At 42.2% G+C, this 72,089-nt stretch overlaps 2 protein-coding genes, 1 long non-coding RNA gene and 1 pseudogene across 4 annotated transcripts in view; all 4 read left to right on the top strand.

Moving 5' to 3' along the window:
- The window catches only part of lyrm9 (LYR motif containing 9), a 1,742-nt gene extending 1,489 nt beyond the window's left edge, over positions 1–253 (top strand). Inside the window, exon 4 of the mRNA XM_029681660.2 lies at positions 1–253. This exon is cut by the window's left edge and continues 400 nt beyond it. The gene's annotated coding sequence lies outside the window, so the exon portion shown is untranslated.
- Positions 254–25,161: 24,908 nt separating this feature from the next.
- LOC115141940 (uncharacterized) lies at positions 25,162–30,289 on the top strand. Its single transcript, XR_003865425.2, has 3 exons — positions 25,162–29,214; positions 29,495–29,930; positions 30,046–30,289. It is a non-coding gene; the product is annotated as an uncharacterized LOC115141940 (long non-coding RNA).
- A 3,759-nt stretch (positions 30,290–34,048) lies between these two features.
- On the top strand, positions 34,049–51,937 carry LOC115141939 (nitric oxide synthase, inducible-like). 2 transcript variants are annotated; one of them, XM_029681361.2, is made up of 26 exons: positions 34,049–35,657; positions 35,931–35,987; positions 36,084–36,182; positions 36,371–36,510; positions 36,954–37,116; positions 37,287–37,378; positions 39,337–39,478; positions 39,632–39,771; positions 40,572–40,746; positions 40,970–41,071; positions 43,486–43,680; positions 43,812–43,894; positions 45,579–45,723; positions 46,040–46,144; positions 46,253–46,302; positions 47,928–48,102; positions 48,350–48,482; positions 48,610–48,688; positions 48,795–48,985; positions 49,114–49,283; positions 49,490–49,700; positions 49,881–49,968; positions 50,117–50,238; positions 50,328–50,476; positions 50,643–50,837; positions 50,964–51,937. In XM_029681361.2, the coding sequence occupies exons 2-26, from the start codon at positions 35,931–35,933 to the stop codon at positions 51,012–51,014; spliced, it is 3,252 nt and encodes a 1,083-aa protein (XP_029537221.1). In that variant the 5' UTR covers positions 34,049–35,657; the 3' UTR covers positions 51,015–51,937. The 2 variants fall into 2 exon arrangements, with proteins under 2 accessions (XP_029537221.1, XP_029537220.1); XM_029681360.2 differs by lacking the exon at positions 34,049–35,657 and having other exon boundaries at positions 35,868–35,987.
- Positions 51,938–59,520: 7,583 nt separating this feature from the next.
- Positions 59,521–62,115, top strand: LOC115142200 (small ribosomal subunit protein mS23-like; annotated as a pseudogene).
- The last annotated feature ends 9,974 nt before the right edge of the window (positions 62,116–72,089 follow it).

The following is a 72,089-nucleotide window of genomic DNA, read 5'->3' as shown; positions in this document are numbered from 1 at the left end:
ACTTACGTTGATCTAATGTGTATTTATTGTTACGACAAAAATATGTTTGTATATCCGGCAATGTTACAATAGAGTAGCAGGATGAGAGTTATGTTGAGTCTGTATTTATCGTATGTAAACCAAGATTTTCATGCGAATATTCTAAAATCTGCATTTTTTTTCCATTTTTCCACCAAATGTACTTGTTGAGGATACAAATCAATGTACTATTTTGCTTAAGTTTTCATGTACCAAATAAAAATATAAAGTTTAATGTGTTTCCAATCAAATTTGATTCCCTCCCTCTTGTAAAGATTATGTCATCATCCCTTCATTACCTGTACCATATTTGAGGAAATACCAAAAATATATTTGTACCATAGACTGATTCATTTGAAACTTAACTTGCAGTAAAGCATTCATGACTTAATATTAGCTTACAAGTATTTGATCATAGGAGTTGGGGGGAAAGGGACTTGTGCATTGATAAGCACACCAAAGAAACGATATGTGTAAGAAAGACTACACTTGTAATGGCCCACGTTACACCATAGCCTGATGAATTTGATGGTTAACTTTTCCCTTTTTGATTTAAGCAAAAATGAAAATGTGGCACAGACAACATAGATTGTCTCAAGCAAGAGTTTGGCGCTCGAGCAAGCGGCGGGTGCACGATCAATATCTACCTGGATGAAGCCTGAGGTGAAATGTGAAGCTAGCTAATGTCTAAAAAGCCTGAGTGCATTTAGCTAGCTTTATAGTGTACTCCTAAGGGTTTTCTGAAGTTAGCTAACTTCAGTTAACTTCACATTCCAGCTCAGGCTTCATCCATGTTATGAAGGTGGATATTGATCGTACAAACGCTGTTAATTCGAGGCAGCTTGTAACTGCAAGTTTATAGCGAACGCCAAACTCTTCATTATAAACTGGGTGGATCAAACCCTGAATGCTTGGCTGACAGCTATGGTATATCAGACAGAATAACACGGGTATGACAAAACTAATTAGGTTGGTAACCAGTTTCTAATGGCAATACTGCACCTCAAGGGTTTGTGTTATATGGCCAATATGCCACAGCTAAGGGCTGTATCCAGGCACTCCGCGTTGCGACACAGCCCTTAGCTGTGGTATATTGGCCATATATCACACTTGCAGTTTCAAGCCACCTTGCTTAATTAACCAGGTTTCCATCCAACCTTTTTATGCAAGTAAAGCACAAGGTGCTAGGTCAAGTAAAACAAAATATCACCTGTAAATTGTTCTGTGGAACGTGATACAGTACTTTTCCACTGTAAGTAGGCAATCAATAGAAGAGGCAATGGGGCTGTTGTTCACCAATTCACTGAGGGGGCACAAAGTATGTGGGGATGGCTGGGGGTGGTCCGTAGGCCCCCCTTCTGTATGTTGGCGAATTTAGCATTTTTCAAACACCTGAAACAGCTTCTTCCTGCAATCTAGAGCCATAGTCATTATGCGTAATTCTATGTTTTTAAAAATTATACATTACTGCATGTCTAACAATACTGGAGCCGTCTGTATCCTCCCGACTGTTGTTTCTTTTTTTTAAAGAAACTAAATATGCTTCTCTGCTAAAATGTGTAAAAGATTGATAGGAATTTCTTATTCAGTACATTTAGTTATTGCTTACTTTTCTAAAGTCTACCAACCTTGCCAGCAGGCATGACACCTAAGATAGTTAGACAAGCTAGCTACTCTAACTTGATTGATGGCCTGAAATGGCATCTTGGTAATGAGGTTGGGAGATTGGGAACCTACCTGGGCTAGATCATTATTTATATATTTTTGACAGGACAAATCTGAGGGGGCACATGCCCCTGTGCCAGTGGCAGTCGGTGCCCTTAATTTTTTTTTTTTTTATGCGCATGGCCTTATTTCTATTCCAGCATATTGGATGACAGTCATTCCATTCATCCAACTCAAATGTTCTAGCATATTAGCATATGACTTACTTGACTTTTGATGAAATGTTTAGAGAAAGGAGGACCAAAGGAGAAAAATCCTTCTACCTCCGGTTTCAACTGTGAGTTGGAAGAAGAGGGACAGCAAAGGCAATCCAGCAACCCAGATCAGCAAGAAGGCATGCAAAGGGGTCTTTACCGGGTCAGTTTTTAGATATCACCATTAAATCTGACCATTGCCCTCAAGTACTTGGATGAGGATTTTCTACTTAGACAAGTTTTCTACCAGGATGTAAAGATTTATGTATGTCACTGATTGGCCAGAGTTCACACATCTGGTGTCCCATTTACCTGATTAGAAGGAAGGAATGCGAGCCAGAAGTATTTTGGTCCTCAAGTGTAATTTGAATAGACTCCCTTTCGGACAATTATGACACAATCTGGATGCACTCTGTAGTATTTCTTTTTTTATCTGACTTTTTTAAGAATATGGTTCAATTCTGACACATCTATTAACTTATTTGTCGTGTTTTATTTACAGATATTTTCAATACCACCACTGACTGGACCAGTGTTCCCAAGACAGTTGGTATGTACTGTATAACATTTACTGTCTTTACAAATTTTCTTGACAAACTTAGATTATAATAAATGGTTAGGGTGCTCATACACACTGATTTGTGCTATCAGCAGCAGTCAAGAACAACTCACGATCATACTGTAGATGTAATAAACTTGAGTGCTATAATATCATCAGTCACTTTAAGTAGTTCTTCCCCAGTGCTGTGTATAGCCATTATGCCATGCTTATGGGCCTACTGTTGTTATTTACTGATGATGTAATAATGCTACCTCTCACACTTGAACTTTCAGTTTTTTGTAATGTCTCCCCACTATCAACAGTTGTCTGATGCTGCTTCTTGAAAGAACTCAAGGTAAATGGCGCCCGAAGAGAATGGCTGATGTTTTACATGCTCCTGACCAATTGTGCTATTGTTCGTTTTTTGTGTTGTTTGTAACTTATTTTTTTACATAATGTTGCTGCGGCCGTCTCTTATGACTGACAATAACTTCTGGACATCAGAACAGCGATTATTCACCACGAACTGGAAGAAGCTTTTTCCTTTAATGAGTCCGGCGAGAAGGATATACTGCTCTCCTGAGAACAGGCCCAGATCCCCGTCATTTGCGTAAAGAAAAGACGGCGGAAAGAGGACGCAGATCGGGCTGCCTTCTAAGAATCCGTAGGCAAGCGAGTAAACTCCCACTGCCATCAATTCTACTTGCTAACATGCAATCATTGGAAAATGAAATTGATGACCTACGATTGTCCTACCAACGGGACATTAAGAAATGTAATATCCTGTGTTTCATGAAGTCGTGGCTGAATGATGACACGGACAATATAGAGCTGCAGGGATGTTCACTGGCAAAACAGAGAAGCTACGTCTGGGAAGACGAGGGGTGGGTGTGTGTGTCTTTTTGTCAATAACAGCTGATGCACAATGTCCAATATTAAAGAAGTCTTGAGGTATAGCTCGCCTGAGGTAGAATACCTTATGATAAGCTGTAGACCACGCTATCTACCAAGAGAGTTCTCATCTATATTATTCGTAGCCGTCTATTTACCACCACCGACCAATGACTCGGCACTAAGAGCGCACTCAACCAACTCTATGGCCATAAGCAAACAAGAAAATGCTCAACCAAGTGGCGCTCCTAGTGGCCCGGGGACTTTACTACAGGCAAACTTAAATTTTTACCAGCTTGTCACATGTGCAAACACAGGTGCAAATGGAGAAAAAAAACTCTAGACCACATTAACTCCACACAGAGATGCATAGAAAGCTCTCCCCAGCCCTCCATTTGGCAAATCCGCCCATAATTCTATCCTCCTGATTCCTGCTAACAAGCAAAAACTAAAGCAGGAAGTACCAGTGACTCAGAAGTGCTCAGATCGCATGGATGCTACACTACAGTACTGTTTTGCTAGCACAGAGTGAAATATGTTCCGGTATTCATCCAATGGCATTGAGGAGTATACCACCTCAGTCATCGGCTTCATCAATAAGTGCATCGATGACGACGTCCCCACAGTGACCGTACGTACATATCCCAACCAGAAGTCATGGATTACAGGCAACATCCGCATCGAGCTAAAGCTTGAGCTGCCACTTTCAAGAAGCGGGACACTAATCTGGACGCCTATAAGAGATCCCGCTATGCCCTCAGACGAACCATCAAACAAGCAAAGCGTCAATACAGGATTAAGATTGAATCCTACTACACCGGCTCTGAAGCTTGTCGGATGTGGCAGGGCTTGAAAACTATTACGGACTACAACGGGAAGCCCAGACGCATGCTGCCCAGTGACGCGAGCCTACCAGACGAGCTAAATGCCTTTTATGCTCACTTCGAGGCAAGCAACACTGACGCATGCAGAAGAGCACCAGCTGTATGTGATAACGCTCTCGGTAGCCGATGTGAGCAAGACTTTTAAACAGGTCAACATTCACAAAGCCGCGGGGCCAGATGTATTACCAGGACGTGTATTCAAAGCATGCGTGGACCAACTGGCAAGTGTCTTCACTGACATTTTCAACCTCTCCCTGACTGAGTCTGTAATGCCTACATGTTTCAAGCAGACCACTATAGTCCCTGTGCCCAAGAAAGCGAAGGTAACCTGCCTAAATGAAAAACGCCCCGTAGAACTCACGTCGGTAGCCATGAAGTGCTTTGAAAGGCTGGCCATGGCTTACATCAACAGCATCCCCCCGGATACCCTAGACCCACTCCAATTCGCATACTGCCCCAACAGATCCACAGATGACGCAATCTCAATCGCACTCCACACTGCCCTTTCCCACCTGGACAAAAGGATGCTGTTCATTGACTACAGCTCAGCGTTCAACACCATAGTGCCCACAAAGCTCATCACTAAGCTAAGGACCATGGGACTAAACACTTCCCTCTGCAACTGGATCCTGGACTTCCTGATGGGCTGCCCCCAGGTGGTAAGGGTAGGCAACAATATGTCTGCCACGCTGACTCTTGCCCCTCAGGGGTGTGTACTTAGTCCCCTCCTATACTCCCTGTTGACCCACGACTGTGTGGCCAAACACGACTCCGACATCATTAAGTTTGCTGACGACACAACAGTGGTAGTCCTGATCACCGACAACGATAAGACAGCCTATAGGGAGGAGGTCAGAGAACAGGCAGTGTGGTGCCAGGACAACAACCTCTCCCTCAATGTGATCAAGACAAAGGAGCTGATTTTGGACGACAGGCCCTAATTAATATCAACGGGGCTGTAGTAGAGCAGGTTGAGAGCTTCAAGTTCCTTGGAGTCCACATCACCAACGAACTATCATGGTCCAAACATACCAAGACAGTCGTGAAGAGGGTACGACAAAACCTTTTCCCCTCGGGAAACTGAAAAGATTTGGCATGGGTCCCCAGGTCCTCAAAAAGTTATACAGCTGCACCATCGAGAGCATCCTGACCGGTTGCACCACCGCCTGGTATGGCAACTGCTCAGCATCTGACAGTAAGGTGCTACAGAGGGTAGTGCGTATGGCCCAGTACATCACTGGGGCCAAGCTTCCTGCAATCCAGACCCTATATAATAGGCAGTGTCAGAGGAAAGCCCATAAAATTGTCAGACTCCAGTCACCCTAGTCATTTTCAATGCTACCGCACGGCAAGCTGTACCGGAGCGCCAAGTCTAGGACAAAAAGGCTTCTCAACAGTTTTTATCCCCAAGCCACAAGACTCCTGAACAGGTAACCAAATGGTTACCTGGACTATTTGCATTGTGTGCCATCCCCCAACCCCTCTTTTACGCTGCTGCTACTCTCTGTTTATCATATATGCATAGTCACTTTAACTATAGATTCACGTACATTCTACCCCAATTGGCCCGACCAACCAGTGCTCCTGCACATTGGCTAACCGGCTATCTGTATTGTGTCCCACCACCTGCAACCCCTCTTTTTACGTTACTGCTACTCTCTGTTCATCATATATGCATAGTCACTTTAACCATACCTACATGTACATACTACCTCAATAAGCCTGACTAACCAGTGTCTGTATATAGCCTTGCTACTGTTATTGTCACGTTCTGACCTTAGTTTCTTTATTATGTCTTTGTGTTAGTTTGGTCAGGGCGTGAGTTGGGGTGGGTAGTCTATGTTCTTTTTTCTATGTTGTTTTCTATGTTTTATTTTTTTACTTACCTACAGACACACACACACACATTCTTTTCGCACTATTGGTTAGAGCCGGTAAATTAGCATTTAACTGTAAGGTCTACCTGTTGTATTCGGCGCACGTGACAAATAAACTTTGATTTGATGGTGACCAAGAGGCTCCTTAAGAGTTTCTACCCTCAAGCCATAAGATGCTGAACAATTAATCAAATGGCCACCGGACTATTACATTGATCCCCTCCTTCCATTGGTTTTGTACACTGCTGCTACTAGCTGTTTATTATCTATGCAAAGTCACTTCACCCCTACCTACATGTACAAATTACCTCAACTAACCTGTACCCCTGCACACTAACTCTGGACCGGTACCCCCCTGTAAATAGCCTCATTATTGTGTTGTTTTTTATTATTTTTTACTTTAGTTTATTTGGTAAATATTTTCTTAACTCTTCTTGAACTGCAGTGTTGGTTAAGGGCTTGTAAGTAAGCATTTCACGGTAAGGTCTACACTTGTTGTATTCAGTGCATGTGACAAATAAAGTTTCATTTGTTTCAATGCTGTTCTAGATTCTGCACAGATTATTATAGAAATAGTGAATATCTCCACAGACCTGCAACATTTGCATGCTATCTTGAACATGCACGTGTTCTATGATCACATAAGAAGACATTTGTAGTTACAGTAACCCCAAAAATGTGGCCATGGATGTTTGGAAGATTACATTCACTTTAGGCTATTTACTGTATTGCAAAAGTAATATTGAATTGTTTGGTTGCAAACCAAATATCAACATTTGAGGGAGATGTATACAGCCTGGATAGCCAGTGGCTTAGTCCTATTCTTTAACGTCTATTTTTAGTTGGGATGGGGACATTAATCCCACAAACATTCATCAACTTGTCAACAAACTGCAATGCAATTTGAAATCTTTAAACCCTGGCCTATACCTCTTGTCTATTTTAGTTGAATTCTGGGTTAAGTTGAAACAATAGCTTTTGATAGTTTTTTGCAAATGCTTTAGCCTAATAGTATCATATCACAATTGTCTTTTATCTTGCTCTGTTAAACCTACATTTTTGCAAATTCAATGTATTTTACAAGTTGATTCCATATCACAATATGTTGACAAATTATGTTAATGGTGTAAATAAACAAATGCATTCAACACTAACAAGTGTCTGTGTTTCAACTGATTAAATATTTTGTTTTGCCCATTCACCCTCTGAATGGCACACATACCCAATCCATGTCTCAATTGTCTCAGGGCTTAAAAAATCGTATTTAACCTGTTTCCTTCATGTACACCGATTGAAGTGGAATTAACAAGTGACATCAATAATGAATCATAGCTTTCACCTGGTCAGTCTGTCATAGAAGATGTTCTTAATGTTTTGTACATTCAATGAAAAGGCACATTGAAAGAGTGATTCCGAAAAATCAGTGGACCTTCGTGATGGGTGTCGGGTGAATGTTTTGAACGCGCTTTTACTTTACCCAGAATACATTTTATGTTTATGGCAGACAGACAAGAAGTCAGAGAAAGATGCAGTAAGTAGCCTAAGCAACGTGGGGAAAAAGGATGACGACTTCATCGACTTGACATCATGCAGCTGCACAACAGCAAACCACTGTCTACTTATCATTGTATTACTTCTAGAAACAGCCTACTTTAGGTGTTTAATTGATTGATTTGTTGCGGGAAACTACAGTCGAGTTTATGATGGCCGAATGACCGTCAATTAGGATTGCGCAATATAGGCCTATGCGATAATAAGCGCGTATTCATATGGAAGTTTATTAAATGCATAATAGGCTAGGAGTACCTATAGATACAATTATAGGTCTACATATATATCGACAAAACATATAGGCCTATGTATACCATGCTATTACGTTTATTACATTAACTGCATATTTTTCTGTAGGCTACCCCGGCATCATTGACTTGCGATCTGTTTTGCGCATTGAGACAACAGGTGCGTTTTTCTGCGTGGGTTCTGTTGGCTACTTGCGGCATAATACTGTATTTTCTGAAGGTGAAAGCCAAATCATGGCACAGCTGCTCAATTTGGATAGGCGGTGAGAAATTCTGTGCATCCCTGTCAGAAATATGCTGTGCAGAAGTCCATTGCAAGGCAGGTGCGGTTATGGCCATTATGCGGGTAATGGGTATAGGTGTTGAATTGTCACATAAAAGGTGTATAATGTTTAAACATAGTATTTATGAGATTATAGATGCTCCAATATCAATATAACAATTTTTATAATAATTTACATACTTACACTGTGAAGCAATAGAAACTTCGAGCATGCTAGAGTTTCTTCTAGCCCGAAGTCCAACGCGCTATCGACGTTGCCTTTTAAAGCATGAAACTCTACCAGAAACTCTATTGTAACAAGCCATGTTTGGTCATGGAATCCCCCCCAATATATACCCCCCCCCCGTGATTTGCCTAGTTAAATGAAGGTAAAATAATAAAAATGTTTGCAGTTCAGACATCGTTGGGATTAATCAGACATATTTGTGCAATACCGCTGGTGGCCATGGTTGTGTTGAGCCACCCCTCCAAACATGGTTTTGTAAATCAAGAACAGATTAACATATCCAGACATATCCAAACTCCATATGACATGAAGGCTCCCTATTAAATAATGTTGGAACCACATTCCAAGCTTGATGACTGCAAAACCCATTTCAAAAAGCACTAATTCAAACGTTGAATTGGCATGTGGTGATGCGGTCCAGCTTTATTTAGATATTAATATCATTTTTCACCACAATAGAATGACAGTGGTGAAGATATAATTGATATTCCTAACACTTACTCATTCCAAGGGTTTTCTTTGTATACTATTTTCTACATTGTAGAATAATAGTGAAGACATCAAAACGATGAAATAACATATGGAATCATGTAGTAACCAAAAAAGTGCTTAACAAATCTAAATATATTTTATATTTGAGATTCTTCAAAGTAGCCACCCTTGACCTTGATGAGAGCTTTGCACACTCTTGGCATTCTCTCAACCAGATTCATGGAGGTAGTCACCTGGAATGGCACCTGGTACTTCTCCTGTCCTATTCGGTGTCCTGTGTGAATCTAAGTGTGCGTTCTCTAATTCTCTCCTTCTCTCTTTCTTTCTCTCTCTCGGAGGACCTGAGCCCTAGGACCATGCCCCAGGACTACCTGACATGATGACTCCTTGCTGTCCCCAGTCCACCTGGCCATGCTGCTGCTCCAGTTTCAACTGGCCTGGGCCCTAGGACCATGTCCCAGGACTACCTGACATGATGACTCCTTGCTGTCCCCAGTCCACCTGGCCATGCTGCTGCTCCAGTTTCAACTGTTCTGCCTTACTATTATTCGACCATGCTGGTCATTTATGAACATTTGAACATCTTGGCCATGTTCTGTTATAATCTCCACCCGGCACAGCCAGAAGAGGACTGGCCACCCCACATATGCTCTCTCTAATTCTCTCTTTCTTTCTCTCTCTCGGAGGACCTGAGCCCTAGGACCGTGCCCCAGGACTACCTGACATGATGACTCCTTGCTGTCCCCAGTTTCAACTGTTCTGCCTTATTATTATTCGACCATGCTGGTCATTTATGAACATTTGAACATCTTGGCCATGTTCTGTTATAATCTCCACCCGGCACAGCCAGAAGAGGACTGGCCACCCCACATAGCCTGGTTCCTCTCTAGGTTTCTTCCTAGGTTTTGGCCTTTCTAGGGAGTTTTTCCTAGCCACCGTGCTTTTACACCTGCATTGCTTGCTGTTTGGGGTTTTAGGCTGGGTTTCTGTACAGCACTTTGAGATATCAGCTGATGTACGAAGGGCTATATAAATAAATTTGATTTGATTCGATTTGATTTTGGAATGCATTTCAATTAACAGGTGTTCGTTGTTAAAAGATAATTTGTGGAATTTCTTTAAGTATTAATGCGTTTGAGCCAATCAGTTGTGTTGTGACAAGGTAGTGTTGGTATACAGACGATAGCCCTATTTGGTAAAAGACCAAGTCCATATTATGGCAAGAACAGCTCAAATAAGTATCATTACTTTAAGACATGAAAGTCAGTCAATACGGAACTTTGAATGTTTCTTCAAGTACAGTGGCAAAACCATCAAGCGCTATGATGAAACTGGCTCACATGAGGACCGCCACAGGAAAGGAAGACTCAAAGCGGCAACCCAAAGTTGCAGAGGATAAGTTCATTAAGTTACCAGCCTCAGAAATCGGCATTTAACTTCACCTCAGATTATAGCCCAAATAAATGCTTCACAGAGTTCAAGTAACAGACATGACATGGAAATCTCTCCTTTGGTTTGATGAGTCCAAATTTGACATTTTTGGGTTCCAACCTCTGTGTCTTTGTGAGACGCAGAGTTGATGAACGGATGATCTCTGCATGTGTGGTTACCACCATGAAGCATGGAGAAGATGGTGTGAGGGTGCTTTGCTGATGACAATGTTGGTAATTCATTTAGAATGCAAGGCATACTTAACCAGCATGGCTACCCCAGCATTCTTCAGCTATATGCAATCCCATCTGGTTTGCGCTTAGTGGGATTATAATTTGTTTTTCAACAAGACAATGACCCAAAACACACCTCCAGGCTGTGTAAGGGCTATTTGACCAAGAAGGAGAGTGATAGAGTGCTGCATCAGATGACCTGGCCTCCACAATCAACCGATCTCAACCCAATTGGGATGAGTTGGGCCGCAGAGTGAAGGAAAAGCTGCCAACAAGTGCTCAGCATATGTGGGAACTCCTTCAAGACTGTTGAAAAAGCATTCCAGGTGACTACCTCATGAAGCTGGTTGAGAGAATGCCAAGAGTGTGCTAATCTTCATCAAGGCAAAAGGTGGATACTTGAAGAATCAAAATTCTAAAATATATTTTGATTTAACACTTTTTTGTTACTACATGATTCCATATGTTATTTAATAGTTTTGATGTCTTCACTATTATTCTACAATGTTGTAGATTGTGTTGAGGCACAGACCTGGAGAAGGGTACCAAAACATTTCTGCTGCATTGAAGATCCCCAAGAACACAGTGGCCTCCATCGTTCTTAAATGGAAGAAGTTTAGAACCACCAAGACTCTTCCTAGAGCTGGCTGCCCGGCCAAACTGAGCAATCGGGGGAGAAGGGCCTTGGTCAGGGAGATGACCAAGAACCCAATGGTCACTTTGATAGAGCTCCAGAGTTCCTTTGTGGAGATGAGAGAACCTTCCAGAAGGACAACCATCTCTGCAGCACTCCACCATTCAGGCCAGATGGAAGCCATTCCTCAGTAAAAGGCACACAACAGCTAGCTTGGAGTTTGCCAAATGGCACCTAAAGGACTCAGACCATGAAAAACAAAATTCTCTGGTCTGATGAAACCAAAATCGAACTCTTTGGCCTGTATGGCAAGCATCACATCTGGAGGAAACCTGGCACCATCCATACTGTGAAGCATGGTGGTGGCAGTATCATGCTGTGGGGATGTTTCTTAGCGGCAGGGACTGGGAGACTAGTCAGCATAGAGGGAAAGATGAACAGAGCAAAGAACATAGAGATCCTTGATGAAAACCTGCTCCAGAGCGCTCAAGACCTCAGACTGGGGAAAAGATTGACCTTCCAATAATACAATGACCCTAAGCACACAGCCAAGGCAATGCAGGACTGGCTTCGGGACAAGTCTCTGAATGTCCTTGAGTGGCCCAGCCAGAGCCTGGACTTGAACCTGATCGGACATCTTTGATGAGACCTGAAAACAGCTGTGCAGCAACGCTTCCCATCCAACCTGACAGAGCTTGAGAGGATCTGCAGAGAGGAATGGGAGAAACTCCCCAAAAACAGGTGTGCCAAGCTTGTAGCGTCATACCCAAGAAGACTCGAGGCTAAAATAGCTGTCAAAGGTGCAAAAAACAAAGTACTGAGTAAAGGGTCTGAATACTTATGTAAATGTGATATTTCAGTTGAACATTTTTTAACAATTTGAAAAAAACTATTTAATATATTTTAAAATAAGGCTGTAACATAACAAAATGTGGAAAAAGTCAATATAAGTCAATGTTTTCCAAATGCCCCGTATGTAGGGGTGTAATACTGTTATGCTGTATGATGTACTGTTTCATCTTTTGTTTCATTTGGGATGTAAGTGCCTGAATGGGGATCTCTAATAAATTCAAATACAAATTGCATAATAACATCAGTCATAACTGTTCTTCCCCTCCCTGTTTCTTCCCTCCCTGTTGCTGTTTCTTCCCTCCCTGTTGCTGTTTCTTCCCCTCCCTGTTCCTATTCCTTCCCCTCCCTGTTCCTTCCCCTCCCTGTTTCTTCCCTCCCTGTTGTTCCCTTAGATTCCGTTTCGATTAACATCCCTAACTCTGGACTTCACTACGTCTCCACTGTTCTTATGGAGTTCCTAGCCTTCCATTCTGAAATATGAAAAAGGTAATATATTTCAGTCATCATTCATTTCATTCTTATTGCTGATAGAATGGTCATTTATTTTAGTCCTTACCTCAAACATAGCAACACATGCTGTTAATTAGCTCACTTTCACCTTCATTGCATTGCTGGTACAAAAACATACAGCTAAGATAAAGCTCTGTACTATAGAGATTACAGCCCACATTAGCATTGATGGATAGGGGAGACAAAGAAAATAGTCTGTGACAAATTTAAGAGAAGTCCATGTATCTTTGTACTTCTTTGGTTTCGCACTGCTCTCCTGGGCTCTTCTTTCCATGCTTCTCTGCATAGTAATACTTTTTAGTGTCAAACTGCCAGAGTTTTTTTGTCACACTTTTTTACTGTGCATTAACATCTCATGAGAGGAAACACTAGGGGCGCGGCACTGCTGCCAGACCCTGATCTTACCTGCATGATTTGTTTGTTTATAGTTATATCACTCAAGTTTGTTTTGTTTAGTCTAAATCCATGTGATTGTATGTGGCATGTGTGACTCTCTTAATCCTAACTGCTGTAATATTCAACAAAAAATGTACAATCACAACCGGAGGTTATATGGAGTCAGTGAGTAAATGAACCACCATCACGTACTGCCGTGAGTATCTCTCTTTCTGAGATAAAGCTCACACTCTCCAACACAGCATTGCCTTGCCTGAGGGTTGTTCTACAAAGTCAAAAAGGGAAACTAAGCAGAAACAAGGCTCGAGGTGGTGTTATGAACAGACTACGGAGGTGGAGGCGGGGAAGCCGTCCCCCGCACCTGATGATCACCCTTTCAAATGTGCAGTCATGTAATAATAAACTGGATGAGTTACCGGCAAAGGCTACATTTGAAGAGGAGGAGATCCAATCTAATCTGCTTTACAGAAATGTGGCTCAAGCAGGACAATATTGATGTGAACATTGATGGATACACCGTTATTAGAGCAGATCGAGAAAAAACAACATCACATAAATCAATAGGTGGGGGGCTATGTACACTTAAATATAAGCTGAAATAGCTGAAATAAAAGATCCCAGAAATGTTCCATAAACACAGATTTGTTTATATCCCTGTTAGTGAGCATTTCTCCTTTTCCAAGATCCACGGGACAGGTGTGGCATATCAAGAAGCTGATTAAACAGTATGATCATTACACAGGTGCACCTTGTGCTGGGGACACTAAAAGTGCACTCTAAAATGTGGCGTTTTGTCACACAATGCCACAGATGTCTACATTTTTGATGGAGTTTACAATAGGCATGCTGACTGTAGGAATGTCCACCAGAGCTGTTGCCAGAGAATAGAATGTTAATTTCTCTACCTTAAGCCGCCTTTGTCATTTGGCAGTACGGCCAACTGGTCTCACAACCGCCGACAACATGTATGGCGTTGTGTGGGCAAGCGGTTTGCTGATGTCAATGTAAACAGAGTGCCCCATGTTGGCAGTGGGGTTATGGTATGGGCAGGCATAAGCTACGGACAACGAACACAATTCCATTTTATCTATGGCAATTTGAATGCACCGAGATACCATGGTGCGATCCTGAGGCCCATTGTCATGCCATTCATCCGCCGCCATCACCTCATTTCAGCATTATCATGGTGGCGGATAATGCACAGCCCTATCTCGCAAGGATATGTACACAATTACTGGAAGCTGAATATGTCCCAGTTCTTCCATGGCCTGCATACTCACCGGACATGTCACCCATCGAGCATGTTTGGGATGCTCTGGATTGACATGTATGTGTTCCAGTTCCCCCCACTATCCAGCAACTTCACACAGCCATTGAAGGGAGTGGGACAACATTCCATAGGCCACAATTAACAGTCTGATCACCTCTATGCGAAGGAGATGTGTAGCTCTGCATGAGGCCGCGCTGCACATCTACCATGCGAGTTTGTACAGATTACCATTATTCTGGTCTATGTGCCTGAACCTAACATTAAGGAAGCTGCTGACAGGATTACAGACAATTTCAATGATTGTATGACCAGCCAGTATTTGTGCTTGGGGATTTTAATATGCTCTCCCTCCCCTTGCACCTCTACACTCTGCAACAGTACGTTACCTGTTTGACTTTCTCAATTCGCATCCTGAACCAATGTTCTGGCAATGTAGATGATGCATACAAGGAAGTGTGCAGAGCACCCATCGGGAAATCAGACTATAACATTATCCATCTCCTACCGAGATACAGGCAGAAGGTGAAACGCGAAAAACCTGAAGAGAAATCCATTCAGGTATGGACAAAAAGCAGGGAGGAGCTCAAGGTCTGCTTTGATGTGACACACTCTGAGGTGTTCTTTGACTCATGCAGGGATCCCCACAAGTTGACAGACAGCTTCACATCATACATCCAGTTCTATGAATATACTGTTATTAACACAAAAACTGTCAGTGTATTTCCCAACAAAAAGCCCTGGGTGTCTAAGGACTTGAAAATGTGCTTCAATTAAAGAAAGTTAGATTTTTCCTGAAAGGAGATGCTGTAAAAGAGAAAGAAAATTAATTCAGGTCAAAAGTTTGGAAAGCTAAAAAGGACTTCAAGGATAAAGTGGATGTCATGTCTTCCGCCGAAGTCGGTTCCTCTCCATGTTAGGGCGACGTTCGGGGGTCGATGTCACCGGTTTTCTAGCCATCGCCGATCCACCTTTCATTATCTATTTGTTTTGTCTTGTTTTCCCACACACCTGGTTTACATTCCCTCATTATTTGACGTGTATATAACCCTCTGTTCCCCCCATGTCCGTGTGTGGAATTGTTTGTTGTAAAGGGTTGTGCATTTCTAACTGGGTTTCGACTGGTTATTTAAACCCTTATTTTGTTGTTTCTGGGTGCAGTTTGTTTAGCCTAAATTCAACTGCTCCGGTTGTTACCCATTTCTGCTTCCCTGCAGCCAGTCACACACCTCTTACAGTGGAACAGAGGTTCTGTACAGGCAATCCAAGATGAGCATGGGAAGGGCTTAATGCAATGATGGGAAGAGAAAGGAAAAGAGACAACACTAAAATTACAGACTGTTCATCCTTTGTAAATTACCTTAACTGATTTATGAAAGATTTGACACCTTCAATTTAAAGACGAATGTGAACAAATCTGTGACAGCATCCCCAAATCCTCTCCTGTCCAGATAACAGAGAATGAGGTGGCCACATAATGTTTGTGAAATTTCAAGCCACACAAAGCCCCGGGTCCAGACGGACTACTGAGAAAAGTACTGAAGGTCTGCCCCGACTAGCTCAAGTTAGTCTTCACACAACTGTTTCAACTCCTGTTTTAACTCCGACGTAAACGTAACTGTAGTGGTTATTACCCACGTTGCAGTATGAAGCCGGAAGAACAGTGACCAAGCGTTAGATATCCACCTAATTTTCAAATGCTTTTAAAACACGGAGCCCAAACACAGAAACTATGGATGCAACTTTCTCCAACCTCTGAATAATTTTTAGACCTCCACAAGTCTGGTTCATCCTGAAGGTACCTCGTTCATCTATACAAATAATAGTACGCAAGTATAAACACCATGGGACCACGCAGCCTTCATACCGCTCAGAAAGGAGTCGCGTTCTGTCTCCTAGAGATGAACGTACTTTGGTGCAAAAAGTGAAAATCAATCCCAGAACAGTCTGCAAAGGTAGAGTTATTTAAAGCTTTGAATGGGTCAGAGTGACCATCGGGTTCTTGGTCACCTCCCTGACTAAGTCCCTACTCCTCCGATTGCTCAGTTTGGCCGGGCGGCTAGCTCTTGGAAGAGTCTTGGTGGTTCCAAACTTCTTCCGTTTAAGAATGATGGAAGCCACTGTGTTCTTGGGTATCTTCAATGCTGCTGACATTTTTGGTACCATTTCCCAGATCTGTGCCTCGGCACTATCCTGTCTCGGAGATCTACAGACAATTGGTTCTTGCTCTGACATGCACTATCAACTGTGGTACCTTATATGGACAGGTGTGTGCCTTTCCAAATCATGTCCAATGAATTGAATTTACCACAGGTGGACTCCAATCAAGTTGTAGAATCATCTCAAGGATGATCAATGGAAACAGGATGCACCTGAGCTCAATTTCGAGTCTCATAGCAAAGCGTCTGAATAAATAAGGTATTTCTGTTTAGAATTTTTCAAAAATGTCTAAAAACCTGTTTTCACTTTGTCATTATGGGGTATTGTGTGTAGATTTTGCTGATATTTTTTTTTTAGAATAAGGCTGTAACAAAACAAAATGTAGAAAAAGTCAAGTCGCCTGAATACTTTCCGAATGCACTGTATATAAACATTTATGGCAATTTAGCTAGCTTGCTATTGCTAGCTAATTTGTCCTGGGATAAAAACATTGAGTTGCTATTTTACCTGAAATGCACAAGGTCCTCTACTTCGACAATTAATCCACAGATAAAACGGTAAACCAAATTCGTTACTCGTCATCCCTCCTCCTTCCTTCAGGCTTCTTTTTCTTCTTTGGACTTTATTTTGTGATTGGCAACCAACTTTACAGAATTACTACAACCGACCAGTGTGGACCTAAGTTCATCTTTCAATCACCCTTTGACTTTTTCCTAATTTTGTTGTGTTACAGCCTGAATTAAAAATGTATTAAATTGAGATTTGTCACTGGCCTACACACAATACCCCATAATGTCAAAGTGGAGTTATGATTTTCAAATCTTTTACAAATTAATTAAAAATGAGAAGCTGGAATGTCTTGACTCAATAAGTAGTAAAATGGTGCTTAACAAGTCACATAAGTTGCATGGTCTCTGTGTTTAATAATAGTGTTGAACATTATTTTTGAAGGACTACCTCATCCTTGTACACACACACACACAATTATCTGTAAGATCCCTCAGTTGAGCAGTGAATTTCAAACACAGATTCAACCACAAAGACCAGAAATGTTTTCCAATGCATCGCAAAGAAGGGCACCTATTGGTAGAGGAGTACAAAATGAAAAGAAAAACAGGCATTGAATATCACTTTGAGCATGATGAAGTTATTAATTACACATTGGATGATGTTTCAATACACCCAGTCACTAGAAAGATACAGGGATTCACCATGAGGACAATGTTGACTTTAAAACAGTTACAGAGTTTAATGGCTATGATAGGAGGAAAAACTGATGATGGATCAACTAACTAGTTGACGGACCAGTTCATAGCTATGTTTTCCACGGAGGAGCTAACCTCACGACGGAAGTACTCTTTAAGTTTTGGACCAGTCATACGTGGTGTGATCGTGGTTAATGATTCTAATAATTTTCCTAGGATTCTATTTATTAGTAACATGTGTGTTAACCATTGGCAGAGTGCACTGGAGATTCCTTTCCATGTGTTGCACTCTGAGTGACTCCAATGTCACTATTGTCAAGGGTAATTTGATTGGTTAGGTCTCTAACCTTCTTACTGATTGTAGCTAGACTGACTGTCGCTGGTATTGGTACTGGTGCTCAAAGGGACCAGTTATCCTACCGATTTATTCTGAAATATTATTATACCGGAACACATGATTGGAGCATTTTACTAGTTGTATTGTAGTTGAACCTACACATGGCAAGGAATGATTATTGTTGCCATTTGTTTTGGAGGTGGACAAGTCCACTGGACTTCCTTTACGACCAGTGTGGTACACCTCAGTACTATCTTAGATGTGTTCTAAGATAATCCCCGTCTAGGGGCCTGTCTGCTCCTCACTGTTCTCATAGGGAGTTTACAACTAGATTTGATTTATGCTCTGGCGGCCTCGTACGGTGTTGTCCGTAGTCTCAACCCCCCCACCGGCCTCGATGAGGCTCATCATGGGTCTGGGCTACTATTCACCCCCTTTGTGTCTCCGGACCCCCCCCCCCCCACCCCCTCCCACCAGCCGGTGGTGTTGGTGTCTGAGGCGCAAACGACTAGGTCGGACCCTATGTACGAGTTGTCAGCGGCCGCGTTGTTATGAGAATGGCTGTAACCTTTCAACCAAATCTCCTGGTGTTTGAGGCATTTCGATCACCACCGCGTCCGCGTGTGGCAACCTCTTCAGTACCTGCGAACTGAGACGAGGATATCGGTCTGTGATATCACAAAGTGTTTCACCAGTGGGAGTCATCGGGTCAGTTGCTGGACTGACGCCATTAGTGTCATTGTAAGGGGTGACAGTCCCCAACAAAGAGGAATGTGTATCATCGGAAGCAGAGTATACTCTGCGCATCAATGTTTTTCTTGTTGATACCGCAGCAGTGCTTGCGGAAGTGTCCGAAGCGCAAGAGTTAATCTCAACTACCGTATTGCACGACTGCAAGGAGGAGGGAAGTTGCTATTCACAGAGACAGCTGGCTCGATATCATGAAAATAATGATCAATCAAGTTGGCTGATGGAATGTGTCGAGATATCGTAATATCTCCTTGGATCGGATTCTGCCCCAAGAGGTTTCTAAACGTCTTTTTCCCAAGGGCTGCTTTCGACAGATACCCCTCATTAATGACTGCATTGCAGCTAGCGTTAGGGGAAGACAGTGTGGTCAGTGGAGAAGGCACTGTAGCCTGTGACCATACCTGGTTGGTTTTCCAATCCATCAATGGGAGTAACTGATTCATCAAGTCTGCTCCAAGAAGCAGGGTTACAGTTTTGAGGCTGGTAACATATACAGGGTGAACGAGCGATACGTCCTTGAAGTGTAGTTTCAGCATAACTCTCAATGTGAGAGGCGAGGTAGTCTGAGTGACCCCTCGAAGTGTAGTATCGCATCGTTCCACTTTTAACCAACGTTTAGTTGGCTTCAAAGCCTTTTTGAGATCATCAAGCAATGTTTGAGAGATGAGTGATATTGTTGCACCCGAATCAATTAGCGCATGACAAGTTAAGCAGTCCTTCAGGACTGTTTCCAGGTATGGCCGTTTAGATTTGTGGTTAGTGGACATATTCCCCACAAAGTGGAGTGGTCGTTCGTAACGACGTGATGTGCCATTTCTGTTCAAGGTGGAAGCAGATGGACTTTTCCGATTTTGAGTGTGTTTGGCTTTAACAAAGCGTTTGAACTTTTTCTTTGCAACCTTTGTATCAGAGTCTATAGACAAAGCTCGGGGGCTTGTTTCTTGATCAAGCGGGCCCTGGATAGGGTCTTGAATGAGAGCGGGAGAAATTAAAACTTTAACGTCCTTGCTATGGGTGTTAATTCCTGCGGACTTGGTGTCCGGTAATTCCTTGTCTAGTCCTTGTGACTTATCTTTTACCCTTTTCACAAATTGTTCTCGCTTTAGTTCTTCACGTAGTGGAACTTCTGGAGAACATTGGTCTACGTTTTGATCGTCCTTCAACCCTTTGTTACCCTGGTGCTCTGACACTTTGTGTGGGTTGGGTGCAAGAACGTAGTGAACAGGTCGATTGTAGCGGTAGTCGTTTTGATGGTGACTTACTTTACAGTTATTTCGACCGCAGAGGTTATTGGAATCATGGTTTCATGGTAGAAACTGTTGTTGTGCGTCATCTCTCAACGCTCCAATACCTGATAATGCACCCTCTAACTGGAGTGAGTACTCCTGGTCAAACTTCAAAACCGAGTGGTCAGGGCTCTTAGCATTGTGAACTTTTGATGCCTCAAAAGCTGTACTTGCAAGATAGGCAAGCCAACGTGGGCGGCAGGGCCCAAGTAGGCAATGAAGGTAGGATACATGTTCGACAGGAACATCTGTTTAAATGGTAACAGGTCTCCCATGCCTGTTTCAGTGAGTAGGCCAAAGTAAGCTGAACGAAGCCTATGATAGTAACCTTGTGGGTGTTCGTTCCGAGCTTGTTTGACGGTGTTAGCCAGTGAGCTATCGTGTTTCCGAGTCACAGCACCACTGAATTCTACTTTCAAAGCTGTGGCAAGTTTAGCGTAGTCATTTAGCAAGTGTTGCTGTTGTAGACGAATGAACCTTGTCACTTGTCTATTCGATGTTCGCTTCAACAGGTAAACCCTGTCAGAACCCGTAGCATTCGGGTAGCCATCCAACGGGTCCTCTATGTCAGCTAGAAACGTCTCAGTATCGTTTGGCTGACCTGGAACGGGGTCAAAGGTGGGGAAATTCTTGATGAGTTTGTCAAGGTATTCCGCGCCAAGCGGGCGGATAGGGTTGGCTTCATCCTGTGGAGAGATTGGGGCCGAAAGGCCAAGAGGAGAAGCCAAGCCTTGTTGTTGTTGGCCAAGAGGCGCAATATTACTCAGTGCCGAATGGCCAAGAGGAGAAGACTGAGGGTCACGAGGGAGGCAAGGTCTGAAACCTATCGTCTTTACTCCTGTGAGTACAGGGCTCCGGTTGCCTGGATTGGTAGTCACGCTGTAGACCATTCTGGACTTCCTCGAGATGGTACCTAAGGGTGGTATTCTGCTGCATTGCAGAGTCCACTTGAGCGCTTAGAGTACTGATTTTGGACACATGAGTGTCACACTTGCTCCTTTCGGTCTCAAACTTATCTGTCATGGTTTGCAGATAGAGGTCTTGAGTACAGAGCGAGAGATTCAATGATGAGATTTCCTCCGCTTGCTTAGAAATCAATATTTCCATCTTCATCACCTGAGTTCTCTAATCATTCATTTGGTCAGCGACTTCAATGAGTTCTGCTGATTTGTCATCCAACTTCGTCATTGTGTTCATTAACTGATCGTCTTTGGTCTGTAGCATTTTGTGTAGAACCGTGTTACTTTGAGTAACGTTCAACAGAACTGCATGCATGTTATCAAGTTGTGCGCTCCTGTTTGTAGATAACTCTTCAGATTTATCTAGTTTGGCGTAGACATCATCGTATTTAATTTTGGCTAAATCGAGTTGTTCCTGTAGCATATCAAATCAAATCAAATTTATTTATATAGCCCTTCATACATCAGCTGATATCTCAAAGTGCTGTACAGAAACCCAGCCTAAAACCCCAAACAGCAAGCAATGCAGGTGTTGAAGCACGTTGGCTGGGAAAAACTCCCTGGAAAGGCCAAAACCTAGGAAGAAACCTAGAGAGGAAACAGGCTATGAGGGGTGGCCAGTCCTCTTCTGGCTGTGCCGGGTGTAGATTATAACGGAACATGCTGATGTACGAAGGGCTATATAAATACATTTGATTTGATTTGAAATAGTTTCTTATGAGAAATGTTTTTATTTTTAGGGGTGCAACTGCATCTAGGGTATTGCACAAGGTTAAATTGAGTTCCTCAGTTAGGTGGTTAACTGATTTTTGTTCTCTGACGTCCTTGGGTAGGCAGAGGGAGTCTGGAAGGGCATCAAGGAATCTTTGTGTTGTCTGTGAATTTATAGCATGACTTTTGATGCTCCTTGGTTGGGGTCTGAGCAGATTATTTGTTGCAATTGCAAACGTAATAAAATGGTGGTCCGATAGTCCAGGATTATGAGGAAAAACATTAAGATCCACAACATTTATTCCATGGGACAAAACTAGGTCCAGAGTATGACTGTGACAGTGAGTAGGTCCAGAGACATGTTGGACAAAACCCACGGAGTCGATGATGGCCCCCGAAAAGCCTTTTGGAGTGGGTCTGTGGACTTTTCCATGTGAATATTAAAGTCACCAAAAATTTGAATGTTATCTGCTATGACTACAAGGTCTGATAGGAATTCAGGGAACTCAATGAGGAACGCTGTATATGGCCCAGGAGGCCTGTAAACAGTAGCTATAAAAAGTGATTGAGTAGGCTGCATAGATTTCATGACTAGAAGCTCAAAAGACGAAAATGTCATTTTTTTTTGTAAATTGACATTTGCTCGGGGGATATGGTCACTAGTGTAACCAGGAGGTGAGGCTTCATTTAACACAGTAAATTCATCAGGCTTAGGCCATGTTTCAGTCAGGCCAATCACATCAAGATTATGATCAGCAATTAGTTAATTTACTATAATTGCCTTTGAAGTAAGGGATCTAACATTAAGTATCCCAATTTTGAGATGTGAGGTATCACGATCTCTTTCAATAATGGAGGAGGTCTTTATCCTAGTGAGATTGCTAAGGCGAACACCGCCATGTTTAGTTTTGCCCAACCCAGGTCGAGGTACAGACATGGTCTGAGCTGACTACACTGACTGTGCTAGTGGCAGACTCCACTAAGCTGGCAGGCTGGCTAACAGTCTGCTGCCTGGCCTGCACCCTATTTCATTGTGGAACTAGAGGAGTTCGAGCCCTGTCTATGTTGGTAGATAAGATGAGAGCACCCCCTCCAGCTAGGATGGAGTCTGTCACTCCGCAGCAGGCCAGGCTTGGTCCTGTTTGTGGGTGAGTCCCAGAAAGAGGGCCAATTATCTACAAATTCTATCTTTTGGGAGGGGCAGAAAACAGTTTTCAACCAGCGATTAAGTTGTGAGACTCTGCTGTAGAGCTCATCACTCCCCCTAACTGGGAGGGGGCCAGAGACAATTACTCGATGCCGACACATCTTTCTAGCTAATTTACACGCTGAAGCTATGTTGCACTTGGTGACCTCTGACTGTTCCATCCTAATATCGTTGGTGCCGACGTGGATAACACATTTGTCATTGATTTCCCGGTTCTCTCCCTCTGTCCCTTTATGTCTCCCATTACCTACTCGTGCTTCAGCTGTGCACTGCGGTATTGGACAGATGCCAATCTTGGGTGGCAAGACATCAGGGCTAGACTGGAGAGAACCTTTACGAGGCCTGCGCCCGATGGTGGATTTTGGAAAGCGTTGTTGTCTGCTTTTCCACTAATGGTATAATTAAAAATCAAATCAAATCAAATTGTATTTGTCACATACACATGGTTAGCAGATGTTAATGCGAGTGTAGCGAAATGCTTGTGCTTCTAGTTCCGACAATGCAGTGATAACCAACAAGTAATCTAACTAACAATTCCAAAACTACTGTCTTATACACAGTGTAAGGGGATAAAGAATATGTACATAAGGATATATGAATGAGTGATGGTACAGAGCAGCATACAGTAGATGGTATCGAGTACAGTATATACATATGAGATGAGTATGTAGACAAAGTAAACAAAGTGGCATAGTTAAAGTGGCTAGTGATACATGTATTACATAAGGATGCAGTCGATGATGTAGAGTACAGTATATACGTATGCATATGAGATGAATAATGTAGGGTAAGTAACATTATAGAAGGTAGCATTGTTTAAAGTGGCTAGTGATATATTTACATCATTTCCCATCAATTCCCATTATTAAAGTGGCTGGAGTTGGGTCAGTGTCAATGACAGTGTGTTGGCAGCAGCCACTCAATGTTAGTGGTGGTTGTTTAACAGTCTGATGGCCTTGAGATAGAAGCTGTTTTTCAGTCTCTCGGTCCCAGCTTTGATGCACCTGTACTGACCTCGCCTTCTGGATGATAGCGGGGTGAACAGGCAGTGGTTCGGGTGGTTGATGTCCTTGATGATCTTTATGGCCTTCCTGTAACATCGGGTGGTGTAGGTGTCCTGGAGGGCAGGTAGTTTGCCCCCGGTGATGCGTTGTGCAGACCTCACTACCCTCTGGAGAGCCTTACGGTTGAGGGCGGAGCAGTTGCCGTACCAGGTGGTGATACAGCCCGCCAGGATGCTCTCGATTGTGCATCTGTAGAAGTTTGTGAGTGCTTTTGGTGACAAGCCGAATTTCTTCAGCCTCCTGAGGTTGAAGAGGCGCTGCTGCGCCTTCTTCACGACGCTGTCAGTGTGAGTGGACCAATTCTGTTTGTCTGTGATGTGTATGCCGAGGAACTTAAAACTTGCTACCCTCTCCACTACTGTTCCATCGATGTGGATAGGGGGGTGTTCCCTCTGCTGTTTCCTGAAGTCCACAATCATCTCCTTAGTTTTGTTGACGTTGAGTGTGAGGTTATTTTCCTGACACCACACTCCGAGGGCCCTCACCTCCTCCCTGTAGGCCGTCTCGTCGTTGTTGGTAATCAAGCCTACCACTGTTGTGTCGTCCGCAAACTTGATGATTGAGTTGGAGGCGTGCGTGGCCACGCAGTCGTGGGTGAACAGGGAGTACAGGAGAGGGCTCAGAACGCACCCTTGTGGGGACCCGTGTTGAGGATCAGCGGGGAGGAGATGTTGTTGCCTACCCTCGCCACCTGGGGGCGGCCCGTCAGGAAGTCCAGTACCCAGTTGCACAGGGCGGGGTCGAGACCCAGGGTCTCGAGCTTGATGACGAGCTTGGAGGGTACTATGGTGTTGAATGCCGAGCTGTAGTCGATGAACAGCATTCTCACATAGGTATTCCTCTTGTCCAGGTGGGTTAGGGCAGTGTGCAGTGTGGTTGAGATTGCATTGTCTGTGGACCTATTTGGGCGGTAAGCAAATTGGAGTGGGTCTAGGGTGTCAGGTAGGGTGGAGGTGATATGGTCCTTGACTAGTCTCTCAAAGCACTTCATGATGACGGAAGTGAGTGCTACGGGGCGGTAGTCGTTTAGCTCAGTTACCTTAGCTTTCTTGGGAACAGGAACAATGGTGGCCCTCTTGAAGCATGTGGGAACAGCAGACTGGTATAGGGATTAATTGAATATGTCCGTAAACACACCGGCCAGCTGGTCTGCGCATGCTCTGAGGGCGCGGCTGGGGATGCCGTCTGGGCCTGCAGCCTTGCGAGGGTTAACACGTTTAAATGTCTTACTCACCTCGGCTGCAGTGAAGGAGAGACCGCATGTTTTCGTTGCAGGCCGTGTCAGTGGCACTGGGCTGGGTTTCTTCTTGTAGTCTGTGATTGACTGTAGACCCTGCCACATGCCTCTTGTGTCTGAGCCGTTGAATTGAGATTCTACTTTGTCTCTGTACTGACGCTTAGCTTGTTTAATAGCCTTGCGGAGGGAATAGCTGCACTGTTTGTATTCGGTCATGTTGCCAGACACCTTGCCCTGATTAAAAGCAGTGGTTCGCGCTTTCAGTTTCATGCGAATGCTGCCATCAATCCACGGTTTCTGGTTAGGGAATGTTTTTATCGTTGCTATGGGAACGACATCTTCAACGCACGTTCTAATGAACTCGCACACCGAATCAGCGTATTCGTCAATATTTTTATCTGACGCAATACGAAACATGTCCCAGTCCACGTGATTGAAGCAGTCTTGGAGTGTGGAGTCAGCTTGGTCTGACCAGCGTTGGACAGACCTCAGCGTGGGAGCCTCTTGCTTAAGTTTCTGCCTGTAGACAGGGATCAACAAAATGGAGTCGTGGTCAGCTTTTCCGAAAGGGGGGCGGGGCAGGGCCTTATATGCGTCGCGGAAGTTAGAGTAACAATGATCCAAGGTTTTACCACCCCTGGTTGCGCAATCGATATGCTGATAAAATTTAGGGAGTCTTGTTTTCAGATTAGCTTTGTTAAAATCCCCAGCTACAATGAATGCAGCCTCCGGATAAATGGTTTCCAGTTTGCAAAGAGTTAAATAAAGTTTGTTCAGAGCCATCGATGTGTCTGCTTGGGGGGGAATATATACGGCTGTGATTATAATCGAAGAGAATTCTCTTGGAAGATAATGCGGTCTACATTTGATTGTGAGGAATTCTAAATCAGGTGAACAGAAGGATTTGAGTTCCTGTATGTTTCCTTCATCACACCATGTCTCGTTAGTCATGAGGCATACGCCCCCGCCACTCTTCTTACCAGAAAGATGTTTGTTTCTGTCGGCGCGATGCGTGGAGAAACCCGTTGGCTGCACCGCATCGGATAGCGTCTTCCCAGTAAGCCATGTTTCCGTGAAGCAGAGAACGTTGCAGTCTCTGATGTCCCTCTGGAATGCTACCCTTGCTCGGATTTCATCAACCTTGTTGTCAAGAGACTGGACATTGGCAAGAAGAATGCTGGGGAGTGGTGCGCGATGTGCCCTTGTCCTGAGTCTGACCAGAAGACCGCTACGTTTCCCTCTTTTTCGGAGTCGTTTTCTTGGGTCGCTGCATGCGATCCATTCCGTTGTCCTGTTTGTAAGGCAGAACACAGGATCCGCGTCGCAGAAAACATTAGGGTTGGTATCGCTGCTGAGGTCAGAGATCAATCCATTTGCGGGTGGAGGTTCACTACTTAGCGGGTAGTGAACCTGGGGACTACCCCCTCTGATAGCTTGCACATTATTAGAACATTTTGAAAGGAAAAAATGTTTTTCCTAATTTTCCAAAGTTTGGTTTTGGAATATATTGGGAGCTGCAAAGACGATTTTAATCTATTTATAGACTAATGGTTAATTAACCATCAGTACTGGACAGTACTGTGGAAGTTGGACGTGAATGAATTTGCAAAAGCAAATTGAATTAATCAATGATAATGATTAATCATACCTGGATAGGCTATCTGGGAATTAAACTTTAAATTAACCTGGGAAGTTGGTTCATCTAGGTTACTATTGCAAAGTTTAAGGTGTCTCATTTAATTGGAAGAACCTAGAAAGGTATGTCCAACAATTTAAATAAATAAATTGAATGAGACGATAATACCCAAGCAATTGAGATTGCTGGATTATTTTAACGTGATCCACGTTTGGATTTCCAACACTTTTTTAAAAAGATGTATTTGCGATTCTTCACCACCAGTGATGCTGAAATCATTTAAACGGAACACAGGAAGTGAAAAATGTTCCCTCTCTGTTAGCTTAGCCTCTCGTGCCAGCTATATCACGTTCTAAGCACAAAATAGGGTCTCTTTCACTATGGAAAGGGTGGGTTTACTAGTGACGTCTCACATTAACCCATTCGGCATACTTTGCTAGCGTTATGTTGACCAGAGCGACACGGTACATAATACGGGTATGCCTCTAGTCAGTCCACACTGGTTTACTGTGGTAGGCGGACAGAAATACTTTGGCTCGAATGCCGAAGATCTATCCTCTAATTTCTAACCTTTCTGGCTCTAGAAGTTAATATTGACCGACAGAAAATAGTACCGTTTGGCCTAACGGACTAAATCTGGAATTTATTACTCATTGCTCTTACGCTAAAGAATACTACCGGAGGCGCACTGTAGCCTCTTCAAAAACACATACAACCAATTTGAATGTATACAAAGCAGTCTGTTCGTACACTTCTGTTTGCACAATTGATATATAGAATTCCACAGCAAAGTCTAATTCTATATTAGATTCCTCGCAACGGGGTGTCATAAATGTTGTGTCTTTACTATCATTAACTGAAGACTGATAGTTTTTATCAAAGATTCACTGTAATTAGTTATTACACGATCAACTGATTAATCACGTAACTAATTAACTAGGAATTCGGGGCACCAAGGAAAAATATTCAGATTACAAATGATTTTATCTGATCAATTAGTCTTCGAATGAATGATTTACTTTACCTCACGTTAGTCTCATTCCAAACGTCGTAAATGGTTGGTTATCTACACGAACCCAGTCTTCACTATGAGTCATCGATACATCAATTGTTTTAAATCATTTATTTATTACTAACTAAGTAATTCACAGAAATGCATAAACAAACAAACAAACAAGCTAAATGTAATGATAGGAAAATGCGCCTTAGTCGGCTAAACCGGCACGGCGGCTTGTTAGAAAAAAAGGCGAAGTGGGGGTCGACTAAGAAGTCACTACAAAATGATAACTATAACAATTGAAATGCTAATCCTTTACACATGAATGCTCACTCATTCGGGAACAATTGCAATCAATCAATATATTTACGCTCAGTGTGTCGTCTTGACCACTGGTGAAAAGTTTGTGTGTCTCTCTCTCCCTCTCTGTCTTGGTTAGAGGGGATAGTTCAAAGTGACATTCGTTATAGAATGGATGTTTCGGCGGTTGTCGTTCTTCGCGTTCAATGATGCCGAATTCCTAGCTGCAGACTAGTAATTAATATCAAAGACTTGTTCTCATTCTGTCGGTATCGATAGTCTAAGAGTTTAACCACGTGGTATGGTTAAAATATTCAGCAATGGTCTACAACCTTTGTACTCCCGTGATTGAGAGAAACATGGTCTGGTGATAATGTTTCAAAGTTGGATTTTATTCGGAATGGCAGAAATGGGCTGTCCCAGGATGTCTGACCCTAACTGGGCTCAGAGGCGGTCCTCTGATTTAGTTCAAATCCAATTCCCTTTTTGAGTTTTCCTTCATTAAACAGTCCAAAATCACATTGTAAAATTGTGTAAACAGTATCATACTCACTCATTCATCTTGTACAACAATTAGATGTAAACCTTATATCTGGGGCTATTATATAAACAGCGTTATGGTAATGTGGCCACACCGTCTCCCATGAGCTTCCCAAGTTGTGACAAACGGACCAGTTCGTAGCTGGATTCTTCACCAATCTTTTATACTTTCTCCGGAACATGACATTTGTTCATACCTCAAGTTCTGTGAGGTGGAAGGATTTCCTTTGTTCTCCATGAAAAACTATTCTCTATAACTATGTGTCCATGAGGTCTTCTCAGGAATTTACGACCTCTGACCACAGCAGCCTAGTTGAAGGAGGCAAGGGGGAGGCAGGGAGAGGGGGATGGGCTTGCTATACCCAAAGAGGCCAACGTCATGACACAGGGAAGGTAGAAAGAATTGGGAGGGATGAGTAGACCTATGTGGTTTCCGGTATGTCTTTTGCCCACAGCCCTAGAGCCAATTGAGCTGGCAGCTGAGCAGCCCGCAGCACCAGGGTTAGCCCAAGAAGCAGATGAGGTAGAGGAGAAACAAGCCCCAGTTAGACGCTCTGCAAAACAAACTAGAGGTGAGAGGCCACAAAGGAATAAATACTTGTCTTTAACATGGCTAATCAGGACGACACCAAAAACAAAGGGGGGAGAAGAGTAACGGAGTGAACAGTATTTTCATATTTATTTTATATTGCATGTGCTTTCTATGAGGTTGATTATTTCTATTGTATTACATGATTGTGTGTGATGGCTATTTGTTTGCATGAACTTTCTTTGGACATTGAACTGTTTCCTGATGACACCTCCCACTGCATTAACTACATCCAAAGCCATTTGCTAACGCCGTTCCTACAGCCCTATAAAAAGAGACTATCAGACACACCCGAGGGCTCTTGGATTTGGGGGTGGAAACCCTGTCGACCGCCTCCTTCCTGGCAGGCAGCCACCACCTGCAGCAGCGCGTCATCTTCTACAGTCAGTCCGACAGGTCCAGACAACCAACAACTCTGGAAGTCCGACTCTTCTGATTGTGATGGGCTTGTCTTCTTTTATGAAAAGGGAAGTCAAAATAATCACACAAGTTGGTGTGAATGTGATCCAACGATTGGTTAAGAGGGTGGTACTGAGGACCCCTGTCTGTATCCCTGACCTGTACAGATTGTTCCCTAGACTGGGTGGTGTACTTGTTGGTGATTTGGAAGGTGACACCGGAGACCGAGAGGGGATTGAGGCAAGACGTAGGTGATGAGGCATCTCTGAAGGACGGATCCTTCAAAGTGCACCTGAACAGGTAATTAACATTCAACGCTCTGCCTTTGTATGACAACTAAACATTTTTGTGATTAGTCAACAGAATTCCAAGAAACGTAATTCACTGGAGGTTTCCTCCTCTTTTTTGATTTCAGTATCTGCATGCAGTGAGGGCTCGAGGAAGCTTGTGACTGGAGAAAAAAACAGGACTGGAGTCTGCCAAATGAAATATTCTCTAGCCGCTCCCAAATGACTGGACTGAGTTTTTAGTTCCCACACCCCGACAGATTCGGTCGCAAACCCTGGAACAGCTCATAATGGACTAGACTGGGTTCTATGTTAAAATAGATTTTATTATAATAATTTGTATTTCAAATAAACATTGTAATTTTCTACTTACCTCTGACCCTCTGATGTCTGTGTTGGTGTGGCCCAGGATCCTAGAACCTATAATTCAGGGCTCTCCAACCCTGTTCCTGGAGGGTTGCTGTCCTGTAGATTTTCACTCCAACCCTAATCTAGCATACCTGTGTCATGACGTTGGCCTCTTTGGGTATAGCAACCCCATCCCCCTCTCCCTGCCTCCCCCTTGCCTCCTTCAACTAGGCTGCTGTGGTCAAAGATCGTAAATTCCATCACCCAATGTGGCGTGGATCTGCTTTTTTCTAAAGTATTTCTATTTACTTTGGATCTTGACTCCCTCAAATGAAGCTAGCCAGCTAACTACCTACCAGCTATCAGTTAGCAAACCATTGCTAGCGGTCATCAGCTAACCTTGAGCTCGGAAAGCTCTCGCCAGTTCGAACAACGTGACTCAAACCAGAGCATAACGGACCTATTTCTCTCCATATCCCCGGATTCCTACCGCAAACTCGGAACATTTTCATCTGGATCTTCGCAACTAGCTAACCGCAATCCCGGGTGACCACTCCTGGCTAGCGTTTCCATCCCGGAGCAAGCACCAATTAGCCTGAAGCTAGCCCGGTCAGGGCTCCTGTGCTACCACCGAAGCCCACTCCTGGGCTACAATATCCGGACTCCTTCTACTGCCGGTACGGAGCACGGAACCCCGCCGATCCTCTAAGACTGGAATACCGACATTATCTGCCCGAGGATTCCAACAGGCCCCTCAGGCGCGAAGCCCGCTGAAGGCCCATTCTGCTAACCTGCTAGGCCTGCTAGCTACCAAGAGCTACTTGGAACCCTACTAACTCCACGACTGGTCTATCGACGTCACCGCACGAAGAGGCAAAAATAGACTTACCCCCATCGCGACGTCCCCCAAAGGATAACTTGCTAGCCCCGGTCTACTAATTGCTAGCTTGCCTGCCCTGGTCTGCTAACTGCTCGCCCCTGCTAACTGCTTGCTTGCTAACCCGGTCTGTTAACTGCTAGCTTGCCAGCCCCGGTCTGCTAACTGCTAGCTTGTTTAGCCCCGGCCTACTAACTGTTAGCGTTTTAGCATCGGCCTGCTAACTGTCTGAATCGCCGTGTTCCCAGTCAGCCCAACCACTTACTGGACCCATATGTTCACTTGGCTACGCATGCCTCTCTCTAATATCAATATGCCTCGTCCATTACTGTCCTGGTTAGTGATTACTGTCTTATTTCACTGTAGAGCCTCTAGCCCTGCTCAATATGCCTTAACCAACCATGTTGTTCCACCTCCTACATATGTGGTGACATCACCTGGTTTTAACGTCTCTAGAGACTATATCTCTCTCGTCATTACTCAATGCCTAGGTTTAACTCCAATGTACTCACATCCTACCTTACCTTTGTCTGTACACTATGCCTTGAATCTATGCTATCGTGCCCAGAAACCTGCTCCTTTTACTCTCTGTTACGAACGTGCTAAACAGCCAGTTCGTATAGCATTTAGACATACTCTTATCCTACTTCTCCTCTGTTCCTCTGGCGATGTAGAGGTTAATCCAGGTCCTGCAGTGCCTAGCTCCACTCCCCAGGTGCTCTCATTTGTTGACTTCTGTAACTGTAAAAGCCTTGGTTTCATGCATGTTAACATTAGAAGCCTACTCCCTAAGTTTGTTTTACTCACTGCTTTAGCACACTCTGCCCACCCGGATGTCTTAGTCGTGTCTGAATCCAGGCTTAGAAAAAACAGCAAAAACCTTGAAATCTCCATCACTAACTATAACATTTTCCGCCAAGATAGAACTGCCAAAGGGGGCAGTGTTGCAATCTACTGCAAAGATTTTTTAATTTATTTTTTATTTCACCTTTATTTAACCAGGTAGGCAGGTTGAGAACAAGTTCTCATTTACAATTGCGACCTGGCCAAGATAAAGCAAAGCAGTTCGACAGATACAATGACACAGAGTTACACATGGAGTAAAACAAACATACAGTCAATAATACAGTATAAACAAGTCTATATACAATGTAAGCAAATGAGGTGAGAAGGGAGGTAAAGGCAAAAAAGGCCATGGTGGCAAAGTAAATACAATATAGCAAGTAAAACACTGGAATGGTAGTTTTGCAATGGAAGAATGTGCAAAGTAGAAATAAAAATAATGGGGTGCAAAGGAGCGAAATAAATTAATTAATTAAATACAGTTGGGAAAGAGGTAGTTGTTTGGGCTAAATTATAGGTGGGCTATGTACAGGTGCAGTAATCTGTGAGCTGCTCTGACAGTTGGTGCTTAAAGCTAGTGAGGGAGATAAGTGTTTCCAGTTTCAGAGATTTTTGTAGTTCGTTCCAGTCATTGGCAGCAGAGAACTGGAAAGAGAGGCGGCCAAAGAAAGAATTGGTTTTGGGGGTGACTAGAGAGATATACCTGCTGGAGCGTGTGCTACAGGTGGGAGATGCTATGGTGACCAGCGAGCTGAGATAAGGGGGACTTTACCTAGCAGGGTCTTGTAGATGACATGGAGCCAGTGGGTTTGGCGACGAGTATGAAGCGAGGGCCAGCCAACGAGAGCGTACAGGTCGCAATGGTGGGTAGTATATGGGGCTTTGGTGACAAAACAGATTGCACTGTGATAGACTGCATCCAATTTGTTGAGTAGGGTATTGGAGGCTATTTTGTAAATGACATCGCCAAAGTCGAGGATTGGTAGGATGGTCAGTTTTACAAGGGTATGTTTGGCAGCATGAGTGAAGGATGCTTTGTTGCTAAATAGGAAGGCAATTCTAGATTTAACTTTGGATTGGAGATGTTTGATATGGGTCTGGAAGGAGAGTTTACAGTCTAACCAGACACCTAAGTATTTGTAGTTGTCCACGTATTCTAAGTCAGAGCCGTCCAGAGTAATGATTCTGGACGGGCAAGCAGGTGCGGGCAGTGATCGGTTGAATAGCATGCATTTAGTTTTACTTGCGTTTAAGAGCAGTTGGAGGCCACGGAAGGAGAGTCACATTAAGCATCTCCAATCCAAAATTAAATCTAGAATTGGCTTCCTATATCGCAACAAAGCATCCTTCACTCATGCTGCCGATCCTCGACTTTGGTGATGTCATCTATAAAATAGCCTCCAACACTCTATTCAACAAACTGGATGCAGTCTATCACAGTGCCATCCGTTTTGTCACCAAAGCCCCATACACTACCCACCATTTGGCCTTCGCTTCATACTCGTTGCCAAACCCACTGGCTACAGGTTATCTACAAGTCTCTGCTAGGTAAAGCCCCGCCTTATCTCAGCTCACTGGTCACTTGTCTTCTTTTGTTCTACTGTTTTATTGACTATGTTTTGTTTATTCCATGTGTAACTCTGTGTTGTTGTATGTATCGAATTGCTATGCTTTATCTTGGCCAGGTCGCAGTTGTAAATGAGAACTTGTTCTCAACTAGCCTACCTGGTTAAATAAAGGTATAATAAAAAATAAAATTAAAATAAACATGAACGAGAATTTCCTTCCACCATATTTCTTGCACCAGTCTAGGCGCTTATCCTTTTAAATCCAAGTCACATTAGGATTGATTGATTGATAATTTAAAATGAACCAAACCTTTGTCCTGGCCCATCACCTTATATATTTATTACTTTCCCTCAGTGGCAAGAAGTGACGACACCCCCCCACCCCCCTAAACTCCCACGCATAGGATACTTTCTGTCCCTAACACCATTTTTTTTTTTACAAAATTAAAAAACATGTTTTTATCAAAATGAAACTAAATAAAACTATTTTAAACTAATACAAATAAAAACGAATTAAATCACAAAACTATCATAAGAATCCTAACAGTTCTTGGGTACCCTATACAAAGTGTGGATATACAGTAGAATGGTAACATCTTTTAGGCCAACCAATACATACAGATAACTTAAACCTGAAACAATAAACCTGAATATTCCAGCAACAACCATTTTATTTACTGGTATAGATGTATAATTACAGCAAAACAGAGCACACAGTGGTAAATAAATAAAGGCACTTGGGTGCAACTTGTCTGACTTTTTAGGTACAATAGGAGTATAACTTTTGACAGACCGATTGGGGTTGAGCTAGTTTCAATATATAAAATACCACCGCTACGTTGTTCTGTGGAGCATGATGACTGTACAGTATATTTCCAATAAGAAGGAAGCTTTTTTCCCGCTCTCTTGTCTTCCTTCAGGTATATCTCATCTGGAGATGCTTCAGTCTTGACACACACACCAACACGATGCAGGTGATCAGGTTGTATCAGAATAACTCTTAGAGTTCAGGAATGGGGATATGAGATGTTGTCCAACTTCCTTGATTCCTTTCCAAAAATGTACTCACGTCACATAGTTAAATATTGAGTAAGGCAATTAGTAACCAATGTGAGAGAAGCACTTGACACCCAAGTGCTTCCTTGTACAAGCCTGGCTCCAAATCAGAAGGAAATACTATTCTCAAATACACCCTCCCTTTCCTGGTACCTTGTACATGTAGGTGATGCAACCCAGGAAGCTGTCTTGTTTTCCATAACATCAAATGCATAACTCTATTTCGCCGATGCTCCGGGAAACAACCATACATCTGGACATCATCCCTGGCCTGATTACAGGGCAAACTTGTAATGAAAGGATACTTTCAAAAAGTGATTGAATTCATGTGGATTTACCCTTTTTATGATGTTATATTCTGTTACATAGTGGCCTATTTACATTGCCTGTACCCCAGCACATTGACTCGGTACTGGTACCCCCTGCATATAGACTCTTATTATTTTACTGTGCTCTTTTTTTATTTTCCTTTAGTTTATTTAGTAAATACTTTCTTAACTCTATTTCTTGAACTGCATTGTTGGTTAAGGGCTTGTATTCGGCGTATGTGACAAATAACATTTTATTTGGATTTGATGTCTACGCTTTGCAGTTGTCATCCAAAACTAGAAAACGTGAAATTATGTGAGAAATGTCTTACAAAAATGCAATTTATTGCAAAAACACAGCATTTCCGTTGATCCATCTGCTGTGTCTTGTCATGTAATGAATGTACTGCATATTTAATGAATGCCTCAACAGATCTGTGGGAATTCAATATTGTATTTCTAAAGGGATTTTTCCCACCTGTTTGTTACAGTCTTTAATTTCTAATGGGGTTTGCCAAACAATGTGTTGAAACCAAGCCAGATTCAATTAGACCTACCTCAAAAACAAACTGGCCACAAAAATGTTATTTGTAATTCATGATAGTCTACCTGCCTGTAACACAACAGGGGCAGGTCCCTATAAGCCTGCCCAAGTTTCGTTACAGGCAGGTATAAATGGAAAAAACTCAGGAGGAAAATTTTCAGAGAGGAATTGATGCTCACCTCACCTTGAGTTCAAGGTAAGAATACATACCGGGATTACTATATAATTTAAATTCGAACGTTTTTAAGAGTTTATGCCACAACACTGAAAGCTATTGAGCACATTTTAACTTTAACATTTGTTTTTTTACTTTAATCAAACAAAATATTAGTATTTGTTTGTTACTCAATGAACTTAAAATGATTTAACTCAAAGTAAAATAACCTATAAGCACTTACATTTTGAATCATTTAGATAAATGGTATTTCCAAATATGATAATGAACTGCATTTATTTTACAATTATGAAGATGAAGCTGCTTCAGGATGATGAAACCAAACTGTCTCACCAGACTAAACCAAATAAGGTAAGAATTGAGATTACAGACGAAATAAATGTAGAAAATGTGCTTAAAGCAAGCGACATAAGTTTAACCCGTTTCTCCTGTATGTTCATCAAATAGTGGGAAACGAGAGCCAACAGGTGTCCGTTTTCTATACCCGTGCGTAACGTGAAGGATGGCTCAAGTCTCAAAGACATGCTGCACCACCAGGCAGTCAAGGTGCGTTTACAGTTTATGATGCTTTGTGTGTGGCGTGGTATTGTACCGCAATTTATTTGTTTAGCTCTTTTGCTCAAAATATGAAGCTGCGCCTGAATTGTAGTGTTTTCTATTTCATAAAAGATTGAACACTATAAAATAAAGCAATGGCTTTTAATTGAAACGCTCTTATTTGATCTCATATACAGAACCAACCATGCACATCAAAAGTTTGTGAAGGTTCTGTCATGACTCCGAAGGCTCTAGTGCGCGGTCCCAAAGTTTCTACTCTTGAAATCCTACCTCAGGCTATCGACCTAATCAACCAATACTACAAGTCCTTCAAAATGTAAGTAATAAGTGTAATTCTTCTCTAAAGACGATGACGATTATTATTATTATTCCAAATGTGTTCAACCCATTGCCTGACACCACTGAGTGTAGCATCTGTCAAATACACACTGTTGGTTAATAATGCAATATTGTTTAATGCCTTATAGGCATTTATAGTTTGTAGCCTATATTTTCTGTCGTTCATTTAAGAGCCTTTATAAACCCTTTACTGTACAAGGCCTTCGTAGATGCTTCATAAATCATGACTGTATGGGAAAATAGTTACTCCAGTTAGCCTTTATAGCCTATTGTACGAATTTGTTTATAGATCATTTATGAAGCATCTATGTGGGCCTTACAAAAGGTTTGTAATGGAAACATATTTTATCCCCTCTATATTGTACTATTTGTTTGTTTTCCATGATTTACACATATCCTAATTTAATCCCAAATGCATAGCCCCAAAATTGAACACCACCTCGCCAGATTGGAGGAAATTACTATGGAGATAGATTCCACAGGAACCTATCAATTGACTGTTGAGGAATTAGCGTTTGGTGCTCGGCAAGCATGGAGGAACGCCCCAAGATGCATCGGCAGGATTCAGTGGTCCAATTTACAAGTAAGAAAACATACAAGGCAGAAGAGATACATTTATATTTCTCATTATCTATTGGGTATCAATCTCAGCATCTATTGTTGTTTGTGTTTTTCATGCATGCACATGGGCTTGTGTGTTCTATGTGTAGGTTCACCTAATTATTGATACATGTTTCTTGGATTGTTCTGCAGCTGTTTGATGCCAGAAAGTGCAAGACTACTCAGGAAATGTTCCAGTTTCTGTGCGAACACTTACAGTTTGCCACAAATGGAGGAAACCTAAGGTAAACAGAAAGAAAAGGGGCTAAATTAAATCCGCTGCGTGGAACATCCGCATTATAGCGCGATTGTAATTGAAAGGTCATTTTCTATTGAGCCATCATATGCAGCGTTAACGTGAATGAAGTCTCAGCAAACACAGCAACATTGGCTTTCAATTTAAATCGGGCTATAGCGTGCATTTTAGACGCACGGATTGAATCTAGTCCTAGGTGACCGACAGCCCTACTTTCTGAGGTAGCCTAACTAATGCAGCATTCCTCGTAAAACATGAAAGGATTGGAAGTATGAGATCATAGGCAGAGGGCAGAAAACACCAAGATAATCTCTTCAAAGGAAAACTCTCAACTCGGTGCAGTGGTGGAAAAGCTACTCAATTGTCATACTTGAGTAAAAGTTCAGATGACTTGATATAAAATGACTCAAGTAAAAGTGAAAGTCACCAAGTAAAATACTACTTGAGTAAAAGTGTAAAAGTATTTGGTTTCAAATATACTTAAGTATCAAAAGTAAATGGAATTACTAAAATGTAACGTTACTTAAGTATCAAAAGTAAAATTATAAATAATTTCAACTTTCTTATATTAATCAAACCAGGTGACACAATTTTATTTTGTATTTTTTATTGACAACACTCAGACATAATTTATGAAGAAGCATTTGTGTTTAGTGAGTCTGCCAGATCAGAGGCAGTAGGGATGACCAGGGATGTTCTCTCGATAAGTTTTCCTGTCAAAATGTAGCAAGTACTTTTGGGTGTCAGGGAAAATGTATGGAGTAAAAAGTACATTATTTTCTTTAGGAATGGAGTGAAATAAAAGTATAAGTTGCCAAAAAATATAAATAGTAAAGCTCAGATACCCCCAAAAGCAACTTAAGTATTTACATATTATTTTTACTTAAATACTTTACACCACTGACTTTGTGTGAAGTTAGAAATGTGTCAAATGTAAACTACAGGTTTGTTCCACTAACTGTAAATCATTCACTAACTGTAAGTTGCTCTGGATAAGAGTGTCTGCTAAAATACAAAAATGGAAATGTACAATTGTAAAATACATTCTGCTAATACACCTGTATCACATGTTATTTCTTGCCCTTGACTTGAACCTTCAACCCTTTACTCCGTGAGGGCAATACTGTAGGTCAGGGGTCCCCAATTACATTCAGCCATAGGCTGATTTTTCCCTGAGCGGATGGTCGGGGGGCCAGAACATAGTTATAAATCATTTGTACGCTGCATATTGACTGTAAGAATCCCAAACAGATATAGTATTTGAGAAAAACAGAATCATTTCAAACCTTGATTACATTGGGATACGATCACATATGCCTCTCTATTTATGCATTAAGCTGATTTGAGCTGATTTCCTAGTGACTGTATTAGTCTTTTATTTCAACAACAAAAATGATTAGGCTATTTATACATTTCTTCCTCAGAAAACAAATAAAATTGCCCATGGGCTGCATATTGGGGAACCTGTCACATTCTGACCTTAGTTCCTTTGTTTTGTCTTTTGTTTTAGTATGGTCAGGGCGTGAGTTGGGTGGGTTGTCTATGTTAATTTGTCTATGATTTTCTATTTCTGTGTTTGGCCTGGTATGGTTCTCAATCAGAGGCAGCTGTCATTCGTTGTCCCTGATTGAGAACCATATTTAGGTAGCCTATTTTCCATTGTGTTTTGTGGGTGGTTATTTTCTGTTTAGTGTTGTGTTGCTCCGTACAGGACTATTCGTTGGTTGTTTATTGTTTTGTTTTCAGTGTTCATTAAAATATTTAAAATATGAACACTTACCACGCTGCACCTTGGTCCTCCTCTCCTTCCCCAGACGACAAGTGTTACAGAACCCTGCTATAGGTCATTCACTTTGTTAAAGGACAGTTTTTCAAGGTCCTTCCATGAGTATTTTAGTTTGTCCATATGTTATTACAGATCTTCTTCTTGTGTCATATTTATTTCAGGTCTGCGATTACCGTCTTTCCTCCGAGAAAGGAAGACGGGCATGATTTCCGGGTGTGGAACAGCCAGTTGTTGAAGTATGCAGGTTACCAGATGCCTGATGGCAGTATCCAGGGAGACCCATCCAGTGTAGAATTCACTACGGTACTATATCTAGTAGCTATAGCCACCATGCTCTACCCCAGCTATTTCAATAACGTCCATTCAAACATCTAAGATAGAGCTCAGATACTGTATGTGTTCATTTGAAAAGATACATTTTTAAAAGTTAGTTACTTTTGTCCTGTGTTCTTAAAGATCTGTATCCAGCTTGGATGGAAACCTCAATACGGCCTCTTCGATGTGTTGCCACTAGTCCTGCAGGTCAACGGGGAGGACCCAGACCTTTATGAAATCCCTCCACACCTGATCCTGGAGGTTTCCATGGAACACCCCCAGTGAGTGACTTGTTTGGTTTCTATTGGATGGTTATCTAAACACACTTTTGAGAACAAATACAAGGTCAAGCCTGCAGAGTTATCATAGCTATTCCACTACATACAATGACTTTCATTGGCAAAGAGATGTTGCTTGGTTACGATACCACTACATAACAGTTAAGTTATGACACGCGTGTATGCAAATCCGTTTGATTCCATACTAGATTTACCATTGATTGCATTCATCAGAGATACATAGGATTCAGACCATCACGCCTCCATAGCCATGGTGATGTTTTTAAGTAGTAGTTATCTAATTAAGTCAATGTGTTATGTAGCTGCCTGGGTAAATTTAAACCATTGCCCACAGTTGCTCAAGAGCTTGAATTATAAAATAGTTGTTTTTAAATCAGCCGTCTGGAGCTCTTGAGGAACGGAGCTGAATGGGAGAGAGTGAAGAGCTCTATAGAACTTGTCTGCAAGGCAACATTCCTTTATCCAAATAGTTTCCCAAAGCCAGGTCTAGGAGGGCCCAATGACCTGTACCATTTTCTTTTATTTAAATGTCTAACCACTCCAAAGTGGTCCTTCATTCGTTTCACTGGACACAATACTGAATTGAGTGAAGTGTCTCAAGCACCTTTGGTAGAGTGAGCACAACTGTGTGTATGTAACTCATTGTGTATGAAAAAGATGTCACATTGAGGACTGAATGATTCACTACAGTAACTAACCACATCTATCCTAGTGGTGGTGTTTTTGGGCATGTTCTTTTATATATTATTATCAGATATATTGTGTTGATCTTTTGTCATTAGGCATAAGTGGTTCCAAGACCTAGGACTGAAGTGGTATGCTCTGCCTGCGGTGTCCAACATGCTGATGGAGATTGGTGGACTTGAATTCCCAGCCTGTCCCTTTAATGGCTGGTACATGGGCACTGAGATTGGCGTGAGGGATTTCTGTGACTATCAGCGTTATAACATCTTGGAGGTAAGACTCACTTTCATAGGTAATCACCATGGCTACAGCACAGGGTTGTGCTCATCAGGATTAGCATATGTTTTGAAATGGAGGAGGAAACCTCATCAGCAATAACCAAAAATCTCATTTTCTGTTTAAAAATGTTTTCTTGTTTCACGCTTCTGCAACACAATTCTGGCTGACTTGACAATGATGCAATGGATGAGAATGTTTTGGCTTCCTGTCCGTACAGGAAGTGGGTCGCAGGATGGGCCTGGAGACACACAAGCTGTCCTCACTGTGGAAGGACCAGGCCTTGGTGACCATCAATGTTGCAGTCATATACAGTTTCCAGGTAACCTTCACATATGCAGGGTTATTCTTTTTTCTCATCCTATTCAACTGTTACCATGCAAAAAAAGATAGCTCAGATGTATGAGTGCCTTTTGAATGATGTTATTCCCAGTAGAAATCCCAAGTTATGTTCTTGTTGTTGCTGTTTTGTTACATTGTAAAAAAAATACCTACAATTTTCTAATCAAATCAAATCCATTTTAATTTGTCACATGCGCCGAATACAACCGGTACAATTGTAGACCTTACAGTGAAACGCTTACTTACAAGCCCTTAAACAATGCAGTTTTAAGAAGAAAATATGTGTTAAGAAAGTATTTCCTAGATAAACTGAAGTAATCAATAAATAAATACAAATAAAATTGAAAAATAGACAAAAATAGAAAAATAACAAATAATTAAAGAGCCAAACTAAAATATCAGTAGCGAGACAATATACAGGGGTACTGGTACAGACTTAAAGTGCGGGGCACAGGTTTGTTGAAGTAATTGAGGTAATATGTACATGTAGGTAGAGGTAAAGTGACTATGCATAGATAATTAAACAGAGTAGCAGCAGTGTAAAAATCGGGGGGTCAATGCAAATAGTCCGGGTTGTCATTTGATTATCTGTTCAGGAGTCTTATGGCTTGGGGTAGAAGCTGTTAAGAAGCAGTTTGGACCTAGACTTTGCGCTCCGGTTCCGCTTGCCGTGCAGTAGCAGAGAGAACATTTTACGACTAGAGTGGCTGGAGTCTTTGGAAATGTTTAGGACCTTCCTCTGACACCGCCTGGTATAGAGTTCCTGGATGGCAGGACGCTTGGCCTCAGTTATGTTCTGGTCCATACGCACTACCCTCTGTAGTGCCTTGCGGTCGGAGACCGAGCAGTTGCCATACCAGGCAGTGATGCAACCATTCAGGATGTTCTCGATGGTGCAGCTGTAGAACTTTTTGAGGATCTGAGGACCTATGCCAAATCATTTCAGTCTCCTGAGGGGCAATAGGCATTGTAGTGCCCTCTTCATGACTGTCTTGGTGTGTTTGGACTATGACAGTTCGTTGGTGATGTGGACGCCAAGGAACTTGAAGCTCTCAACCTGCTCTACTACAGCCCCGTCGGTGAGAATGGGGTGTGCTCGGTCTTCCTTTTCCTATAGTCCACAATCATCTCCATTGTCTTGATCATGTTGAGGGAGAGGTTGTTATCCTGGCACCACACGTCCAGGATAACAACCACTGTTGTGTCGTCAGCAAACTTAATGATGGCTTTGGGGTCGTGCTTGGCCATGCAGTCATGGGTGAACAGGGAGTACAGGAGGGGACTGAGCACGCACCCCTGAGAGGCCCCCGTGTTGAGGATCAGCGTGGAAGATGTGGTGTTACCTACCCTTACCACATGTGTGTGGGCAGCCCATCAGGAAGTCCAGGATCCAGTTGCAAAGGGAAGTGTTTAGTCCCAGGGTCCTTAGCTTAGTGATGAGCTTTGTAGGCACTATGTTTTTGAACGCTGAGCTGTAGTCAATGAACAGCATTCTCACGTAGGTCTTCCTTTTGTCCAGGTGGGAAGGGCAGTGTGAATTGCAATAGAGATTGCATCATCTGTGGATCTGTTGGGGAAGTATGCAAATTGGAGTGGGTCTAGGGTTTCTGGGATAATGGTGTTGATGTGAGCCATGACCAGCCTTTGAAAGCACTTCATGACTATAGACGTGAGTGCTGCGGGTCAGTAGTCATTTAGGCTGTTTACCTTGGTGTTCTTGGGCACAGGGACTATGGTGGTCTGTTTGAAACATGTTGGTATTACAGACTCGGTCAGGGACAGGTTGAAAATGTCAGTGAAGACACTTACCAGCTGGTTTAACACATGTTCAGAGTACACGTCCTGGTAATCCGTCTGTCCCTGCGGCCTTGTGAATGTTGACCTTTTTAGAGGTCTTACATCGACAACAGAGAGCGTGATCAGAAAGACGTCCGGAACAGCTGTTGCTCTCATGAATGCTTCAGTGTTGCTTGCCTCGAATCGCGAATCAAAGTCCTTCAGCTCATCTGGTAGACTTGCGTCACTGGGCAGCTCATGGCTGTGCTTTCCATTGTAGTCCGTAATAGTTTGCAAGTCACTGGTACTACCTGCTTTAGTTTTTGCTTGTAAGCAGGAATCAGGAAGATAGAGTTCTGGTCAGACTTGCTAATGGAGGGAGAGCTTTGTTACACGTCTCTGTGTGTGGAGTAAAGGTGGTCTAGAATTTTTTTCTCTCTGGTTGCACATGTAACATGCTGGGAGAAATTACGTAAAACTGATTTAAGTTTCCCTGCATTAAAGTATTAATGCTATTTTGCCAAAGGATGCTACACTACAATGACAATGGTTCAGCTGTCATCTGGAGTTTTCCTTGAGATAAATGCACTCCTTTTGTCTCATTACTGTACACTGCAGAAAAACAAGGTAACCATCACAGACCACCACTCTGCAGCCGAGTCCTTCATGAAGCACTTGGAGACAGAGTTCCGGCTGCGCGGCGGCTGCCCTGCAGACTGGGCCTGGCTGGTTCCTCCCATGTCTGGCTCTCTCACCCCCATCTTCCACCAGGAGATGGTCAACTACATCCTCTCTCCCTTCTTCTACTACCAGGTAGGTTCTGAGACACCATCCTGTATTGTGCATAATATATAGGCTATATAATTCATCTGGTTAAGGTCCACCTTACAGAATTACAGGGCAGTTGCAATAGGATGGTCTGTGACTGTTGTTGTTGTTCAAAGCCTGACCCCTGGATGAGCCATGTCTGGAGAAATGGAGAGATGTGCCTGAAGAAGCAACAGATCAGCTTCAAAGCGGTGGCCAGGTAATCTTCCATGGACTATGACAACCATATCTGTAATGATTTATAAACACATTCATGATGAGTTATAAATTATAATGCAGTCCTAATCATATCATTGACATAGCTATACAGTGCCTTGCAAAAGTATTCATCCCCCCTTGGCATTTTTCCTATTTTGTTGCATTGCACCTGTAATTTCAATTTATTTTGTATTTCATGTAATGGACAAACACAAAATAGTAAAAATTGGCGAAATGAAAAAATTACTTTTTCAAAAATGCAAAAAATAAATGTATGAAAAGTGCATCTGGTGCAACCAATTACCTTCAGAAGTCACATAATTACTTAGATTACACACAGGTGGACTTTATTTAAGTGTCACATGATCTGTCAGATGATCTCAGTATACATACACCTGTTCTAAAAGGCCCCAGAGTCTGCAACACCACTAAGCAAGCGGCACCATGAAGACCAAGGCGCTCTCCAAACAGGTCAGGGACAATATTGTGGACAGATCAGGGTTGGGTAGTACAGATCAGGGTTGGGTTATAAAACAATAGCCAAAACTTTGAACATCACATCGAGCACCATTAAATCCATTATTAAAAAATGGAAAGAATATGGCACCACAACAAACCTGCCAAGAGGGCCGCCCACCAAAACTCACGAACCAGGCAAGGAGGGCATTAATCAGAGAGGCAACAAAGAGACCAAAGATAACCCTGAAGGAGCTGCAATGCTCCACAGCGAGATTGGAGTATCTGTCCATAGGACCACTTTAAGCCGTACACTCCACAGAGCTGGGCTTTACGGAAGAGTGGCCAGAAAAAAGCCATTGCTTAAAGAAAAAATAAGCAAACACGTTTGGTGTTCACCAAAAGGCATGTGGGAGACTCCCCAAACATATGGAAGAAGGTACTCTGGTCAGATGAGACTAAAATTGAGCTTTTTGGCCATCAAGGAAAACGCTATGTCTGGCACAAACCCATGGTGGTGTCAGCATCATGCTGTGGGGATGTTTTTCATCGGCAGGGACTGGGAAATGGGTCAGAATTGAAGGAATGATGGATGGCGCTAAATACAGGGAAATTCTTGAGGGAAACCTGTTTCAGTCTTCCAGAGATTTGAGACTGGGATGGAGGTTCACCTTCCAGCAGGACAATGACCCTAAGCACACTGCTAAAGCAACACTCGAGTGGTTTAAGGGGAAACATTTAAATGTCTTGGAATGGCCCAGTCAAAGCCCAGACCTCAATCCAATTGAAAAGCTGTGGAATGACTTAAAGATTGCTGTACACCAGCGGAACCCATCCAACTTGAAGGAGCTGGAGCAGTTTTGCCTTGAAGAATGGGCAAAAATCCCAGTGGCTAGATGTGCCAAGCTTATAGAGACTTACCTCAAGAGACTTGCAGCTGTAATTGCTGCAAAAGGTGACTCTACAGAGTATTGACTTATTTCTTGTTTGTTTCACAATAAATATTTTGCATCTTCAAATAGGTGGGCATGTTGTGTAAATCAAATGATACAAACCCCCCAAAAATCTATTTTAAATCCAGGTTGTAAGGCAACAAAAAAGGAAAAATGCCAAGGGAGGTGAGAACTTTCGCCAGCCATTGTAAATGCATATAATGGTTGAGGTTGAGCTAAGCTATGCTCATAATATATTACAAAGTATTATCATTCATGTCTGGTTCCTTCCTATAGGGCGGCGCTCTTTTCTTCCACCCTCATGAGCAGAGTGCTGGCTAAAAGGGTGCGTTGCACTGTTCTGTACGCTACTGAAACAGGGAAATCACAGACATTCGCCCAGAGACTGAACTCCATGCTAAACGGTGCCTTCAACTCCAGGGTAGGAGATCTATCTCATCTCTATTAAGGCTGATACAGGGCTTACTGCCTCAGTCTAATGTGCTTCAGGGCATTTGTGTGTGTTAACCACTGTGAATAAATGTAAAACTCTAGTTTAATTGGAATCTATATATATGTGAGGACTATTGAGCTCAGTAAGAGTTAATTTACAGAACACATAACGGGGAGTTATGCAAGTAGATGTGCTTGTATAATGCTTGTATAATGTACAATCTGATGTCTTAAGTCACTAATGTCCTCAAAATTGCCCAGAATGTTTAGAAAGTTAACTAAAGCTGCTCTGTATATCTTTAAAGTTGCTCTGTATGGAGGACTATAACTTCAGTGACATGGAACAGGAGAGCCTTCTGGTTGTGGTAGCTAGCACCTTTGGGAATGGAGACTCCCCTGGAAATGGAGAGGTGTGTTTTTGTGTTTCTGTATTTTGAAGATATTAACAAGTATTTTTTCCCACATTTATAAAATGTAATGTCTCAATATTCAACACATGTTAATATTTCTTTCTCTAGAGTTTTAAGAAACAGCTTTTCTCCTTGCAGTATCTCAGGAACAAGTTAAGGTAAGTAGTATCTCAAGCATTTCTCTCTGCATTGTCCTCTCTGTATTGGGCTGTACATGTAGAGTGCCTTTGGAATCAGACCCCTTTGACTTTTTCCACATTTTGATACGTTCTAGCCTTATTCTAAATTATTTGTGTATTTTTTAATCCTCAGCAATCTACGTACAATACCCAATAATGACTAAGAAAAAACAGGTTTTAAGACTTTTTTGCAACAACAAAAAAAGAAATGCAGAAATAACTTGTATTCAGACCCTTTGTTATGAGTCTTGAAATTGAGGTCATGTGCATCCTGTTTCCATTGATCATCCATGGAGTTTACCTGTGGTAAAATCAATTGTTAAGACATGATTTGGAAAGGCACACACCTGTCTATATAAGGTCCCACAGTTGACAGTGCATGTCAAAGCAAAAACCAAGCCATGAGGTCGGAGGAATTGTCCATAGAGCTCCGAGACAGGATTGTGCCGAGGCACAGTTCTGGGGAAGGGTACCAAAACATTTTGGCAGCATTGAAGGTCCCCAAGAACACAGTGGCCTCCATCATTCTTAAATGGAAGAAGTTTGGAACCACCAATACTCTTCCTAGAGCTGGCCGCCCGGCTGAACTGAGCAATCAGGGGAGAAGGGCCTTGGTCAGGGTGGTGACTAAGAACCCGATGGTCACTCTGACAGAGCTCTAGAATTCCTCTGTGGAGATGGGAGAACCTTCCAGAAGGACAACCATCTCTGCAGCTAAAGACTCTCAGACCATGAGAAACAAGATTATCTGGTCTGATGAAACCAAGATTCAACTCTTTGGCCTGAATGCCAAGCGTCACGTCAGAAGGAAACCTGGCACCATTCCTACGGTGAAGCATGGTGGTGGCAGCATAATGCTGTATGGGTGTTTTTCAGCGGCAGGAACTGGGAGACTAGTCAGGATCAAGGGAAAGATGAACAGAGCAAAGAACAGAGAGATCCTTGATGAAAACCTGCTCCAGAGCGCTCAAGACCTCAGACTGGGGAAAATATTCACCTTCCAATAGTACAATGACCCTAAGCACACAGCCAAGACAACACAGGACTGGCTTCGGGACAAGTCTCTGAATGTTCTTGAGTGGCCCGGCCAGAGTTAGAACCTGATTGAACATCTCTGGAGAGACCTGAAAACAGCTATGCAGCAACGCGACCCATCCAACCTGACAGAGCTTGGAAGGATCTACAGAGAAGAATGGGAGAAACTCCCCAAATACAGGTGTGCCAAGCTTGTAGCATCATACCCAAGAAGACTCAAGGTTGTAATTGCTACCAAATGTGCTTCAACAAAGTACTGAGTAAAGGGTCTGAATACTTATGTAAATGTGATAATTCTGTTTTAAAATGTTGTATAAATTAGCACAAAAAAATAAACCATTTTTGCTTTGTCATTATGGAGTATTGCGTGTAGATAGAGGGGGGAAAAAAACAATTTAATCATTTTAGAATAAGGCTGTAAGTTAACAAAATGTGGAAAAAGTTAAGGGGACTGAATACTTTCCGAAGGCACGTACATATCTTTAAGATGTACTCATTTGATGAAGTTGCAGTTTCTCAGACACCTCTTTAGTTTTGAAACTGGTCTTATGTCCCCTCTCCTCCCCCAGGTACTGTGTGTTTGGGCTGGGCTCGAGGATGTACCCACAGTTCTGTGCATTCGCCCATGCCGTGGATGCCAAGCTGGAGGAGCTGGGGGCAGAGCGGGTGACGCCCACTGGAGAGGGGGATGAACTGAACGGACAGGAGGAGGCCTTCTCTGCCTGGGCTCTCACCGCTCTCAAGGTAGGCGGAAAAGGGAGGATGTCACACTCTTAAAAGTGGATCTTAGCTACGTGTCAACGATCCTGTTTGCAGTATATTTTATAGCATACATATTAACATACTCCTGGTATGTCTACTACAGTATATGCTCAAGTATCATTACAAAAAAGACCTGTTATGATCTTTACTCTCACAGGCATTTGCATATCATATTGATCTACGTAGTGTTTTGAATCATTGAGCCTAAGGACCCTTTCTCTGCTTCCAGGATGCTTATAAGGAGTTCAACATCCAGGGACAGCTGAGTCTGCAGCTCCCTGGGGCAGAGCAATTCTGCGAGGCCTGGGACCCACTGAGACACCGCGTAGCAGTGGAGAGCTGCCCCCAGGACCGCATCACAGGTACTACACATGGACCAGGGGATGGACATTTGACAAGGGACTGGTGTAGCAATATAAAGCATTATAAACTTGTCTTGTATTTCAGTCAGCCAGTTGTATGTGATGATTTTCATTGTCTCTTTCACAGCACTTTCAGCCATTCACTCTAAAACGGTCTTCCCTATGAAACTGAAGAGCAAACATAATCTACAGAGCCCCCATTCAAGGTTCAGTTCTTGTCATCTAGCATGTTATCATTGCAATTCTTTCAATGTTTTTGACAGGACTCAATTTTGACAGGGTTTAATTCAGCATTGTCATTCTTGTTTCTAGCCGGTCCACCATTTTGGTGGAGTTGGAGAGGGAGAGAAGTGCAGAGGTCATGAACTTTGCTCCAGGAGACCATGTTGGTGTTTTCCCAGGGAATCTCCCTCAACTGGTGGCTGGCATCCTAAAGTTCCTTCCCCATACGCCCCCAACAAACCAGTGCCTACGACTGGAATACCGTTCTGACACCTGCCGAGGTACAACACTATTCATTAATAATGGTGCTGATTGAGGTAACCACGGTAAAATCTGATTTTTGTGAGGAAGACACGTCTTCCAAAGATTGCCGCTATTAAGATTACTCTGCATTTCTATTTCCCAAAAGATGATGAGAAAAACTGGCAGACTGTTGGACGCATCCCAGCATGCCCTTTGTCTCAGGCACTCACCTACTTCCTGGATGTGACCACGCCCCCCTCTCAGAACCTCCTCCACAAGCTCTCTCAGTTGGCGACACAGGAAGAGCACCGACAGCGTCTACTGACCTTGGCAAAGGTAACTTCTGTTTGTCTCCAGGACTAGTGTTCATTATTGTCTTTGAAATAAAAATGAAATATATCATGAAAGAAGAGGTTTTGACGTACCACCTATTGGAATTGAAGAAAATGTAAAAATCATTGTGTAAGCCTATGCTCTTTCCAAAAAATTATATCAACAGATATTTTGCAAGTTATTTAGCTTCTGTCTTCATTTGCCGTCAGGACTCTCAGGAGTACACGACCTGGAAGATGTTCCGTGTTCCCAACTTCCTGGAAGTCCTGGAGGAGTTCCCGTCTTTAGAACCCTCTGCAGCCTTCCTCCTCAGCCAGCTGCCTCTGCTCAAGCCCCGCCTCTACTCCATCAGCTCCTCCCCTCAGCTCCACCCCAACGAGCTACATCTCACTCTGACAGTGCTCAACTATCACACACAAGGTACAAAACATTAGATTTGACATTTTTTTACATTCAGTAAACACCAAGGTACAGGACAGGGCAAATCAACTTAGAAATGACAATACAGCAGTTATCAAATGCTTTGAAAGGAATTTGAACTGCTATCTCTTGGCTGGGGAAGTAACTGTACTGTATTCTTCTGTAATGGTCTTACACTAGATGGACAGGGTCCTCTTCACCACGGGGTCTGCAGCACCTGGCTGGATACCATTAAGAAAGGAGACCTGGTACCATGTTTTATCTACAGGTATAGAACATATTGTAACATACTGTATGTCACTAGGATGGTACACTCTTCAATTGCACAAAATGCTAGGTTGTAGCCTATCCCCAGTCAAATTAATTGAGATTATTATTTAAAGTGAAGCTAACTGATTATGTGTTATTGTTTACAGTTCAGGTGGGTTCCACCTCCCAGCAGAGCCCAGCACTCCAGTCATTCTGGTGGGGGCTGGCAGTGGCATCGCGCCCTTCCGAAGCTTCTGGCAACAACGGCTACACGACATGAAACACCCAGGTAGTGTGTGTGTGCCTGTCTGTGTGCCTGTCTGTGTGTCTGTTGATACAAGCTCTCTAACCTTAAGGGCTATGGTTTTGTCTTGACAGAGTTCTCTGGAAGTCCTATGAGCCTGGTGTTTGGCTGCCAGAGTTCGGAGACCGACCATTTATACAAAGAGGAGACACTGGAGATGAGAAGGCGAGGGGTCCTGAAGAGCGTTACCAACGCATATTCCCGCCAGCCAGGTCTCCCAAAGGTACTGTTGCATCATTTTGAAACAAATCATGTACTGAGTGATCGTTTGAAAAGCTTGATTGAATCAGATTGGCTTGAGATTCAATGGAAGATTGAAGCTTAAAATTGTTCCTATTTCCCTGTACTGTGCCTTCTATTCTTAACTTTTAGCCTCTGTGTGTGAGCAGGTCTATGTCCAGGATGTCCTGAGGGAGAGGATGGCAGAGGAGGTGCTGAGTGTGTTGCACCAGAAGGAGGGTCACTTCTATGTGTGTGGGGGTGTGAACATGGCCCAGGGAGTTACTCTAGCAGTACAGGAGATTCTGAGCAGCCAGCTTGGCATCACCCTCACACAGGCAGGAGAATACCTGACCCAACTAAAGGTTAGTTCACTTTCCTCTCAATCATTAATATGAATGCCATGATGCCTCTTAATCTAGTTCCAATGCTGTAGTAAGTGGACAGTGTTTTACCAAGCTTTTATGGTTTGTTTGTTTCTTTATTTGCAGATCCAGAAGAGGTACCATGAGGACATTTTCGGAGCCCAGTTTCAGAAGTGAGGTGGTCGGGCTCTGCTGGCTTGTGGGAATAAACTCAATGGACGGAGAAAGATCTAGACATAACATGGATTTTTCGCTATTCTTGTGATGCCCTGTTTTTGTTTTTGGTGATAGATTAGGATTGTCACTTTGGAAATCTTTTGTAGCTGTTGGTGGTCCCAAGCATACCACTTAGCCATCCTTTGGCCCTCTGCCTGAAAAATGTCACTTTAAGTATATTTCAAAGAGATGATTATAACATTTATATTCACATGATGATATTAAAGATTGATTACAGATGCATAGGTTTTAAGTCTATGTAGTGTTTGTACAATATAACGGAATGTGGGATTGTTGAATCTGTATTATGAAAATGTTTAATATGCTTGTAGTCAGAATGTGTTTTACATGTTGTGAACATTCATTTTAAAAAATCACATTACATAATCATTGTAGTCAGAGGTGATTTTAGCATGTACCCCTTCACTTTTCCACATTTTGTTACTGTTATGGGATTTTTATGAATAATGACTAAATTATGTATACATTTAGCTTAGAATTATAACTAAACAGAATACTACTCTGTTACTGTATGAATGTATGAATCTTATTATAATACTGAAAATAAGGTGTAGTTTTAGTCAAGAATTAGAACAAGGATTTTCTGTTCCTTGTTAGAAACTAATGGAGCTATCGTCAGACCGGCTGGAATACTGTGTTCCTTACAGGACATTCTGTCCCTACCCAGGGAGGGGAGAGACCTTGGGCTTGTAGTAGATTGTTTAACAGGTGGCAGACAATGTGAGAAGGCTTGTGAACTATATTGCCATTGTATCTGAGAGGAGGAGTGACATTTTTGACAATGTGAGTTATATAAACCAATGTACATAGTATTATGACCACAACGTTCCCGAGAATAAACATTTCACTATTGTACTATTGCAGACTGGGCCTCTGTCTGTCTTCATTTCTATCAGTATCCTACACATTCTGATATAGCTGACAGAAGTTTAATTGAATTGGTTAATGAACACATAGTTACTAAATTAATCTAACAGTTACATTACAGCCTTATTCCAAAATGTATTAAATAATAAAACTCCTCAGCAATCTACAGCACACACAATACCCCATAATGACAAAGTGAAACAGGCTTTTAGAAATGTTTGCAAATTTATGCAAAATAAAAAACAGAAATACCTTATTTACTTAAGTATTCAGACCCTTTCTATGAGACTTGAGATTGAGCTCAGGTGCATCCTGTTTCCATTGATCAACCTTGAGATGTTTCAATTCATTGGATATGATTTGAAAAGCACTCACCTGTCTATATAAGGTCCCACAGTTGACAGTTCATATTAGAGCAAAAACCAGGCCATGGGGTCGAAGGAAGTGTCCGTAGTGCTCCGAGACAAGGTTGCAGAGATTGTTGTCCTTCTGGCAGGTTCTCCCATTTCCACAGAGTAACTATAGAGCTCTGGGAGAGTGACCATCGGAATCTTGGAAACCAGCCTGGCCAAAGCCCTTCTCTCCTGATTGATCAGTTTAGCCAGGCGGACAGCTCTAGGAAGAGTATTGGTGGTTCCAAACTTCTTCCATTTAAGAATGATGGAGACCAGGCCACTGTGTTCTTGGGGACTTTCAATGCTGCAGAAATGCTTTGGGACCCTTCCCCAGATCTGTGCCTCGACACAATCCCACCAATCAGGCCTTTATGGTAGAGTGGCCAGACGAAAGCCACTCCTCAGTAAAAAGCACATGACAGCCCACTTGGAGTTTGACAAAAGTCCCATAAAGACTCTCAGACCATGAGAACCAAGATTCTCTGGTCTAATGAAACCAAGATTGAACTATTTTTCATGAATGCCAAGCATCACATCTGCAGGAAATCTGGCACCATCACTACGGTGAAACATGGTGGAGGCAGCATCATGTTGTGAGGATGTTTTTCAGCGGCATGGACTGAGAGACTAGTCAGGATAGAGGCAAAGAACGGAGCAAAGTACAGAGCGATCCATGATGAAAACCTGCTCCAGAGTGTTCAGGACCTCAGGCTGGGGCGAAGGTTCACCTTGCAACAGGACAACAACCCTAAGCACACAGCCAAGACAAGGCAAGAGTTGGCTTCGGGACAAGTCTCTGAATGTCCTTGAGTGGCCCAGCCAGAGCCTGAACCCGATCAAACGTCTCTGGTGAGACCTGAAAATAGCTATGCCGCAAAGCTCCCCATTGTTATGAATAATGACTAAATTATGTATACATTTAAAGTAGAACTATAACTAAACAGAATACTACCCTGTCGCTGTATGAATGTATGAATCTTATTATAATCAAAACACTGAATATAATGTGTGTAGTTTTAGTCAAGAATTAGAACAAGGACTTTCTATTCCTTGTTAGAAACAAATGGAGCTATTGTCAGACCGGCTGGATTACTGTGTTTCTTACAGGACATTCTGTCCCCACCCAGGGAGGGGAGAGACCTTGGGCTTGTAGTAGATTGTTTAACAGGTGGCAGACAATGTGAGAAGGCTTGTGAACTATATTGCCATTGTATCTGAGAGGAGGGACATTTTTGACGAAATGTGAGGTATATAAACCAATGTACATGGTATTATGAGCAGAGCTCTCGAGAATAAACGCTATTGGCTGAACTGACTGATCTCTGTCCGTTTCATTTAAATAAGAACCTTACAAATTATTAGAAACAGACAGAGTGTATTAATTGCATTGGAAAATGAACATGAGAACAAAATTCTCTTGACAATTGGTCCTTCGAGCCGGATCTCAATATCTGCCTCTGTCGTCCCAAGGAACTGCTGAAAACCGTGCACGGGCGATCTAGGATCCGTAAGACAAAGACCTGACCTCTGAATTGAGGGTTTATTTCAGGCCAGTGGTGAACTGGTACATGACAGAGATGACGAGATCCAACCTACATTGATTTTCCCAGTCTGCAAGACAAGGTCAGTAGTCTTTATTCTCGGATTTGGGGGGAATAATTGAAGATGTCTTTGATTTGATGTTCTAAAATGCTTAGAATTGCTCAATAATAGGAGCTTGAGTATTCCAAACAGATTCACACAGGAATTCTACTTTGTAGACAGGCAAGCAGGTCCGCGATGACCTGAGGTAAGGTGCACTGCCATAAATAAAACTAAACTTAATAACAGAGGTCTGAATACCCGAGATTAAGCAGGGATACTAAATAGGTGTTGTTAGATAGGACGGTCATTTTGTACAAACAGTAAGTGACAGGATAACTTAAACCTATTCAACACATGGATAGTGTCCAAAAAGGAGGAGAGGGAAGCCTAATATAGCGGAGTGAGATACGAGATGTTAACTTTAAAAGTCCTCTGACGCAACATGAAATAGGAGGTTAACCTGTTGCTTCTACTCGGGACGCTTGCGTCCCAACTAGAGCTCTGGAAATGCAAATGCGCTACGCTAAATGCTAATAGTATTAGTTAAAACTCAAAAGTTCATTAAAATACACATGCAGGGTATCGAATTAAAGCTACACTCGTTGTGAATCCAGGCAACAAGTCAGATTTTTAAAATGCTTTTCGGCGAAAGCATGAGAAGCTATTATCTGATAGCATGCAACACCCCAAAAGACCCACAGGGGACGTAAACAAAATAATTAGCATTTCGGCGTTACACAAACCGCACAATAAAATAGAAAACATTCATTACCTTTCACCATCTTCTTTGTTGGCACTCCTAGATGTCCCATAAACACTATTTGGGTCTTTATTTCGATTAAATCGGTCCATATAAAGCCTAGATATCGTTATATGTGGACTGTGTGATAAATGAAAAAAACATTGTTTCAAAACGTAACGTCATTTTTTAAAATTCAAAAAGTCGACGATAAACTTTCACAAAACACTTCAAAATACGTTTGTAATGCAACTTTAGGTATTAGTAAACGTTAATAAGCGATAAAATTCATCAGGAGGCGATGTAAAGATCATTAGCTGTCCGTCTGGAAAAATGTCCGGCTAGAAACTCAACGAAAATATCCAGTCCTAGACCTAAGGAAATACGGTGCCCTGCATGTGTTTGACCAAGAAAAAACTCGAAGGGAAATGACAAGACTCTAGACACCGTGTGGAAGCTGTAGGTACTGCAACCTCAGTCAATTAATTGTGGTTCACCTTTATCAATGGGTTCAAGTAGCGCATGGATATATTTTCCCATTTTCAGTGATCAGTTTTTCCTGTGCTTTTCGATGTAAATGCCGTTCTGGTAAAGCCACAGCAGTGATTTAACCAGTTTTTTAAACGTCTGAGTGTTTTCTATCCACACAGACTAAGCAAATGCATATACTATATTCCTGGCATGAGTAGCAGGGCGCTGAAATGTTGCGCGATTTTTAACAGAATGTTCAAAAAAGTAGAGGGTCGACTTAAGAGGTTAACTAGGGATTTACGACCCCTGGGTAATAGCTTATAGTTGTCCGGGTGAGACCTAATGTCCGATTGACATTCAACTCTATAGATAACGTTTCCAGAAAGGAGAAACACACATTAACTTGTTATGGCTGCAATCCCACTAACGGGATAAGTGTCATCAACAATCGCTGAATAGCATAGCGCTACATTCAATAAATATTACTATAAATATTTATATTCATGAAATCACAAGTGCAATATAGGAAAACACAGCTTAGCCTTTTGTTGTTTGAAATTATGCTTTAGAGCGAAAGCAATCCAAGCGTTTGTGTAAATTTATCGATCGCACGATAAAACATTAAGTACACTTAGCATCAGGTAGCTTGGTCACGAAAATCAGAAAAGCAATCAAATTAATCGTTTACCTTTGATGATCTTCAGATGTTTTCACTCACGAGACTCCCAGTTACACAACAAATGTTCCTTTTGTTCCATAAAGATTATATTTATATCCAAAATACCTTCGTTTCTTTGCCGCGTTATGTTCAGAAATCCACAGGAAAAAGCGGTCACGACAACGCAGACGAAAATTCCAAATAGTTTCCATAATGTCCACAGAAACATGTCAAACTTTTTTTATAATCAATCCTCAGGTTGTTTTAAAAATATATAATCGCTAATATATCAACCGCAAATGTCTTTCACAGTAGGAGAGGGAAAAGCAATACCTATCCAAAGTCTGTTGCGCGAGCAAAACTCATGTGACCACTTGACGCGATGTTATCGTTCTGGCTCATTTTTCAAAATAAAAGCCTGAAACTATGTCTGAAGACTGGTGACACCTTGAGGAAGCGATAGGAAAAGCAATCTGGTTCATATGCCTTTAAATCCAACAAAGGGAGGTTATGGAACATGAAGTTTTCAAAATAGAAGCCACTTCCTGTTTTGATTTTCCTCAGGGTTTTGCCTGCAATATCAGTTCTGTTATACTCACAGACAATATTTTGACAGTTATGGAAACTTTAAAGTGTTTTCTATCCAATACTAACAATAATATGCATATATTAGCAACTGAGGAGCTGTCCGTTTACAACGGGGACCTTTTCATCCAAGCTACTCAATACTGCCCCTGCAGCCATAAAAAGTTAAACATCACATACACATAGATTGTGTAAATATACCCTAGAACAGAACTATAGATACACATAGGTTAAAGAGATACCCATAGATTGTGAGCATTAAAGAGACACACACAGTCAGTCAGGAGAGCAACTATAGTAATTAGGTAATGGTAAACAGCACATATATAAATCATAGAAATACATACACCTAGATTGTAAAAATATACTGTAGAAGATAACTATAGTAATTGGATAGCGGTAGAAAAGAACACATACATAGAAGGTAAAAAGCACATACAAATAGAATAAGATGAGACAGAAAAAGGATTTGGCGGCTGTTAAAGGAAAAGGGGAACCCCAGGACAGGGGGCAGCGGTTGTTTTACAGTGGGCTGTAGATAAAGAGCAGAGAGAAAGAAAAGGGAAGTAAAAAAGAAGGAAGATGTAAGTAGCAAGCCGCAGGAGGAGGAAAGGATAGGGCTAGCTGCCCTAGGGAAAGTCAGGAAAGATTTAATCGAAACTAGGACAGGATTTAGCAAACTTATTGAGAAAGTGAATAAAGGTAGAGAAAGGGAGAAAGTCGAGAAAAGTGTATAGAGACAGTCAAAAGAAAGGTGTAGATAGTCAAGGAAAACAGCAGGTCGAGGGTTAAATAACGGGCTATTTTTTTCTCAATCATTTCAATAGCATTGGTGGTTCAGCAGTAAAACTTTTGCCTACAACTCGGGAGACTAGGGTTCGTATCTCAGCCACGGCACCGATAGACTAAAATGTATTCTGATTATAATTCAAATGCTGATATGTTTTGCCGGGAGAGATACGGTTAGTTAGTGTTTGTTTAGGATATAAACTGAACGTAATTCAAATACTGATATGTTTTGCCGGGAGAGATACGGTTAGTTAGTGTTTGTTTAGGATATAAACTGAACGTTTTAATAGTTTGTTTAGGTTAAATTGAAAGACCAATCCATTCTAAATAATAGTGGGGCGATGTCGTTGGAATACGCTGTCTTGCCTAAATAGCCCTCTGGAATAACGTATTGGGAATGGAGTCGTATTCAAAATGCTGAATCATAGAAGAGACAGTTACCTAAATCTAATGAATTCTAAATAATAACGAAGAGATAATTACGATAGAGTTGTGCCCATCGAAATGTTATTATTCTTATGGATTGACTGACATACGTTATAAATTTAGCGAAGTGCAATGGTACGTTTAAATTTTGGAGTAAAAAGGGGAATGAAAGCATACTTGGTTTCAGGAACTATGGTGTTAAACACGGAAACATTGCCCAGAAATTATTCTGCACAATCAGGTCGAAAGAGTAGCATTGACTAGTGCCTGTGAAATAAGAAAGGAGAGAAAGGTTACTGTTTAAATAGACAAGCACATATACATCTAAGAACATACAAAGCAGCACAGATAACTCTTAAAGTAGATAAGACACTTGACAGAGAATTGATACAGGATAGACATGAACAGACGCCCAAGGGAGAATTGGACATGTGGAGAACGAAAGGGGCTCCTACATGATAATGTCAGACATAAGGATAATTTACCAATCTTACCTAAGTCATTGTTTAGAGATGCGGCAAGGTTGTTAGCTGGGCAGAGACAGGTATCAAAGGGGGGATGGGTAGTTGTTGGGTAGTAGTGGCCTTGGATAGGACAGGGCCTAGGGGGCCCTATTGGATAATAAACTCCCTGTACAGTAAAACTCCCTGTACACCAAGTCAGAACAGTAGGCTGAATTATGAGGGGAAAAAGGACTAAATTATTAGGGCGAAACACGTGGGCTACTAACAGCTTACTTCACAACATACACTTCGTATTACTGTCTTAACTACAGTATACATATCTCTCTGTCATATTACATCATTTATCCAGCAGCATACAATACATTTTTGTACTCACCTTGTGCTGTGTTCACTTGAACAGGAATGTGGTGCGGCAGTCCTTCATAGACAAATTTTGTCATCAAACTCTGTCATCAAGTCTGGCGTTCTCTGGATTTATGGTGCTTTCATGACAACTGGGAACTCTGAAAAAAACACGGTTGAATCATGACGTCAGTGATCTTCAGGTCAGAGCTCTAGAAAGAGGTCCGAGTTTCCGACTTGGAATTCCGAGTTGGATGACCGTTCAAAACGTATTTGCCCGGTCGGAGCTTGTTTTTTTCAGAGTTCCCAGTTGTCTTGACCTCACTGAAGTCTGATATTTCCCCGTTCTAAGTTTCCAGTTGTTTTGAACGTGGCAAAAGTCATGCTGGATTGAAAGCATGGCCAATGTTGAATGTTTATCCATTTAAGCTTGGAAAAGAGACCCTTAAACATAGACTTGGACCACACACCCACTCCACCGAATAGCAGGCTAGTGGTTGCAGTTAGCCACTGATTCCTTCAAAATCACTCATTGTTGAATTTGAGATTTCCAACTTGTTGTGTAATGTTTATGTCCAATGGCCGATGAGCACCGATACGTTTTATCTGTCATCTATTTTCACAATTTCTCTTCACAAGGATTGAAAAGGATTTGCCAGTAGATTGTCGACTTGATTCACGATGAAGACAGCTTTCTTGCTAGCTAAGATTTTGAAAGTATGATGTTGACATGATCAGTCCATTCAAGATATAACATGATTTCAATTTATTCTCTTGCCAATGACCTTGACCCTTCTTGGATGGGCACTTCTAATGTAACTATACGGCAGCACCCATGGGGCTCGAGTTTTCGAGCTCTCCTTGTATGGTAGATTTTGCGGTGACTAGTGTCCCCATGAGTGACAGAACACTGAGCCAATCACAGTACAACTAGAGACCATTACCAACCCCAACACTATTTTCTGCTGGCCGCCCCATCTCCACAGAAAGCACTGAGCTCGGCTAAAACACCTGCATTTTGGATCTGTCTTACTCAAGAAAGCAAAAAAGAGACCCTGTTTCAATGCGACTTTATAAACATGTTTTTTTTGCAAACTGATATGTGACACGTATTAATGCCAAAATAACATGCAAAACGGGCATAATAATTTTGCTAAACAGGTGGGGCTCCACCTGCCCTGAATGACGGGTCGCCACGGATTGTCGTTGATGCCTTATTGAAAGCCTCTTGTTCAGTGTCAGTGACCGCAGCGCTTAAAATGCAGACGATCTGGAACCCGGCCCATGTTTTTACAGTGCGCTTTCGGTGCAGTTTGTCCCTGCAGAAATTACATGCGGAAGTGGTGGTCGTCCATGTGGTGAAAATAGGCTCTGTTGTTGGTGGTTGCTAACTATGATCTTTGAGTTTACTGTATAAATACCTAGCTGTATTTTACACGCATAGTGTAGTTAAATTCAAGTCCATTATGGCTGGAAGTCGACTTGAAACATTCGGGACCGTGTTCACGCGGTAGGTTCAAATGTCATGTTGCTAATGTTAGCTAGCATCATTTTGTTGTCAAGGTTACTGGAGGATACTATCTAGTTTTGTAGACCCTTTAGAGTTTGCTATCTAGCTAATGTTCGGTAGAAACAATTTTCTTTGATGGTTGAGTGACTTTTCTGCAACTTGTATCCAATGTTATCTAGCCTATGGTTCCGCATAATATAAATGAATGCTAACGTTAACTAGCTCTTTGCAATTGAGACATTGAGAGTGCATGGGATGCATTTGCTCTATTGTTTACATTTTTGCAAATTGCTCACTGTTTTTTTTTTCAGAGTCCGAGATCTTATGCGATCTGGAGTTGTCAAACAGTCTGACAAGCCCATTTGGTATGATGTATACAATACCTTTCCACCCATGAAGGACCCACTTTATGTCAGACCAGTGGCCAAGAGATATGGGAAGAAAGAAGAGGCTGTGCGAGACATCTTCTACAGAGAGGATGAAATCAGAGCGTAAGCTAATTAAACTGTTTCCCTTAACTTTTTACTGTCATTCAAAAGCTGTTAGGAATGGAAATGTCAATTTGTTGATCAGCACCAGTCTCTTCCAGTAAATTTTATGAGGTGTATGGAACAGGGCCCAGAGCTTTTGATCTCTCCAAATCCAGCTTTGTTTCAACATGCCAAAGGTATGGGCAAATTTTCACAAGTAATCACATTGTTGGTTTGTTAAGTTTTGGGGATTCCACATGTCTGTAATGCTGGATCCTAACTACTGCAATTCATAACAATAGAATTGCAGTAGTTACGATCCGGCATTACAGACATGTGGAATCCCAAAACTTAACAAACCAACAATGTGATTACTTGTGAAAATTATATATATATATATATATATATATATATATATATATATATATATATATATATATATATAATACACAAGTATGTGGGTTTTTGTTTCTCTTTTTTTCCCTTCCTTTTTGTAGGTTTGTGGAGAAGTACACAGAGTTCGAGAGCCAGGGAGAGCTGGAGAAACAGTCCCTGTTTGAGGAGACTGGGAAGGCTCTCCTTGCTGAGGGCTTGGGGTTGAGGAGGAGGGGTATTCATGCGGTGAGTAGACTGTTCAAATGATACAACTTATTAATTGTAATGCTGGCTGCCCTTTTCCCAAATACTGTATAGACAGATATGTACTAATCACTTACAATCATGGGACCTTCTGTTAAACTGACTGGCTGCACTTTTGCCGCTTGGCCTGCAGGTGGCGTCATAGACCAGGAATCCAGTGTTGGGCATGAAGCTGACAGACATGCTGGCAGAACAGCAGGCAGATGCACCTGGCGGAACACGGGCACCAAGAAAAGAGAAGCCAACACAAGCACCGTTGAATCCACAGTAGGCCTCTGCAGCATGGCTTCAACCACACTCTTCACCTAGATGGAACCAATCATCCACCTCCACTGACTAAAAAGGGGACTTTCAGTATCTGTCCAACACAAGACATACTCCTCAGTCCAGACTTTCTGAACAATGTGGATTAACAAGAAAGACTACTTGTTATGGGTGTGCCTGAGCAGCTTTCACAACCGTCCGTCTTGACTGCAGGGTTTTGTGTGGTGGTGTGTAGGAGTCCAAGTTATTGTACATTTTTGGTCTGGAAACTTCTAAGATTGGTGTTGTGCATAAGGCTGTAAATGTATATTGTGTGTGTACATGCATGCACTGTATATCCAACTGGTTACGGTGCAGTCTGTTTTCAGACTTACGACAGGCCATCCCCGTTGAGATATGATATGATCAATTAGCATTGTGAGTGATAGGTAAAGTAACTCTATATTCTAGAATGAGGCCTTTTTTCCTCTGCCGCTCATCCTCTGTTATGTTTCCATCACGCTGCAGAACATTCATGCAAGACAAGCAGGCTGTGAGTGAAAGTTGATATTGCATTCTCCATTTGCTGCTGTGACAGTGTAATTCGGTAGTGCCTGCTTGCCTGAGCATCTGGGATGAAATGGAGATATTAATGCCGTATTGCTTCACAGAGAAATACCACTGATCACATAACCACATCAGCCGACTGGAGATGAGAATGTGAGTAAAGAAGCATCACAGGTGCCATATTAAAAGAAATGCAAGGTAACATCTGTGGAAGGTATTCCACCAGATAGGAAAGGTTTGACATCAACACCTATACACTGAATGATTAATAATTAAACTGTACAAAACTATATTTTATGTTAGTGTCTACTGCCACAATTCAAATAAGCACCGCACCAACATAGCATCCTGTTCTGAACATAATCTTGGCATATATATGTATTTTTCAATACGTATCTCAAACTACCAGAATAACAGTAACCAGTTATTATAACTTCTGCAGGTTACCCTTTTCTCTCTAATCAGGATAATCATCATTCTTCCTGTTCTCACCACTTGTAGAGGCATTGCTCCACTATATGACCTAGCAGCCCTGCAGTTCAACTGCCATTTGAAAATAAATCTAAAGAGGGCTTATATCTAGAGCCTTGGCTTTGATGTGGAACAGCACTGGTCGGGGTTATTTGCTCTGGAAAAAGCTAGCATCCATGAGCATTTTCACAGTACCACAGTTCCCCCTTCTCTTTCCTCCATCGTCTTTTCAAAAAGATGACCTTGGTGGTGTTTCTCATTATCAGCTGTCTTTCTGTTTATCGAAAGGGAAAACTGTCCGTCTCACAGTCTATTCTGCGCTCGCACAGAGAGGAGAAATGATATCAACACCATAATGGAATGGGTGATTGCACACAGTCAAAGCGAAAGCAATTCTTTGGTGGATGGATGGCAAGACTGTCTGAGGGCCTAATGAACAGGAGGGAGGGATAGAATTGGGGAGAGATGTAGAGGAGAGAAATAATCGGGGAGGAGGGAGAGAGTCAAGTTTGGAATGAGACAAACAATCTTTGTCTGCCGTGTCCACAGTCTGAGGGGAGAAACGGACACTCAGTGGGGTGTGTTGGCAAAACCTGTGGCTTGACGCTATCCTTAAAGGTGTTGATTTTGCACTGTTTTCCTTTATCTTATTTTAAGTGTTAAATCATATATACTGAACAAAAATGTAAACTATTTCAAATATTTTACTGTTACAGTTCATAGAAAGAAAGAAATCAATTTAAATAAATTTATTAGGCCCTAATTTATGGATTTCACATGAATGGGCAATGGCCACTTTGGAGCCAGGCCCGGCCAATCAGAATGGGTTTTTCCCCACAAAGGGCTTTTTTACACACAGAAATACTCCTCAGCACCCCCACCCCCTCGGATGATTCCGTAGGTGAAGAAACCGGATGTGGAGGTCCTCGGCAGGTGAGGTTGCACGTGGTCTGTGTTTGTGAGGCAGGTTGGATGTACTGCTGAATTCTCTAAAATGATGTTGGAGGCTTACATTTTCTGGCCAGAGCTCTGTTGGACATTCCTGCAGTCAGCATGCCAATTGCATGCTCCCTCAACTTGAGACATATGTGGCATTGTGTTGTGACAAAACTGCACATTTTAGTGGCCTTATATTGTCCACCAGTACAAGGTGCACCTGTAATGATCATGCTGTTTAATCAGCTTCTTGATATGCCACACCTGTCAGGTGGATGAATTATCTTAGGCGAAGGAGAATTGCTCACTAACAGGGATGTAAAAAAAAAAAAAATGTTTTGTGCGTTTGAAAGTTTTCTGCAATCTTTTATTTCAGCTCATGAAATATGGGACCGACACATGTTGCGTTTATATTTTTGTTAAGTATAGTTTCTGTAGAGGGGTGGGTGAGCATGTAGCCTGCTGAATATTCTGACATGCTTTTTGTATGTGTTGCATGCTTGCGTTTGTAAGTTCCAGGTGGAGAAATGTGAAGAGCAATCTTCGTTTTAAGATGGAATTAATACAATGAACTTTACGATGGAGGCCTTTAAAAACTGGAGAAACACTGTCTGTGTAAATGACTTCTTGGCAGCACCCCCAAGATTTCTCTATTTCTTTCAAAGTGTATTTTCAGGCAGGTAATTAACTTTTTTCCTGGCAGACTCCTGGCAAGGATCTCTGGATACAAATGATTCCAATTGAGCATGGGCTGGAATTTAATTGATCAAAATGCCATTCTCTCTGTCACTGGAGTGTGGATAATATTTTACTGCTTCTGGCATAGATTTCTAAAGAAGCACCATTTTTGGGCTGTGGAGGAGAGACTAGATGCCAACAACAGCATTTAAGGGTGAATTCTCTATGTGAAAAATGTTTGGGCTGAGTGTGCTGTGTTAGGGCAGTGTTCTGTGTATTTGTATATTCTGTGTATATGTACACCTGGCTGGTTGTCAATATGGTCAGTGATAGAAAATAAAACTGAATTAATTAAATATGTAATAAAGTATTTTCTCCTTGAAATGTTGGGTAGCCTAGGTTGTGTAGATCAGTAAAATATATAACTGATTGTGTTTTAATTCTGGTTTGTAAGAGGCTGTAGAATGTATATAGTCAATGTACATACTGCACCATAGCCTATATACAATAGAACATTCAAGAAGCCATTCAATGTCTGTATTTAACATTTTCCATATTCATAAATGGATCGAAATGGAAATGTCTTTCTCTTCAATTCTTTATCCCACTCTGTCTTTGTCTTCCTGCTCTATGGCAGTGCTGTCACAAAGATATCTAATCTCTTTGGCATTATACAGTCAGTGTCTGAAAGAGCCTTAATTGTTTTTGCCTTTCTATTGCTTACAATAAAGCCAGGCTTGTCAATCACAGTGGGTGAGGGAGTTAGATTGTTTTTTATGTCATGTTTTATTTTTCAATTTGATATCCTGCATACCCAGTAGCCATTATGATGTCCTTATCATACAATCATTTTCCACCTTAAACAGCCTAGCCTATGCTAGGAAAAATCCCTCTTGAGCTTGGATGAAAGTTTTACAGTTTTTCACCTGATGTGTAGTTTTACCTGGAAGAGCTATTGATTTGGGCTGGACAATTAACACTACAACAGTTCATACTCATAATGCATTCATATGTTCATCTTGCATATGAAGGGTATGTAAATATGTAAGAATAGGTGTACAAACATCCAGAATTCAAATCGGCAATCCAATTTCAGTGGTCATCAAATTGAAATGGACTCAGACAGCAAGCGTAATTCATGTACTTTGCTTCTGTTTGTGGACCGACAGATTGACAGCTGCATGTACAAAACACACTGGCGCATGTCGGCAGCTCACACTCACTTTTTCTAGGACCAAGAATCAGAGCCCTATACTATGAATGTAGTTTGAAGAGTTAGCAGGTAACTTTGGCTAAACTTGGGATAACCGGTAGCATGAAAGTGGCTCACCTTGTAGCCAGGTACATTTCTATGGCAATGAATCCTTAAGAGCTAACTTGATCCGGGACAGGTTAACTCAGGGTTATCTATACTGAATACAAATATAAACACAACATGTATAGTGTTGGTCCCTTGTTTCATGACCTGAAATAAAAGAGCCCAGAAATGTTCCATTTCCATTTGTGCACAAATTTGTTTACATCCCTGTTAGTGCTCATATATCCTTTGGCAATATAATTAATCCACCTGACAGGTGTGGTATATCAAGAAGCTGATTAAACAAAGGTGCACCTTGTGCTGGGGACACTAAAAGGCCACTCTAAAATGTACAGTTTTGTCACACAACACAATGCCACAAATGTCTCAACTTTTGAGGGAGCATGCAATTGGCAGGCTGACTGTAGGAATGTCCAACAGAGCTGTTGCCAGATATTTTAATGTTAATTTCTCCACCAGGCTTGTTTTAGAGAATTTGGCAATACGTCCAATCGGCCTCACAACCGCAGACCATGTGTAACCACACCAGCCCAGGACTTCCACATTCGGCTTCTTCACCTGCGGGATCATCTGAGGAGGGGTGGGGGTGCTGACTATTTCTGTCTGTAATAAAGCCCTTTTGTGGGGAAAAACTCATTCTGAACGGCTGGGCCTGACTCCCCAGTGTGTGGGCCTCTGCCCTCCCAGGCCAACCCATGGCTGTGCCCCTGCCCAGTCATGTGAAATCCATACATTTGAGCCAAATTTATTTCAATTGACTGATTTCCTTCTATCAACTGTAACTCAGTAACATCTTGGTGTTAGTATTTTTGTTCAGTATATGTTTATCCTGAATTTAGTGTCTGAGCCTTGAGTTGAGGACCAATTAGCCTAAATCAGATTCCCTTCCTCTAGCAAAGATTGCATCATCATCCACTTCATTTGAGCAAGATAACTTATTACATCCTTAATTAATCAAATATGTTTTGGGTGTTAAAATACATTACACATTTACGTCAGTAAAACTTTAGTATTAATACTATTATTTTATCAATGGGAGTGGGGAAAAAAATATTTTGCGCATTGATAACCACACCAAAGTAGTAAAATAAAGACGGCACGTTTAAAAGTCTATTTAATACTAAAGCCTACTTCCTTTGCAGGATAACTTTTCTTTAAATTTGATTTCGGCACAAATTAAAATGTGGCACTGATTTACCCATGTGGATTGATGTTTTAGCATCATCTCAATAACGAGTTCAGCGTTCGACTAGCCACATGCGACATGCATGTGCAGTTACAATCTTGGAGTGAGATGGGTCCAGCTGCGACATCATCTCTCAGCAATCAGCCCCCAGGAATAGTGGGGGCTAACAGCACCATATAAGGAGAAGTGGGGGTTTCGAAAGGAACCATATAAGGAGAAGTGGGGGTTTCGAAAGGAACCATATAATTAGAAGTGGGGTTTCAAAAGGTGCCATTCAAGACATGGTTTGGATTTTCGAACAGTAGTCATGGTAATAAACATCATTGATGCAAAGATAACGGTAAGAAATGTCAGTAATGCAAAAAAAAAGTATATTCACTCACTGTGAAGTTTTTCATAATGTAAATGGTAGATAACATTAGCTACCATAACTTGTAAAAAAAGGCATTCATTTTACAATGTATTATTTATTAATACAATTTCAAATAATAATATCACGTCATGGCGGTTCTAGTGGTTTTTTGTATTTTTTAACTAGGCAAGTCATTTAAGAACAAATTCTTATTTACAATGACGGCCTAGGAACAGTGCCCCTTGTTCAGGGCCAGAACAATAGATTTTCACCTTGTCAGCTCGGGAGTCAATCTAGCAACCTTTCGGTTACTGGCCCAACACTCTAACCACTAGGCTACCTGCCGCCCCAGATTAAAAGACTCCTTTCAAAATCCCCACTTCTCCTACGGTTCCTTTCGAAATCCCTACTTCTCCTATGGTTCCTTTTGAAACCCCAATTTCTCCTTATACGGTTCCTTTTGACAACCCTACTTTTCCAGAGGAAAGACTGCTCTGAGAGATGACGTCGCAGCTGGACCCTATTGGCTAGAGTTAGCGGCAAGCTGATGAGCAATATCCGCCATTGTAATAGGCTACGGATGAAGCCTGAGCTGGAATGGGAAACTACCTGGAGCTGGCTAGCGTTAGAAAACCCTCAGTAGATCTAGCTTGCTTCGTAGTATACCCATCTAGCTGTGTAGACTCCAATGATGAGATATTGATTGGCTGAGAAGTGTCATTGTTGAATAATAACCCAGGGTTATGAGGATTTCACCAACTGTAGAGAGAGAGAGAGAGAGAGAGAGAGAGATAGCTTTCTCCTCAGCCACTGGGTGGCATCCCAAGTATTTCTTTGTTTTTGGGGTCTACCACACACACACACACACACACACACACACACACACACACACACACACACACACACACACACACACACACACACACACACACACACACACACACACACACACACACACACACAGAACACAGTTCAGTGAGTAATTGTCATCTGTGGCAAATTGAAGGGCAGATGCTTGTTCCACCGTACTTTCTATTTAAATTATCTCGTCAATATTTTTTTACGAGGCCTTGGTTTTCCTCCCCCTACCTGTGACTGGGTTTGGATTTAGTGAATATATAATGAATATGAGAAAAATGAAGACACCTGATTGATCTTTTGTTGCATTATTCACAGTATAAGTACTTTGCAAGGGAGAAGGGTTCACAAAATGTCTAATGTGGGAGAGCATGCTTGTCATTTGTGTATGTATAGCAGGCATTTTAAGACATCCTCCTTGGAAATACTGCCTTTTCTCAGTTTACTTCAGTCGCAGCATCCTTTTTAAGGTCATTTTCTCCAGTCATCCATCAATAGACAGTCATCTATATTTCATTCCCCAAGGCACCATAACTCCTCTGCCAGAGAGCATAGCCATGGGATGTAGGGTTGCTGAGGGTGCTACGGCATCCCCTGATAAATCAATTTAAAAAACTGAGAATAAATAAAAAAAATCCAACAAATTAATGAACTGGGCCTTTATTACTAATGTATAAGATGAGTAAAAAAAACTTTGCGACAAAAAATCTCCTCAGCACTCACTAAGGTTCAGGGCAGGGTACTGGGTGGAGGCCGGCTAGTGGTGACTGTTTTAACAGTCTGTTGGCCTGGAGATAGAAGCTGTTTCTCTGTCCCAGCTGTGATGCACCTGTACTCTCTCCACCTTCTAGATGGTAGCAGGTTGAACAGGCTGTGGCTCAGGTGGCTGAGGTCCTTGATGATCTTCTTTGCCTTCCTGTGACACAAGGTGCTGTAGTTGTCCTGGAGGGCAGGCACTGTGCCCCCGGTAATGTGTTGGGCTGACCGCAGCACCCTCTGGAGTGCCTTACAGTTGCAGACGGTGCAATTGCCATACCAGTCGGGGATACAGCCCGACAGGATGCTCTCAATGGTGCATCTGTAGAAATTCATGGTTGTCTTAGGAAGCAATCCACATTTATTCAGCCTCCTGAGCTTGAAGATGCGCTGATGCGCCTTCTTTGCCACACTGTCTGTGAAGGGGCCATTTTAGGTTGTCAGTGATGTGTACACCAAGGAACTTGAAGCTTTTCACCCTCTCCACTAAGGCCCCATCGATGTGGATGGGGGGTGCTCTCTCTGCTGTCTTCTGTAGTCCACAATCAGCTTCTTCATTTCGTTGAAATTGAGGGAGAGGTTATTTTCCTGGCACCACCCAGCCAGGGTGATTTTAGTATGTAAATCTTAGTGGGGCAAAAAAAAAAAAAGTGGGATGCATGCCAGCAAAGCCACAACACAACACAACACAACACTAAACAATACATTAATTGCACTATAACACTGCTACACCTGGCTATCAGCGGAGCCTTGTCTTGCAACGAAACAGTTCATTCAGCCTCATTTACTGCCTTTAAAAAAACATAGCTAATATGGCTGACTTGCTTAAACAAATGTGGTTTCTAATGACAATTGAGATGTGCAAACTATGGCATAAGGGAACAACAAGCAGATAACAGGCAATCCGTAAATGCGATTAAGACATTAGTGAGCGAGCTAGGACGGACGTAGTCAATATAGCTATTCGTCCAGCACTTTTGAAATGTATTGCGACAGAATACAGAACATGGGCCATTCTTACAGTTTTCTCCCTGTACAACATGTCATAACCGTAGGATAAATAAAGGGGGCATCTAGGCAGACAATGAAAGCTCTTTCAAAATTCGATGATTACATTTCTCAAAAAAAGGCTATAGGCTATAGGCTGCACCAAGTCAGAACAGTAGGAAATTAAAAGGTGAAAATAGACCAAATGATTAGGGTGAGGCACAAGGGCTACTAACAGCTTACTACACAACATACACTTAGTATTACTTTCTTAGCTGCAGTATACACATCTCCCTGGCATATTACATCATTTATACAGCAGCATACAATACATGTTTGGACTCACCTTGTTGTGCTGTGCTCACTTGAACAGGAAGGTGGTGAGGTGGTCCTTCGTGGGCAAATTTTGTCTTCTCTGGATTTGTGTTGCTTTCAAGACAACTGGGAACTCCATTTTTTAAATCATGATGACGTCAGTGATCTTCAGGTCATAGCTCTAGAAAGATGCCCGAGTTCCCGATTTACAATTCCGAGTTAGATGAAAGTTCAATCCGTATTTTCTCAGTCGTAGATCGTTTTCCCCAAGTTCCTAGAACTCCCTAAAGTCAGATTTTGCAGTTCTGAGTTAACAGTTGTTTTGAGCGCGGCACAATCATGCTTCATTGACAGCATGGCCAATGTTGAATGTTTATCATTTTAAACTAGGAAAAGAGAACCTTAATCTTTGACTTGGGACCACACACCCACTCCAATGAATAGCAGGCTAATGATTGCTTTGCAATGCTTGCAGTTAGCCACTGATTCCTTCCGAACCACTCATTGTTGAATTTGCGATTTCCAACTTGTTGTGTAATGTTTATGTCCAATGGCCCATGAGCACCGATACGTTTTATCTATACTTTCTCTTCATTATTTCTCTTCATATGACAGGGATTGAAAAGGATTTGCCAGTAGATTGTCGACTTGATTCATGATGATGACAGCTAGCTAAGATTTTGAAAGTATGATGTTGACACGATCAGTCCAGTCAAAGCTACTGTAGATAAACTAGACAAAAAAAAAAAACGTCCTCTCACTGTCAACTGCGTTTATTTTCAGCAAACTTAACGTGTAAATATTTGTATGAACATAACAAGATTTAACAACTGAGACATAAACTGAACAAGTTCCACAGACATGTGACTAACAGAAATGGATTAATGTGTTAATGGGGGGGGGGGGGGGGGGTTCAAAAGTAACAGTCAGTATCTGGTGTGGCCACCAGCTGGATGCACCAGATTTGGCAGTTCCTGCTGTGAGATGTTACCCCACTCTTCCACCAAGGCACCTGCAAGTTCCCGGACATTTCTGGGGGGAATGGCCCTAGCCCTCACCCTCCGATCCAACAGGTCCCAGACGTGCTTAATGGGATTGAGATCTGGGCTCTTTGCTGGCCATGGCAGAACACTGACATTCCTGTCTTGCAGGAAATCACGCACAGAACGAGCAGTATGGCTGGTGGCATTGTCATGCTGGAGGGTCATGTCAGGATGAGCCTGCAGGAAGGGTACCACATGAAGGAGGAGGATGTCTTCCCTGTAACGCAAAGCATTGAGATTGCCTGCAATGACAACAAGCTCAGTCCAATGATGCTGTGACACACCGCCCAGACCATGACGGACCCTTCACCTCCAAATCGATCCCGCTCCAGAGTACAGGCCTTGATGTAACGCTCATTCCTTTGAAGATAAACACAAAACTGACCATCACCCCTGGTGAGACAAAACCACGACTTATCAGTCCAGCAACGGTGGGTTTGTGCCCATAGGCGACGTTGTTGCCGGTGATGTCTGATGAGGACCTGCCTTACAACAGGCCTACAAGCCCTCAGTCCAGCCTCTCTCAGCCTATTGCGGACAGTCTGAGCACTGATGGAGGGATTGTGCATTCCTGGTGTAACTTGGGAGTTGTTGTTGCCATCCTGCACCTATCCCCAGGTGTGATGTTCAGACGTACTGATCCTGTGCAGGTGTTGTTACACGTGGTCTGCCACTGCGAGGACGATCAGCTCTCTGTCCTGTCTCCATGTAGCTCTGTCTTAGGCGTCTCACAGTACGGACATTGCAATTTATTGCCCTGGCTACATCTGCAGTCTTCATGCCTCCTTGCAGCATGCCTAAGACACATTCACGCAGATGAGCAGGGACCCTGGTCATCTTTCTTTTGGTGTTTTCATAGTCAGTAGAAAGGCCTCTTTAGTGTCCTAAGTTTTCACAACTGTGACCTTAATTGCCTACCGTCTGTAAGCTGTTAGTGTCTTAACGACCGTTCCACATGTGCATGTTCATTAATTGTTTATGGTTCATTGAACAAGCATGGGAAACAGTGTTTAAACCCTTTACAATGATGATCTGTGAAGTTATTTGGATTTTTACAAATTATCTTTGAAAGACAGGGTCCTGAAAAAGGGAATTTTATTTTTTTGCTGAGTTTATGATGTGATTTGACATAATTTTATCTGTGGCCAATGACCTTGAACCTTCTTGGATGGGCACTTGTAATGTAACTCTATGGCAGCACCCAAGGGGCTAGAATTTTAGAGCTTCTACCCTTAGACTTGGCAGTGAGCTAGGGTCCCCATGAGTGACAGAACACTGAGCCAATCATGGCACAACGCTCCTTATTTTCTGCTGGCTTGCCCCACCACAGAAAGCACTTACTCAAGAAAACAGAAAAGAGACCATG

Source organism: Oncorhynchus nerka, linkage group LG14 (genome assembly GCF_034236695.1).
Source record: "Oncorhynchus nerka isolate Pitt River linkage group LG14, Oner_Uvic_2.0, whole genome shotgun sequence".
Taxonomy (NCBI): Eukaryota; Metazoa; Chordata; class Actinopteri; order Salmoniformes; family Salmonidae; genus Oncorhynchus; species Oncorhynchus nerka.
Note: the sequence above shows the minus strand (reverse complement) of the source record. Positions and strands in the feature narration are given on the sequence as shown.

What these genes read in the sequence shown, in the direction of transcription:
- LOC115141939 (XM_029681360.2), top strand. Translation starts at nt 35,880, where the DNA reads ATGGTATTTCCAAATATGATAATGAACTGCATTTATTTTACAATTATG. An exon ending in CCCCCAGGACCGCATCACAG is followed by an intron (nt 48,483 to 48,609) that starts GTACTACACATG and finishes TCTCTTTCACAG; the next exon opens with CACTTTCAGCCATTCACTCT. An exon ending in GCCAGCCAGGTCTCCCAAAG is followed by an intron (nt 50,477 to 50,642) that starts GTACTGTTGCAT and finishes GTGTGTGAGCAG; the next exon opens with GTCTATGTCCAGGATGTCCT.